The 67,875-nt window shown below is 53.0% G+C and overlaps 5 long non-coding RNA genes across 8 annotated transcripts in view; all 5 read left to right on the plus strand.

Moving 5' to 3' along the window:
- LOC136305332 (uncharacterized) overlaps window positions 1-181 on the plus strand; it is a 1,469-nt gene extending 1,288 nt beyond the window's left edge. The window contains exon 3 of the long non-coding RNA XR_010725267.1: window positions 3-181. This is a non-coding gene — a long non-coding RNA (uncharacterized lncRNA). The remainder of the gene's footprint in view (window positions 1-2) is intronic.
- A 10,612-nt stretch (window positions 182-10,793) lies between these two features.
- LOC136305327 (uncharacterized) lies at window positions 10,794-14,359 on the plus strand. 4 transcript variants are annotated; one of them, XR_010725263.1, is made up of 6 exons: window positions 10,794-11,743; window positions 11,824-11,941; window positions 12,867-13,042; window positions 13,142-13,196; window positions 13,287-13,329; window positions 13,528-14,359. It is a non-coding gene; the product is annotated as an uncharacterized lncRNA (long non-coding RNA). The 4 variants fall into 4 exon arrangements; XR_010725260.1 differs by having other exon boundaries at window positions 11,824-13,042; XR_010725262.1 differs by having other exon boundaries at window positions 10,794-11,470; window positions 11,824-13,042.
- A 73-nt stretch (window positions 14,360-14,432) lies between these two features.
- Window positions 14,433-18,142, plus strand: LOC136305325 (uncharacterized). Its single transcript, XR_010725258.1, has 6 exons — window positions 14,433-15,601; window positions 15,680-15,721; window positions 15,812-15,981; window positions 16,060-16,138; window positions 16,216-17,303; window positions 17,919-18,142. It is a non-coding gene; the product is annotated as an uncharacterized lncRNA (long non-coding RNA).
- A 46,266-nt stretch (window positions 18,143-64,408) lies between these two features.
- On the plus strand, window positions 64,409-65,374 carry LOC136305329 (uncharacterized). The gene is made up of 7 exons (XR_010725264.1): window positions 64,409-64,478; window positions 64,557-64,598; window positions 64,699-64,743; window positions 64,838-64,879; window positions 64,975-65,023; window positions 65,114-65,155; window positions 65,246-65,374. It is a non-coding gene; the product is annotated as an uncharacterized lncRNA (long non-coding RNA).
- Window positions 65,375-67,241: 1,867 nt separating this feature from the next.
- The window catches only part of LOC136305330 (uncharacterized), a 1,521-nt gene continuing 887 nt past the window's right edge, over window positions 67,242-67,875 (plus strand). The window contains exons 1-3 of the long non-coding RNA XR_010725265.1: window positions 67,242-67,320; window positions 67,420-67,499; window positions 67,577-67,875. The exon at window positions 67,577-67,875 is cut by the window's right edge and continues 764 nt beyond it. This is a non-coding gene — a long non-coding RNA (uncharacterized lncRNA). The remainder of the gene's footprint in view (window positions 67,321-67,419; window positions 67,500-67,576) is intronic.

The following is a 67,875-nucleotide window of genomic DNA, read 5'->3' on the forward strand; positions in this document are numbered from 1 at the left end:
AGGGAGCTGCTCCTGCTCCTGCCCCTAATCCTGCTGCTGCTGCACAAGTGGAGCCTTGTCAGCGAAGACCTGCATCTGCAGGAGGCCCCGCAGGCCCTGGCTGGGAAGTGCCAAAACAAAGAAGTGATCAGTAAGTGCTGAACTGCTTCCAGGAGGGCATATTTTGTTGCAGCCGTTACAGACCAACCGTGTGGTGCTGGTGACTTTGTGTGAGTTGCTTTATTAAAGCCAATCGTTGGTAAGGGTTTTGAGCCTGCCTTGGAGAGCACTTGGAGCTCTGGGTGCCCTGGCTTTCCCCTAGGTGTCCCTGGGGTTGCCCTGGCTGTCCCCTAGGTGTCCCTGGAGTGCCCTGGCTGTCCCCTAGGTGTCCCTTGGGGTCCACGGGCTGTCCACTAGGTGTCCCTTGGGGGGACCTGACTGTCCCTGGGATGCCCTGGCTGTCCCCTAGGTGTCCCTGGGGGTGCCCTGGCTGTCCCCTAGTTGTCCCTGGGGTGCCCTGGATGTCTCTTAGGTGTCCCTGGGGGTGCCCTGGCTGTCCCCTAGGTGTCCCAGGGCTGCCCTGGCTGTCTTTTAGGTCTCCCTGGGGGTGCCCTGACTGTCCCCTAGGGGTACCTTGTCTGTCCCTGGGGGGGCCCTGGCTGTCTTCCTAGGTGTCCCTGGGGGGCCCTGGCTGGCCCCTAGGGGTCCCTGGGGGTACCCTGGCTGTCCCCTAGGTGTCCCTGGGGGTACCCTGGCTGTCCCCTATGTGTCCCTGGAGGTGCCCTGGCTGTCCCCTTGGTGTCCCTGGGGGTGCCCTTGCTGTCCCATAGGTGTCCCTGGAGGTGCCCTGGCTGTCCCCTTGGTGTCCCTGGGGGTGCCCTGGGTGTCCCTGGGGTGCTCTGGCTGTCCCCTAGGTGTCCCTGGGGGTGCCCTAGCTGTCCCTTAGATGTCCCTGGGGGTGACCTGGCTCTCCTTGGGGTGCCCTGGCTGTCCCTTATGTGTCCCTGGGGGTGCCCAGGGTGTCCCTGGGGTGCCTTGCTGTCCCCTAGGTGTCCCTGGGGGTGCCCTGCCTGTCCCCTGGGTGTCCCTTGGGGTGTCCTGGCTGTCCCCTAGGTGTGCCTGGGGGTGCCCTGGCTGTCCCTGGGGTACCCAGGCTTTCCTTTAGGTGTCCGTAGGGGTGCCCTGGCTTTCCCGTAGTTGTCCCTGGGGTGCCCTGGCTGTCCCTTTGGTGTCCCTGGAGGTGCCCTTGCTGTCCCTTGGGGGGCCCTGGCTGTCCCTGAGGGGGCCCTGGCTGTCCCCTAGGTGTCCCTGGGGTTCCCTGGCTGTCCCTGGGGTGCCCAGGCTTTCCTATAGGTGTCCCTGGGGGTGCCCTGGCTGTTCCTTAGGCGTCCCTGGGGGTGCCCTGGCTGTCCCTTAGGTGTCCCTGGGGGTGCCCTGGCTGTCCCCTAGGTGTCCCTGCCTCGCTCGTATCCTCGACTCCGCCTCCGGCGCCATGGTGACACCCCTCCCAGTCTGGACCAGTGTGGCCACACCCCCTCCCCTGGGGCCATTAGACCCATCCCAGTATAGACCAGTAAGGCACCGTGTGCCCACCACGGACCCCCACACGCCTGCCAGTTCGTCCCAGTCCACTCCCCGTCCATCCCAGTTCTCTCTGATCACCCTCCCAGTGCTCCCAGTCCATCCCAGTCCCGCAGGTGCTGGTGCTTGTGGCTTGATCATCTGGTGCCTGTCCGCAACGTGGAGCGGGTCAAATGAGGCCTCAGGGGGAGGGGGGGGCGGATTTTGGGGGGTCCTGGGGGTCCCGAGTTGTCCTGGAGGGGTTTGGGGGGTCTGCGGGGAGTCTCAAGGGGCTGCTGTGGGTGTTTTTGGGGGGGCTTCGGGAGGTTTGGGCGGCCCATTTGCGGCATCAAAGGAACCTGAGGAGGGTTTTGCGGGCTCCTGGAGGTCGGGGGGGGCCCTGGGGGTGGTTTGGGGGGCACTGGGGGGTTCCAGCCCGTGACCCCCCCCCGTTTTTGACCCCCCCCCCCCGAGCTGTTTCGGTCTCATCGACGCCCTCCTGAAGCCCAAGGGGGGGTGGGCGCTGGGCCCCCCCTGCTGCCCCCTCCCCCTGCCACCCCCACGACGCCCTGCAGGTGAGGGACCCCCAAAAACCCCTCCCCATGAACCCCAAATCCACCCCTGGGACCCCCCAAAACCTCCCCAGGACCCCAGATCCACCCCGGGACCCCCAAATCCATCCCTTGGACCCCCAAAAACCCCCAAATCCATCCCTGGGACCCCCCAAAACCTCCCTCCAAACCCCAAATTCACCCCTCGGACCTCCAGAATCCCTCCACAGAACCCCTCAGGGGTGGTTCCCCACGAAAAAGGGCGGGAAACGTGAGGGGAGAAAAAGGGCGGGAAACGTGAGGGGAGAAAAAGGGCAGGAAACGTGAGGGGAGAAAAAGGGCGGGATCAAGTGGAGGGGATCAATGGAATTTTGGGGGGGGTCAGCGACGCTGAGGAAGGATCAATGGAATATTGGGGGGGCATCAATGACATTGGGGGGGTCAGTGACACTCGGGTGGGGATCAATGATGCTGTGGGGGGGGTCGATATCAGCTCGGGGGGCGGCCATGGGTTTTTGGGGGGCCGCAACGCAGGCGGCCGTGCTGGGTTTGGAGCGGGGGGGCCCCAACAACCCCTGGGGGTGCCCTGGCTGTCCCCTAGGTGTCCCTGGGGTGCCCTGGCTTTCCCTGGGGTGCCCTGGCTGTCCCCTAGGTGTCCCTGGGGTGCCCTGGCTGTCCCTGGGGGTCCCTGGCTGTCCCCTAGGTGTCCTTGGGGTACCTTGCTGTCCCCAAGGCGTCCCTGGGGTGCCCTGGCTGTCCCCTAGGTGTCCCTGGGGGTGCCCTGGCTGTCCCTGGGGGTCCCTGGCTGTCCCAGAGGTGTCCCTAGGGGTGCCTTGTCTGTCCCTGAGGGGGCCCTGGGGGGGCCCTGGCTGTCCCCTAAGTGTCCCTGGGGGTGCTCTGGTGTCCCTGGGGATGCCCTGGCTGTCCCTTAGGTCTCCCTGGGGGTGCCCTGGCTGTCCCTTGGGGTGCCCTGGCTGTCCCCTAGGCGTCCCTGGGGTGCCGTGGCTGTCCCCTTGGTGTCCCTGGAGGTGACCTGCCTGTCCCCTAGGTGTCCCTGGAGGTGCCCTGGCTGTCCCCTTGGTGTCCCTGGGGGTGCCCTGGCTGTCCCATAGGTGTCCCTGGACGTGCCCTGGCTGTCCTCTTGGTGTCCCTGGGGGTGCCCTGGGTGTCCCTGGGGTGCCCTTGCTGTCCCCTAGGTGTCCCCGGGGATGCCCTGGCTATCCCTGGGGGGGCCCTGGCTGTCCCTGGGGTGCCCTAGCTGTCCCTTAGATGTCCCTGGGGGTGCCCTGGCTCTCCTTGAGGTGCCCTGGCTGTCCCTTATGTGTCCCTGGGGGTGCCCTGCCTGTCCCCTAGGTGTCCCTGGGGTTGCCTTGGCTGTCCCCTAGGTGTCCCTGGGTGTGCCCTGGTGTCCCTGGGGTGCCCTGCCTGTCCCCGAGGTGTCCCTGGGGGTGCCCTGGCTGTCCCCTAGGTGTCCCTGGGGGTTCCCTGGCTGTCCTCTAGTTGTCCCTGGGGGAGCCCTGGCTGTCCCTAGGGTGCCCTGCCTGTCCCCTAGGTGTCCCTGGGAGTGCCCTGGCTGTCCCCTAGGTGTCCCTGGGGGTCCCTGGCTGTCCCCTAGTTGTCCCTGGGGGAGCCCTGGCTGTCCCAAGGTTGCCCTGCCTGTCCCCTAGGTGTCCCTGGGAGTGCCCTGGCTGTCCCCTAGGTGTCCCTGGGGTCCCCTGGGTGTCCCCGGGGGTGCCCTGGCTGTTCCTGGGGTGCCCTGGCTGTCCTTTAGGTGTCCCTGGGGTGCCCTGGCTGTCCCTGGGGATCCCTGGCTGTCCCCTAGGCGTGCCTGCGGGTGACCTGGCTGTCCCCTAGGTGTCCCTGGGGTGCCCTGCCTTTCCCTGGGGTGCCCTGGCTGTCCCCTAGGTGTCCTTGGGGATGCCCTGGTGTCCCTGAGGGTGCCCTGGGTGTCCCTGTCAGGGCCCTGGCTGTCCCTTATGTGTCCCTAGGGGTACCTTGTCTGTCCCTGTGGGGGCCCTGGCTGTCCCGTAGTTGTCCCTGGGGTGCCCTGGCTGTCCCTTAGGTGTCCCTGGAGGTGCCCTTGCTGTCCATTGGGGGGCCCTGGCTGTCCCTGTGGGGCCCTGGCTGTCCCTTAGGTGTCCCTGGGGGTGCCCTGGCTATCTGTGGGGTGCCGTGGCTGCCTCTGGGGTGCCCTTGATGTCCCCTAGGTGTCCCTGGGGTGCCCTGGGTGTCCCTGTGGGTGCCCTGGCTGTCCCCTAGGTGTCCCTGGGGTGCCCTGGCTGTCCCTTAAGTGTCCCTGGAGGTGCCCTTGCTGTCCATTGGGGGGCCCTGGCTGTCCCTGTGGGGCCCTGGCTGTCCCTTAGGTGTCCCTGGGGGTGCCCTGGCTATCTGTGGGGTGCCGTGGCTGCCTCTGGGGTGCCCTTGATGTCCCCTAGGTGTCCCTGGGGTGCCCTGGGTGTCCCTGTGGGTGCCCTGGTTGTCCCCTAGGTGTCCCTGGGGTGCCCTGGCTGTCCCTGGGGTGCCCTGGCTGTTCCTTAGGTGTCCCTGGGGGTGCCCTGGCTATCTGTGGGGTGCCGTGGCTGCCTCTGGGGTGCCCTTGATGTCCCCTAGGTGTCCCTGGGGTGCCCTGGCTGTCCATTAGGTGTCCCCGGGGGTACCCTGGCTGTCCCCTAGGTGTCCCTGCCTCGCTCGTATCCTCGACTCCGCCTCCGGCGCCATGGTGACACCCCTCCCAGTCTGGACCAGTGTGGCCACACCCCCTCCCCTGGGGCCATTAGACCCATCCCAGTACAGACCAGTTAGGCACCGTGTGCCCACCACGGACCCCCACACGCCTGCCAGTTCGTCCCAGTCCACTCCCCGTCCATCCCAGTTCCCTCTGATCACCCTCCCAGTGCTCCCAGTCCATCCCAGTCCCGCAGGTGCTGGTGCTTGTGGCTTGATCAGCTGGTGCCTGTCCGCAACATGGAGCGGGTCAAACGAGGCCTCAGGGGGACGGGGGAGCGGATTTGGGGGGTCCTGGGGGTCCCGAGTTGTCCTGGAGGGGTTTGGGGGGTTTTGGGGGGTCTGCGGGGAGTCTCAAGGGGCTGCTGTGGGTGTTTTTGGGGGGGCTTCGGGAGGTTTGGGCGGCCCATTTGAGGCATCAAAGGAACCTGAGGAGGGTTTTGGGGGCTCCTGGAGGTCGGGGGGGCCCTGGGGGTGGTTTGGGGGGCACTGGGGGGTTCCAGCCCGTGACCCCCCCCGTTTTTGACCCCCCCCCCCCCCCCGAGCTGTTTCGGTCTCATCGACGCCCTCCTGAAGCCCAAGGGGGGGTGGGCGCTGGGCCCCCCCCGCTGCCCCCTCCCCCTGCCACCCCCGCGACGCCCTGCAGGTGAGGGACCCCCAAAAACCCCTCCCCGGTCCCCAAATTCACCCCTGGGACCCCAAAAAACCCCCAAAACCTCTCCCCGGACCCCAAATTCACCCCTGAGGCGCCATAAAACCCCCAAACCCCTCCCCATGAACCCCAAATCCATCCCTGGGACCCCCCAAAACCTCCCTAGGACCCCAGATCTACCCCGGGACCCTCGAATCCATCCCTTGGACCCCCAAAAACCCCCAAATCCATCCCTGGGACCCCCCAAAACCTCCCTCCAAACCCCAAATTCACCCCTCGGACCTCCAGAATCCTTCCACAGGACCCCTCAGGGGTCGTTCCCCACGAAAAAGGGCGGGAAACGTGAGGGGAGAAAAAGGGCGGGATCAAGTGGAGGGGATCAATGGAATTTTGGGGGGGGTCAGCGACGCTGAGGAAGGATCAATGGAATATTGGGGGGGCATCAATGACATTGGGGGGGTCAGTGACACTCGGGTGGGGATCAATGATGCTGTGGGGGGGTCGATATCAGCTCGGGGGGAGGCCATGGGTTTTTGGGGGGCCGCAACGCAGGCGGCCGTGCTGGGTTTGGAGCGGGGGGGCCCCTTCAACCTCTGGAGGGGCCCTGGCTGTCCCTGGGGGTCCCTGGCTGTCCCCTAGGTGTCCCTGGGGGTCCCTGGCTGTCCCCTAGGTGTCCTTGGGGTGCCTTGCTGTCCCCAAGGCGTCCCTGGGGTGCCCTGGCTGTCCCCTAGGTGTCCCTGGGGGTGCCCTGGCTGTCCCTGGGGGTCCCTGGCTGTCCCATAGGTGTCCCTAGGGGTGCCTTGTCTGTCCCTGGGAGGGCCCTGGGGGTACCCTGGTGTCCCTGGGAGGGCCCTGGCTGTCCCCTAAGTGTCCCTGGGGGTGCTCTGGTGTCCCTGGGGATGCCCTGGCTGTCCCTTAGGTCTCCCTGGGGGTGCCCTGCCTTTCCCTTGGGGGGCCCTGGCTGTCCCAGGGACACCCTGGCTGTCCCCTAGGTGTCCCTGGGTGTGCCTTGTCTGTCCTTGGGGGTGCCTTGTCTGTCCCTGGGGGGGCCGTGGCTGTCCCCTAGGTGACCCTGGGGGTTCCCTGGGTGTCCCTGTGGGGGCCCTGACTGTCCCTGGGGTGCCTTGCTGTCCCCTAGGTATCCCTAGGGTGCCCTGGCTGTCCCCTAGGTGTCCCTGGGGGTACTCTGGCTGTCCCCTAGGTGTCCCTGGGGGTGCCCTGGCTGTCCCTGAGGGGGCCGAGGCTGTCCCCTAGTTGTCCCTGGGGGTTCCCTGGGTGTCCCTGTGGGGGCTCTGGCTGTCCCTGGGGTACCCTGGCTGTTCCATAGGTGTCACTGGGGGTGCTCTGGAGTCACTGGGGTGCCCTGGCTGTCCCTTAGGTCTCCCTGGGGGTGCCCTGGCTGTCCCTTGGGGGGCCCTGGCTGTCCCTGGGGGGCCCTGGCTATACCCTAGGTGTCCCTGGGGGTGCCCTGGCTGTCCCTTAGGTGTCCGTAGGGGTGCCTTGTCTGTCCCTGGGGGTGCCCTGGCTGTACCCTACGTGTCTCTGGGGGTGCCTTGTCTGTCCCTGGGGGTGCCCTGGCTGTACCCTACGTGTCTCTGGGGGTGCCTTGTCTGTCCCTTGGGGGGCCCTGGCTGTCCCTGGGGGTGCTCTGGCTGTCCTTTAGGTGTCCCTGGGGGTACCCTGGCTGTCCCCTAGGTGTCCCTGGGGGTGCCCTGGGTGTCCCTGTCGGGGCCCTGGCTGTCCCCTAGGTGTCCCTGGGGGTGCCCTGGCTGTCCCTGGGGGGGCCGTGGCTGTCCCCTCGGTGTCCCTGGGGGTTCCCTGGGTGTCCCATCGGGGGCCCTGGCTGTCCCCTAGGTGTCCCTGTGGGGGCCCTGGCTGACCCTGGGGTGCCCTGGCTGTCCCTTAGGTCTCCCTGGGGGTGCCCTGGCTGTCCCTTGGGGGGCCCTGGCTGTCCCCTAGGTGTCCCAGGGCTGCCCTGGCTGTCCCTTAGGTGTCCCTGGGGGTGCCCTGGCTGTCCCCTAGGTGTCCTTGGGGGTGTGCTGGCTGTCCCTTGGGGCGCCGTAGCTGTCCACTTGGTGTCCCTGGGGGTGCCCTGGCTGTACCCTACGTGTCCCTGGGGGTGCCTTGTTTGTCCCTTGGGGGGCCCTGGCTGTCCCTGGGGGTGCCCTGGCTGTCCTTTAGGTGTCCCTGGGGGTGCCCTGGCTGTCCCCTAGGTGTCCCTGGGGGTGCCCTGGGTGTCCCCTAGGTGTCCCTGGGGGTGCCCTGGGTGTCCCTGTTGGGGCCCTGGCTGTCCCCTCGGTGTCCCTGGGGGTTCCCTGGCTGTCCCTGGGGGGGCCGTGGCTGTCCCCTCGGTGTCCCTGGGGGTTCCCTGGGTGTCCCATCGGGGGCCCTGGCTGTCCCCTAGGTGTCCCTGTGGGGGCCCTGGCTGACCCTGGGGTGCCCTGGCTGTCCCTTAGGTCTCCCTGGGGGTGCCCTGGCTGTCCCTTGGGGGGCCCTGGCTGTCCCCTAGGTGTCCCAGGGCTGCCCTGACTGTCCCCTAGGTGTTCCTCGGGGTGCCCTGGCTGTCCCTGGGGTGCCCTTGCTGTCCCCTAAGTGTCTTTGGGGCTGCCCTGGCTGTCCCCTACGTGTCCCTGGGGGTCCCCTGGCTGTCCCATAGGTGTCCCTGGGGATGCCCTGGCTGACCCCTAGGTGTCACTGGGGGTGCCATGGCTGTCCCTTAGGTGTCCCTGGGGGTGCCCTGGCTGTCCCTTAGGTGTCTCTGGGGTCCCCTGGCTGTCCCATAGGTGTCCCTGGGGGTGCTCTGGTGTCACTGGGATGCCCTGGCTGTCCTCTGGGGGGCCCTGGCTGTATCTGGGGGTGCCCTGGCTGTCCCCTAGGTGTCCGTGGGGGTGCCCTGGGTGTTTCTGGGGGTCCCCTGGCTGTCCCATAGGTGTCCCTGGGGATGCCCTGGCTGACCCCTAGGTGTCACTGGGGGTGCCATGGCTGTCCCTTAGGTGTCCCTGGGGGTGCCCTGGCTGTCCCTTAGGTGTCTCTGGGGTCCCCTGGCTGTCCCATAGGTGTCCCTGGGGATGCCCTGGCTGACCCCTAGGTGTCACTGGGGGTGCCATGGCTGTCCCTTAGGTGTCCCTGGGGGTGCCCTGGCTGTCCCTTAGGTGTCTCTGGGGTGCCCTGGCTGTCCCCTAGGTGTCCCTGCCTCGCCCGGATCCTCGACTCCGCCTCTGGCGCCATGGTGACACCCCTCCCAGTCTGGACCAGTGTGGCCACACCCCCTCCCCTGGGGCCAATAGACCCATCCCAGTATAGACCAGTAAGGCACCTTGTGCCCACCATCGACCCCCACACACCTGCCAGTTCATCCCAGTCCACTCCCCGTCCATCCCAGTTCTCTCTGATCACCCTCCCAGTGCTCCCAGTCCATCCCAGTCCCGCAGGTGCTGGTGCTTGTGGCTTGATCAGCTGGTGCCTGTCTGCAACGTGGAGCGGGTCAAATGAGGCCTCAGGTGGAGGGGGGGGCGGATTTTGGGGGGATCCTGGGGGTCCCGAGTTGTCCTGGAGGGGTTTGGGGGGTTTTGGGGGGCCTGGGGGGAGTCCTGGGGGCTGCTTTGGGTGTTTTTGGGGGATCTTCGGGAGGTTTGGGCGGCCCATTTGAGGCATCAAAGGAACCTGAGGAGGGTTTTGCGGGCTCCTGGAGGTCGGGGGGGGCCCTGGGGGTGGTTTGGGGGGCACTGGGGGGTTCCAGCCCGTGACCCCCCCCGGTTTTTGACCCCCCCCCCCGAGCTGTTTCGGTCTCATCGACGCCCTCCTGAAGCCCAAGGGGGGGTGGGCGCTGGGCCCCCCCCGCTGCCCCCTCCCCCTGCCACCCCTGCGACGCCCTGCAGGTGAGGGACCCCCAAAAATCCCTCCCCAGACCCCAAATTCACCCCTGGGTCCCCAAAAAACCCCCAAAACCTCTCCCCGGACCCCAAATTCACCCCTGAGGCCCCAAAAAACCCCCAAACCCCTCCCCATGAACCCCAAATCCACCCCTGGGACCCCCCAAAACCTCCCCAGGACCCCAGATCCACCCCGGGACCCCCAAATCCATCCCTTGGACCCCCAAAAACCCCCAAATCCATCCCTGGGACCCCCCAAAACCTCCCTCCAAACCCCAAATTCACCCCTCGGACCTCCAGAATCCTTCCACAGGACCCCTCAGGGGTGGTTCCCCACGAAAAAGGGCGGGAAAGGTGAGGGGAGAAAAAGGGCGGGATCAAGTGGGGGGGATCACTGGAATTTTGGGGGGGTCAGCGACGCTGAGGGAAGATCAGTGGAATATTGGGGGGGCATCAATGACATTGGGGGGGGTCAGTGACACTCGGGTGGGGATCAATGATGCTGTGGGGGGTCGATATCAGAGGTTATCAGAGGAAATCGCCGCCGCCGTCCTCCCGTGCCCAGAGCCCCGCCAGGACTCCAGCGCAGCTCCGGCTGCAGGCGGAGCAGGAGCGGCTCCTGCCGCCCGCAGCGATCCCGGTCCCGATCCCGACCGCAACGCCAGCCCGGTCCTCAGGCCCCGAGACCCAGAGCCCGCCCGCCGAGGGGGGCCGCACCGCTCGGGAGCCGCAGCCGACACTGACAGGACCCGAACCAGAACGGCCGGTCCCATTCCCGGCCCCGCCTGGCTCCGCGCAGGGCCGCGAGCAACCTCGGCTCGGCTCAGCTGTGAGGGGCGGGGCGGGGCCGCGGGCGATGGTCCCGCCCTCATCCCGGGCAGCGCGGGGCGCCGGGGCGGGCTCGGGGCGGAGCCGGGGTGGAGCCGGGGCGGGCTCGGGGCGGAGCCGGGGCGGGCTCGGGACAGAGCCGGGGCGGGCTTTGGGCGGAGCCGGGGCGGAGCCGGGGCGGGCTTTGGGCGGAGCCGGGGCGGGCTCGGGGCGGAGCCGGGGCGGGCTCGGGGCGGAGCCGGGGCGGGCTCGGGGCGGAGCAGGGGCGGAGCCGGGGCGGGCTCTGGGCGGAGCCGGGGCGGGCTCGGGGCGGAGCCGGGGCGGGCTCGGGGTGGAGCAGGGGCGGGGTCGGGGCGGAGCCGGGGCGGAGCCGGGGCTCTGTGAGGGGGGGCCCGGAGGCAGCCGGGGCCGGGCAGTACCGGGGGCGCGGCTTCAGGGGCGCGGGGCGGGTCCCAAGTGCACGGCGCCGGGACCCCACCGGGGCGTTCCACACCGAGCCCATAGAGCAGCAGCTACTTCCGCCACCCTTTTGAATCCCCGCGATTGGCGGGCTCGCTGAGGCATCGGCAGTGCTGATTGGACAGCGGGCCGTGGGAACCGCCCCCGCCCCCCGGCCCGCGCTGAGGGCCCGGGGCCTCCGCCCTCAGACCGGCTCCGGCTCCAACCCGGCCCGGGCTCTGCTCCGGTCCCCCCGGCCCGCCCTGAGGGCCCGGGGGCTCTGCCCCGAGACCGGCCTCGCCCCTCCCCGCCTCGCCTCGTAGTAGATTTCTGTTTGGTTTGTGGGAAGAAACAGTTGTGAGAAGTGAGATTTGTGCTGGAGAGCTGCTGCTGGGAAGAAAGGATGGAGTAAATCTGCTCCGAGGATGTGCGATGAAGAATTCAGGGTAAGGGTTGGGCAATATTTATAAACTGTCTCCATATTTCCCTGTATCTCTGGGTGTTTGGATTTAGCCTGGGATTGTCAGCTAAGTTATAAACAAACCAACCCGGCTACTGAACTCCCAATGAACGTTTGGAACCCTTGCACAGAAAGACAAGTTAGCAACGATTCCAAAGGAAAAATTGTAAATGGAGGGTAACGATTGCGGGGGGATTTCCTTGGGGATTATGACCCTCACACATACGGAATTTAGGAGGTGGAATCCCAGTTTCAGCCTTGGGCACGTGCAGGAGAAGAGGGGTCGTTATCCCTATCAAGGAAAGCCCGGTGCCCCAGCGCGTCAGGTGCGGACAACGAATTCTCCGGGGATGAGCACAAGTCCCCTCTTCCCCTGCCCCGACACTCGGACTGGCAGCAGCTGCAGGTGAGAGCTGTCACAGGATGGTGAGGGGACAGAGCAGCCCCAGGTGTGACCGTCAGGATGAGGAGGGCAGCAGAGCCGCCACAAGTGTGAGCTGTAAAGGATAATGAGGGGCCGGTTCTAGCCGGGGGCGGTTTAATAGAGGAGCCCGAGTTCACTTTGGCATCGGGCCGTGAGGAGCTCAGCGTGGTTTCTGCGGTGGTGGGAAAGCTTCTTACAGCGCCTGCAGGAGCACGTGGGTGTGGGGGGTTTCTTTGTGCCGGACAGCAGTAGCAGGTAAGCCAGCATGGGTTTGTAGGGGAGATTTTTTTTTTCTTTGCAGCTTTGTCTTACTAATTTCTCTGTGGTGCTCCCAGGAAATAAAAGGAGTTATGGAGAGAAAAGGAGTTCAAATTCAGTGAAGAAACTCTTCTTCTGTGGTTGTCAGTATTCAAACTGAAGAAAACTTTCCACCTGGATTTTTAATGAGTTGTGGTATTTCTATGTGGTTTTTATTAAGTATTATGCTCTTGGGTGGCGTGTAGTGTTTTGTCTGATTTTTGATGTTATGTGTAATTTGGTTTTTGAGTGAGGATAACTTTGTTGGAGGGGTTGTTTGTATTTGAGGTAGAATTAATTTAAGTAGCTTTTTTTGCTAGACTTCTGATACGTGGTATTGGGGTTTTGTGTGTGATATGTAGGGATTCAAGTTGGGTAGGGCTATTTTTTCTGTTTAGTGGCTTTGAATGATTTATTGTGTAGCTTTATCTTGTTTGTAGATGGTGTATGGTGAGAGATATGGTTTCTTTTTCGTGTTAGGTTTTGTAGTTTACATGTCGGTCAGAGTATTTTTGAACTGAGTTTTGTTGAATTGTTTTTGGTGAGATACAGTGTTTTTTGAGGGTGTGTTTTCTAAGGTTTACAATGGTGTAATTGGCTGTAGTGTGAGATGTAAAGGAGGTTTTTATTTATTTGGTGGTGGTTTTTATTATGGTGAGTGTGTAGTATTTGTTTTGATGGGTTTGGGGTAGTGTGATGTAGCTAATTTATTAGGGTTTTCTAATATTTATAATTCAATTATTGTTTATTGTATTACAGGGATTTATTTATTTAGCTTGTTTGGTTTTAGTGTGTGTTCTATAATTATGGAAAATTTGGGAGATGCTGTTTATAGTTGAATGGATCTTTTAGTTTTAGGATTGAGGGGGTTGCAGGTATATATTTTGAAGGTTTTTTGAGGGGATTGGACATGGGGGTTATTTTTATTATATTTGGTAGTTGGACTTATAGTAATAAGAGTTGGCTTTTTTTGCTGCATTATTTTTTGTTTTTTCTTTTCTAGTATTCATGTATTTGTGTGGTCAGGGTAGTGGTGTTTCTGGTGCAGCTGTAAGCCTCCATTACTGTTTGTGTGTTTTAGGTGGTCCACTGGTATTACAGGGAGACCCCCTCACTGACCGGCCAACAGATCTGCTGAGATTGTACATCAGCATTTGGTTTTCTCTATGGTACCTGACTAAGAGACAGCAGTCTGGTGACAGCAAGGAATTCCCAGAGGTGGAGCTGGATCTCAGCAGTCAAGCTGACGTGGGCAAGGTGAGCAGTGACTGGTGGACAGAAGCAGTTGCTATTGTTCAAGTCTCACTTGCTGGTGCAACTCTAAGCATTCACTGTTCTTTTTTTTTTTTACTTTAGGTTGTCCCCTTGCCAGATGTGCTGGCCCCAGAGGCCAGATGGGTGCAGCATTAAGGTATACTTGTGGCATGCTTCAGTCAGACTGGGGAGGTTGCTGTTTGACAGTAACTCAGCATGATTTTTTGCTTCTTTTGTTTCTTTGCAGGTGCCACTGCTGTCCCAGGCGTGCTAAGGAATAGAGAGAGCCGGTGAGTTGCCCTTTAGGCAGGGTGACCCATAGGTGAGCGATGTGCTCAGCATTTACTTTTTCCTTTTGCTGGGTCCACTCCTGTCAGCCTCTGGAGCGGAGTGAAGATCTGAGGGGGAGCTGGGGCAGCGGTGCAGAGGAGCCCTGGGGATTACTCTTCTGGAGGGGGATAGTCACATTTCCTGTTTTGTGATCCTAGGTAGCGTGAGGAGGTGCGGAGACAAAGTCTGGATATGGCAGCCCCAAAGCGGATGCTGAGAACACGTCGACGTCTGCGGTGCCGACATGTTCATTTCTGTCGAGGACGGACGTTCCACTCGTGTTCCAAAAGCTAAGTGTTGGGGCTGGTGGTCAGGAGAAGGGAAAAAACCTTTTCAGTCCCGGGAGGTGATTTAAAGTTACCTTAGAAGAGAAGGCCCTAGTGGGGTGGTCCCTTCAAAAGTAAAGGGTGAGGGTTTCTCCTCAGCATCACCAGAGCCTTTGCTGGGCGGGGCAGTTCTGACCCATCTCCATGTTCTAGGGAGCTTCACATTATTGGCCTTCTTTTAGAGTCCACAGGGTTAGGCTGCAGCAGGGGATTCCTGGCCCAGGAGTGTCCTGATTAGGAGCAATGCCAGTTGCAAGGCGTAGGGTTAGTAGGGTTCAGCAGGGGGAGTTTACAGTGGCACACAGAGGCTGAAGGAGGGCTTGAGAAGTAAAGGACTCGAGGTCTAGAGAACACACAGTGAAAATCGGGGGTACAGCCTAGGATACAAGTCAGAGTACAGGTATACCAGCCCTCACAGCGCTGCTGCCAACACTGTTTCCCTGAGAGCAGGTGCCGGCAGCAATCCTAACGCAAGACAAGGCCAGAAGTCCTGAGAGGTGCAGGCAGTAACCCTAAGCTAGGGCCAGGCAGGAAGTGACAGTGGTGGGGCAGAGTCCACAGGGTTGAGGTTCACCGGGGATGTCCACCCTGCGTTCCTGTCCTGCTCTAACCGGGGATGCTCACAGCCCTAATGGAGGCCACGGTGGGTGGGCTCGGTGCCAGTAACGCCTCTAAGGCTTTGGCGCTGCGAGTGTCGGCCTCCGAGCTCAGCTGAAGCACGCACGGGGCCCGAGGACCCGGTGCTGCTTAAGAGACGGTGAGTAGCAGAGCTGCTGGGTTTTGGCTGATGTGCAGCTAAGATTATGCTTTGCTATTTGGTTTTCTTTATTGTAGCTGACTAGGAGACAGCAGCCCAGTGACAGGAGGAATTTCCCTGAAGGAGAGGCGGCCCTCTTTGGGGCCCAGCGTGGATTCACCTCCCCAGACGTCTGAGAGATAAGTGGAGGGCTCGGAACTAGGGAGGGGATGAAAGTGGGGTACCAGGGCAGGGATCACTGGGAGGGATTTTTTGAGTCGGGTTTGGAGCTGGGGATGTCCCAGATGTGACCCCTTAGGCTACATGAAGGGAAAGTCTCATTTTTCATGTCGGTGCTGAGGTGTGCAGGGCAGAGCAGTCCTGGTGTGTGTTGTGTCACTTGTCTGTTGTGCACTCTGTCTGTTTGGTGTCTTGTCTTTTCCTTTAGTCCTTTCAGGGGCCTATCAAAACCCCTGGCATCAGTCTTAGCATTTCTGATCTCTGTGCTCCTCAGCCAGGTGCCTTTGTCTCAGCTGCTCGGACACTCATCAGAATCCATCTCTCTTCACAAGCATCCAGTCCGATGCCTTTTCAGGTCTTGTTCTGAGCTGTACTGACAGCCGTGCACCGCCCTGATCCATTCCGGCGGGTTAGGTCTTGTGAGAATGCAAAGACAGGTGGAGGATTCTGACCGTAGGATTCTCGGGCATCCATCTCTGCGTCTCTTGGGATAAGTCATCCCGATGGCATCTTGTTCCTGCAGGGTTCTCTGAGCCTGGCCAGCTCACCTTCCGTCTCACCTCGGTCATCTCATTCCGAGTTCTCTGGACCCTCAGGGTCATTCTTCTTGCCAGAGTTTTCTGTCCCTGTTGCGTCCCCTCGTTTGTCCTGTGCTGTGTCACGGGTGTTGGTGTGTGTTTGGCCCGGAGCTGCTCTGCCTTGCTGCTCAGTCTGGGTGTAGGGGTACGAGGGTAATAGTGCCGGGGGCTTGAAATTTGTGATGTGGGGTGTAGTAGGCCTGTAGAGGGTATTCCTAGATTGCCACAAGATGTCTGGAGCTGTCAAGGTATCCTGCAGCACTCTGACTTTTGTCCGAACTTTCTTTCAGATGCAGAGAGATGAAATCTGTGGCAGAGCCCCCCATCCTGGGTGAGGGGCTCCCCTGAGAAGGTCAGTCCCTGTTTCTGTTTGCAGGGGAGGTGTAAATGATGGCTGTGTTACAGCTCTGTTCTTTGTCTTTATTTTTAGGTGGTGAAGCCGGATCTCAGCAGTCAAGCTGACGTGGGCGAGGTGAGCAGTGACGGGTGGACAGAAGCCGTTGCTATTGTTCAAGCCTCACTAGCTGGTGCAACTCTAAGCCTCCGTCATTGTGCGTTTTAGGGAGTCCACTCGTAGGAGGCCGAGCTCCCCTCTCACCAACGGGACGACAGACCCGCGTCACCTCACCCGTGAGCCCTCCGGGAGCATTCCAGGAGTCTGTGATGGAGCCTTGATCTTCTCCTTGTGAAGGCCCCATCCAGGTAGGCTTGGATAACGGCCGAGGAGTTGAGGTGAGTCAGGGAGGAGAAGGAGGGAGGGTCCCCTCAAGTTCCAGCGCTGCCACGTCACCTTGTCTGCTCTTTACCCAGGCAGACCCTGCGACGCCGGCGTTGGCCTCTGAGCGCAGCTGAAGCGCGGGGCCGAGGACACAGGCAAGCTTAGGAGACAGTGAGTAGCAGAATTGTCGGGTTTTGGGTGATGGGCTGCTAAGATCACGCATTCATGTTTGGTTTTTTTTGTTGTAGCTGACTAAGAGACAACAGCCCGGCGACAGCAGGAATTTTCCTGAGGCAGAGGCGGCCTTCTTTGGACCTGGCAGGGATTTGCCTCCCTGGATGCCTGAGAGATAAGTGGAGGGCTGTGGCTCACAGAGGGGATGAAAGCAGGATGCCAGGGCAGGGATCACCGGGAGGGGTTTTTTAAGTCAGATTTGGAGTTGGGGGCACCAAGATGTGACCCCTTAGGCTACATGAAGGGAAAGTCTCATTTTTCATGTCAGTGCTGAGGTGTGCAGGGCAGAGCAGTCCTGGTGTGTGTTGTGTCACTTGTCTGTTGTGCACTCTGTCTGTTTGGTGCCTTGTCTTTTCCTTTAGTCCTTTCAGGGGCCTGTCAAAACCCCTGGCATCAGTCTTAGCATTTCTGATCTCTGTGCTCCTCAGCCGGGTGCCTTTGCCTCAGCTGCTCGGACACTCATCAGAATCCATCTCTCTTCACAAGCATCCAGTCCAATGCCTTTTCAGGTCTTGTTCTGAGCTGTACTGACAGCCGTGCACCGCCCTGATCCATTCCGGCGGGTTAGGTCTTGTGAGAATGCAAAGACAGGTCAAGGATTCTGACCGTAGGATTCTCAGGCATCCATCTCTGTGTTTCTTGGGATAAGTCATCCCGATGGCATCTTGTTCCTGCAGGGTTCTCTGAGCCTGGCCAGCTCACCTTCCGTCTCACCTCGGTCATCTCATTCCAAGTTCTCTGGACCCTCAGGGTCATTCTTCTTGCCCAGAGTTTTCTGTCCCTGTTGCGTCCCCTCGTTTGTCCTGTGCTGTGTCACGGGTGTTGGTGTGTGTTTGGCCGGGAGCTGCTCTGCCTTGCTGCTCAGTCTGGGTGTAGGGGTACGAGGGTAATAGTGCCGGGGGCTTGAAATTTGTGATGTGGGGTGTGGTTAGACTGTAGAGGGTATTCCTAGATTGCCACAAGGTGTGTGGAGCTGTCAAGGTATCCTGCAGCACTCTGACTGTTGTCCTGACTTTGTTTCAGATGCAGAGGGATGAAATCCGTGGCAGAGCCCCCCATCCTGGGTGAGGGGCTCCCCTGAGAAGATCGATCGCTATTCAAGGTGAGAGTCACACATTTCACATTTATTGGCACTCCAGTGCAGGCCACCTGCGTTTACAGCTTCAAACAGGTGAGTCCCTTGGTAACCCCCCTGGGCAGCAGCTGGAGCCTGCTCCGGGCTGGGCTGAGGGAGCAAACACTTGTGGCTGACACAGCTCCACACTGAGGGTACTTGGGAAAACACCTGCCTTGTCCTGGATTTTTTTTTTTTTTTTTGAGCTTTTGACAAGGTTTTAATCATCACCTTGGTAAAAATAAATGGTAAGGACTGAAAACATGAGAGGCTGGCAGGTTATGCTCATGAATGAGAACTTTTTTTTTGAATAACTGTGCGGCCTATATCCTATTTTTGAGACTCTCTTTTTTGGCTGACTTTACTGTAAAAAATCTAATTTCAATTTAGCTGCCTCAATAATGAATTTATGGTACAAATATGTTCTAGCGGCAGGAGCTTAAAGTAGTAACACCAACATGCCACCTCTGGAATAAAGTCCTGTGTCTCCTCAGACCTACTGGTTTGCAGTAGAGTTTGTACACCTTTCGCTGCAGCTGTGGTTCTTAATAACTGGAAGTCCAGGGATTCTGGGCGATTCCCATAAGTTCTCCTGTTTTGTAGGAGCTGCACGGTGAGGTCAGCATTCTGAGGGAGGCCCTGGCACAGCTGCCAAGGGCAAGGAACGTGGAGCATCCCGGGGCTTCTCCCACCCGAGTTTCTCCCGGAGCGTGCTGCGTGTCATGCCGGATGTTTAACCCGGGTTTGGGGTGTTCTCCTGCAGTCCCAGCTCTAACTGCTGCCCCCGAGCCCCGGCCTTGCTCTGTCCCAGCACTGAACCTGGCAGGTGGGTGTGCTTTTCCAGCCCTTTAATCCCACGGGCAATCCCAGATTCCCGGAGCTCCCTGAGGCACAGCCTGGCCTCCCTCGCTGGGAGCTGCATTTCAGTCTGCCTGGACCAAGGACATCCTGTTTGTAACTTTATTCCTGTTTTTTTTTCCTCTTCCAGGTAGCTGGCAAAAAAAGGAGAGAGCCAGTAGGAAGTGAAGCCACTGGAAGGCCTTATCCCAGTCCAAGGTTCCCACTTTTCTTTCTGACTCCTGGATAATTGCCTGGCCATAACTGGACAGAGACTGTCAGTTTGATTTCCTGCCTTTTCCAATAAATCCTTGCTTTCAGCTGGAGTGTATTCCTGGTGTCATCCCCCTCCTCGTCCGTGGATGTGTAAATAAAATTCCTGACTTGCCGAGTCCAATTTTGTTATTGCAGGAAATGTGGTGCTTTTGTTCCACTGAAACTTCCCAACTCTGCTGAGAGTTTCCTATGTCAAATACAAGTAAGATTCGAGTTTCTTTGCATTGTTACTCCCACAAAACACAGATCATTCTTGGATAGGAGTAGCTGGACCTGTTGAATTTCCACTTCCCTTTAAACTTAGAGCAGAGGAAGCAGATTTAAATTTGTTGTTCCATGAACTTCCACCAACTTGATGACTGTTCCAAAAGTTTGCAGTATTAGAAATGCCTAAGCTTGTTTTCCAGGCAAGCTGGGATTTAGATGTTATTTCTTCCTTTTATTTGATGTTTTTTCTCTCTCTGATTCTAGTAAGAGAATATATTTTTTTTTCCAGTTTTCCATCCTAATTGGAGTTTTTGTACATTGTAGGGCACATTTCCAAGGAAATTTTCCAAATTCATGTTGGTAAAGCAGGAGCTATTCAGCACCATGCTGCCACTTTTTTCCTTTCAACCCCTTAACAGGTCTCATTCTACCCATACACAGTATTACCAGCAATAACTTGGTGTCGAGTTGTATTTCAGAGGTAGCAATAAAACAAAGTTGACATTTTATTTTGTGCCTCTCTGAACCTCTTTGTTTATTAACAAAGAACTCCAAAACAAAGCAAACAGAAAAACAAAAACCAAAACAAAAGCCCCTACAAACACTGCCCCCCAAGAAAAAACAATGACAGAGAAAACATACCAACATTATTAAATAAAAATTAAATCTTTACCCCTTAGAAAACGAGGCTAATTTAATTTTAATTCATTGTGGTTCTGATGTGTTAGGTAAATGAATTCATATAGTTTAAAAAATAAACAAGTCAACACAAATTAAATAAATACAAAAATAGAAAAATATAAGTAACAAAAATAGAAATATAAAATACAGTTTTAAGGGGTGAGAAAATCTCTAGAAAAGCTAAAGCTTTTACAGTATCCCCTAAATAGGTGGTACTCTCTTAACTGCTGCAGAGCGTTGAAACAAGCCTAGAGAAGCTTCAGTGTGCACCAAAAGCAGCTGCTGCTATAGGAAACCGGTGTTGTTTTAAGACCTCCCCCTCCCAAGTTCCTTGCACTTTGTGTTCACAGAGAAGTCACACGAGTCCTGATATATTTTTCCTTTCTTCAAGGATGATGACAACAAGAAAAGTCAACTCTTTAATTTTTGCTTATCCCTAGCAAGCAAAGCCCGGTGCCCCAGTGTGTCGGTGCAAACAGTGAAATGTCTGCAGCAAGTTCCCTCTGCCCCGCCCTCACCCTCGGGCTGGCAGCAGCTGCAGGCGTGAGCTGTTAGGATAACGAGGGGACAGAGCAGCCGCAGGCGTGAGCTGTAAAGGATAATGAGGGGCAGGTGGCTCCTGCCCGAGCTGCTTACGCGGGGAGCCTCAGCTCACTCTAGCGTGGAGCTGCCGGAGGGAGCAGCTTCTGCGAGGCTCTCTGGAGTGTCTTACGGGATGATGGCGAGCTCGTCTTACAGAGTTTGGGGGAACCCTCGGATATGGAGTATTGCTTCAGGAGATGCCGAGGGACAAACCTTTGTGCCGGGCAGCAGGAGCAGGTGAGCCGGTGTGGATTTGTAGGGGGGACTTTTCTCCTTTTCCCTTTCAATTTTGTCTTCCCAATCCTTCCCTGGCGTCCCTAGAAAAAAAAAAAGGGGGTTTTGAGGACAAAAGAGTTTAAATTGAGGAAAGAAACTCCTTTTATTGTCTGTGTTCAAACTGGGGGAATCCCCCTTCACCTGGGATTTTAATAAATAGTGGTACTTCTATGCGGTGCTTTTATTACTTTATTACTTATATGGTGCTTTTATTCAATATTGCATTCTTTGGTGGTACATAGTGTTTCATGTTATTTTTTGGTATTATTTATTGCCTGTAATTTGGTTTTTGAGGGAAGGTAACTGTATGGATGGGTTTGTTTGTATTTGAGGTAGAATTAATTTAAGTAGCTTTTTTTTTTTTTTTTTTTTTTAAAATAGGCTTCTGATACGTGCGATTGGGGTTTTGTTTTTGTTTATTGTATGTAGGGATTCAGATTACCTAGGGCCAGCCTGGCCGGTGGAGGTTTTGTTAGATGCAATTTTAATATTTTTAAAAGTTTTTTTCTGTTTAGTTGTTTTAAGGTGGTTTTCAATAATTTTTTGTGTAGTTTTATTTTGTTTGTAGATGGTGTATGCTAAGGGATACGGTCTATTTATTTCATGGTAGGTTTCTTAGTTTACATGTCGATCAGATTGTTTTAGAACTGAGTTTTATTGTTGAAATATTTTTTTTTGGTGAGATATTGTATTTTTAAAGGAAATGTTTTCTAAGGTTTACAATGGTGGAAGTGGCTGTAGTGTGAGGTATAGGGGAGGTTATTTATTTAGCGGTGGCTTTTATCATGGTGAGTATGTAGTGTTTGTTTTGGTGGGTTGAGGTAGTGGAATGTAGGTAATTTTTTTGTGTTTCCTAATATTTGTAATTGGACTATTGTTTATTATAGTATAGGGGTTAATTTATTTGGCTTGTTTGATTGCAGTATATGTTTTATACTTATGGATCATTTGAAAGGTATTGTTTATAGTTACATTGATTTTTTTGGTTTTGTGTGTATTTATAAGTGGTATTTTTGTTTTGATGGTTTGAGGTTTATGGGTTTCTTGAGTTAGGAATTATTTGTTTTGGTGTTTTTAATTGAAGTTTATTTGTGACTTCTTTGTTGTGTAGTTTGATTTGTTTGTTGCTGTCGAGGTTTAGGGTAAATTTGGGAGGAAACCTTTGAATGGGGTTCTTCTGGAAAGTAAACCTAAACAGTCTCTTTCTTTTAAACTGCTTTTGCAAAGAATTTCTTTGGAGAAAAGTGGGAAAACCTATTTGTTTAACAAACAAAGTGGTCGCAAGCATAAAGAATGAATAATATGAAATAATAAAACTTTTTGTTATTTTGAAGCGAGATGGTAACTTCAGAAAGTCTTTGCTGTGGGCTGTAGCTGAGCTCTTTTGGTCTCTTATCAGCTGTTCTGGTGTTGATAAAATGCTCAGGTGCAGGCCCCGTGGGCTGCAGGTGCCAGCTCTCGGCGCTGCTCTGGGTTTTTCAGTCTGCAGCAGGTTTAAACAGTCCTAAGAAAAAGGAAAACAAATAGCGAGGGAACTTCTCTGCCCTAACTAGCTGAAACTAAGAGCAAAGCACATCTTTGTGCTGCAGTCTGTCTGTGCTTGAGCTGAATATACGAGAGAGGGTATTCAGAGGAGTGAAAGTCGTTTTCTTAAAACAAACTGCAACCATTTTCTTTCCTTGCTTAGCTCTCAAAATCAGTCTTAAAGGTCCAGAACAAGCGACTGGGGATACAAGCGGCATAAAGTCACCCTAGGGCATTCTATGTCTTATCCCCATATCATAAACTTATCAAAACAAATTGAATTCTAACTCTAGGAACACATATATTCCACACACTTATGTCTTTATAGAAGCAACATACAGCTGTATACAGACAATGGTAGCGATAGTTAATAAACAGTGATGCTTACAGATGGTTCTTACTTAACAGTTAGATTTTCTGGACGTTCACATCCGTGTTGTTTCTTTTTTCTGTGCTGTTCACTATGTGCAACTCGGTTGCAGTCATTTGGCAGTCTAAGGGGAGCCAAGGTTGCAGCTACTGACAGCTTGGACCTGGGAGTAAAGTGCAGCAGTGTTCAGAATTGCAAGTGGCAGAAGCCCACTCCCGGGCACGGAGTTCTGTGCAGGAACGGTGGGTGTCTTCTGTGGGAAGCTAAACTCACCGACTAAGTTCCTGATGTCAGTTTGCAGAAGGTGTTTGGCAGTCTAAGGGCAGCTAGGGTTTCAGCTTCTGGCAGCTTGGTTCTGGGAGTAATGTGCACTGTTCAGAATTCTAAGTGGCAGAAGCCCACTCCCGAACACAGAGCTCTGTGCAGGAACAGTGGGTCTTTTCTGTGGGAACCTAAACTAACCCCAGCAGGCTCCTGATGTCAGTTTATGGGATGGATTTGGCACTCCAAGGACAGTTAGGGTTCCAGGATCTGGGAGCTTGGATCTGGCAGATGTCCTGTGCTGAACTTAATTTTATCAGGTAGCAGCCCACTCCAGGGCAGAGAGCTCTGTGTAGGAACAATGGGTCTCTTCTGTGGGAAGCTAAACTCACCCCCTAAGTTCCTAATGTCAGGTCGTAGGAGACATTTGGCACTCCAAGGACAGTTAGGGTTCCAGCCTCTGGGAGCTTGGATATGGGAGAAGTGCAGCAGTGTTCCGAATTGAAAGTGGCAGAAGCCCACTCCGGGGCACAGAGCTCTGTGCAGGAACGGTGGCCGCTTTTCTGGGGAAAGTAAATATACCTCTCTGGTTCAGATTGTCAGTTTTAAGGAGCCATTTGGCAGTCCAAGGGGAGCCAGGCTTCCAGCTTCTGGGAGCTTGGTTCTGGGAGTAATGTGCACTGTTCAGAATTCTAAGTGGCAGAAGCCCACTCCCGAACACAGAGCTCTGTGCAGGAACAGTGGCTCTCTTCTGTGGGAAGCTAAACTCACCCCCCGAAGTTCCTAATGTCAGGTTGTAGGAGACATTGGGCACTCCAAGGACAGTTAGGGTTCCAGCTTCTGACAGCTTGGTTCTGGGAGTAATGTGCACTGTTCAGAATTCTAAGTGGCAGAAACCCACTCCCGGGCACAGAGCTCTGTGCAGGAGCTGTGGGTCTCTTCTGTGGGAAGCTAAACTCACCCCCCGAAGTTCCTAATGTCAGGTTGTAGGAGACGTTTGGCACTCGCAGGACAGTTAGGGTTCCAGCTTCTGACAGCTTGGATATGGGAGAAGTGCAGCAGTGTTCAGAATTCTAAGTGGCAGAAGCCCACTCCCAGGCACAGAGCTCTGTGCAGGAACATTGGCTCTCTTCTGTGGGAAGCTAAACTCACCGACTAAGTTCCTAATGTCAGGTTGTAGGAGACATTGGGCACTCCAAGGACAGTTAGGGTTCCAGCTTCTGGGAGCTTGGATATGGGAGAAGTGCAGCAGTGTTCAGAATTCTAAGTGGCAGAAGCCCACTCCGTGGCCGAGAGTTCTGTGTAGGAACGGTGGGTCTTTTCTGTGGGAAGCTAAACTCACCCCAGCAGGTTCCTGATGTCAGTTTGCAGGGGGTGTTTGGCAGTCTAAGGGCAGCTAGCGTTTCAGCTTCATGGCAGCTTGGTTGTGGGAGTAAGTACACTGTTCAGAATTCTAAGTGGCAGAAGCCCACTCCTGGACACAGAGCTCTGTGCAGGAACAGTGGCTCTCTTCTGTGGGAAGCTATACTCACCGACTAAGTTCCTAATGTCAGGTTGTAGGAGACATTGGGCACTCCAAGGACAGTTAGGGTTCCAGCTTCTGACCGCTTGGTTGTGGGAGTAATGTGCACTGTTCAGAATTCTAAGTGGCAGAAGCCCACTCCCGGGCACAGAGCTCTGTGCAGGAACAGTGCCTCTCTTCTGTGGGAAGCTAAACTCACCCCCTAAGTTCCTGATGTCAGGTTGTAGGAGACATTGGGCACTCCAGGGACAGTTAGGGTTCCAGCTTCTGGATGCTTGGATCTGGCAGAAGTCCTGTGCTGAACTTATTTTTATCAGTTCGCAGCCCACTCTGTGGCCGAGAGTTCTGTGCAGGAACGGTGGGTCTTTTCTGTGGAAAGCTAAACTCACCCCTCCACGTTCCTGATGTCAGTTTGCAGGGGGTGTTTGGCAGTCTAAGGGCAGCTAGGGTTTCAGCTTCATGGCAGCTTGGTTGTGGGAGTAAGTACACTGTTCAGAATTCTAAGTGGCAGAAGCCCACTCCTGGACACAGAGCTCTGTGCAGGAACTGTGGCTCTCTTCTGTGGGAAGCTATTCTCACCGACTAAGTTCCTAATGTCAGGTTGTAGGAGACATTGGGCACTCGCAGGACACTTAGCGTTCCAGCTTCTGGGAGCTTGGATATGGGAGAAGTGCAGCAGTGTTCAGAATTGTAAGTGGCAGAAGCCCACTCCCGGGCACAGAGCTCTGTGCAGGAACAGTGGCTCTCTTCTGTGGGAAGCTATACTCACCCCCTAAGTTCCTAATGGCAGGTTGTAGGAGACATTGGGCACTCCAGGGACAGTTAGGGTTCCAGCTTCTGACAGCTTGGTTCTGGGAGTAATGTGCACTGTTCAGAATTCTAAGTGGCAGAAGCCCACTCCCGGGCACAGAGCTCTGTGCAGGAACGGTGGGTCTTTTCTGTGGGAAACTAAACTCACCCCTCCAAGTTCCTGATGTCAGTTTGCATGGGGTGCTTGGCAGTCTAAGGGCAGCTAGGGTTTCAGCTTCATGGCAGCTTGGTTGTGGCAGTAAGTACACTGTTCAGAATTCTAAGTGGCAGAAGCCCACTCCCGGGTACAGAGCTCTGTGCAGGAACAGTGGCTCTCTTCTGTGGGAAGCTAAACTCACCCCCCTAAGTTCCTCATGTCAGGTCGTAGGAGACATTGGGCACTCGCAGGACAGTTAGGGTTCCAGCTTCTGGGAGCTTGGCTATGGGAGAAGTGCAGCAGTGTTCAGAATTCTAAGTGGCAGAAGCCCACTCCGGGGCACAGAGCTCTGTGCAGGAACAGCGGCTCTCTTCTGTGGGAAGCTATACTCACCGACCAAGTTCCTGATGTCAGGTTGTAGGAGACATTGGGCACTCCAAGGACAGTTAGGGTTCCAGCTTCTGACAGCTTGGTTCTGGGAGTAATGTGCACTGTTCAGAATTCTAAGTGGCAGAAGCCCACTTTGGGACACAGAGCTCTGTGCAGGAACTGTGGGTCTTTTCTGTGGGAAACTAAACTCCCCCCAGCAGGTTCCTGTTGTCAGGCTGTAGGAGACATTTGGCGCTCCAAGGCTAGTAAGGGTTCCAGCTTCTGGATGCTTGGATCTGGCAGAAGTCCTGTGCTGAACTTATTTTTATCAGTTAGCAGCCCACTCCGTGGCCGAGAGTTCTATGCAGGAACGGTGGGTCTTTTCTGTGGGAAGCTATACTCACCGACTAAGTTCCTAATGTCAGGTTGTAGGAGACATTTGGCGCTCCAAGGCCAGTTAGGGTTCCAGCTTCTGGATGCTTGGATCTGGCAGAAGTCCTGTGCTGAACTTATTTTTATCAGTTAGCAGCGCACTCCGTGGCTGAGAGTTCTGTGCAGGAACGGTGGGTCTTTTCTGTGGAAAGCTAAACTCACCCCTCCAAGTTCCTGATGTCAGTTTGCAGGGGGTGTTTGGCAGTCTAAGGGCAGCTAGGGTTTCAGCTTCATGGCAGCTTGGTTGTGGGAGTGAGTACACTGTTCAGAATTCTAAGTGGCAGAAGCCCACTCCCGGGTACAGAGCTCTGTGCAGGAACAGTGGCTCTCTTCTGTGGGAAGCTATGCTCACCGACTAAGTTCCTAATGTCAGGTTGTAGGAGACATTGGGCACTCCAAGGACAGTTAGGGTTCCAGCTCCTGGATGCTTGGATTTGGCAGAAGTCCTGTGCTGAACTTATTTTTATCAGTTAGCAGCCCACTCCGTGGCCGAGAGTTCTGTGCAGGAACGGTGGGTCTTTTCTGTGGGAAGCTATACTTACCGACTAAGTTCCTAATGTCAGGTTGTAGGAGACATTGGGCACTCCAAGGACAGTTAGCGTTCCAACTTCTTACAGCTTGGTTCTGGGAGTAATGTGCACTGTTCAGAATTCTAAGTGGCAGAAGCCCACTCCCGGGCACAGAGCTCTGTGCAGGAACTGTGGGTCTCTTCTGTGGGAAACTAAACTCCCCCCAGCAGGTTCTTGATGTCAGGCTGTAGGAGACATTTGGCGCTCCAAGGCCAGTAAGGGTTCCAGCTTCTGGATGCTTGGATCTAGGAGAAGTCCTGTGCTGAACTTATTTTTATCAGTTAGCAGCGCACTTCGTGGCCGAGAGTTCTGTGCAGGAACGGTGGGTCTTTTCTGTGGAAAGCTAAACTCACCCCTCCAAGTTCCTGATGTCAGTTTGCAGGGGGTGTTTGGCAGTCTAAGGGCAGCTAGGGTTTCAGCTTCATGGCAGCTTGGTTGTGGGAGTAAGTACACTGTTCAGAATTCTAAGTGGCAGAAGCCCACTCCCGGGCACAGAGCTCTGTGCAGGAACGGTGGATCTCTTCTGTGGGAAGTTAAAGTCACTCCTCCAAGTTCCTGATGTCGGTTTGCAGGAGGTGTTTGGCAGTCTAAGGGCAGCTAGGGTTTCAGCTTCATGGCAGCTTGGTTGTGGCAGTAAGTACACTGTTCAGAATTCTAAGTGGCAGAAGCCCAGTCCCGGGCACAGAGCTCTGTGCAGGAACAGTGGCTCTCTTCTGTGGGAAGCTATACTCACCGACTAAGTTCCTAATGTCAGGCTGTAGGAGACATTGGGCACTCCAAGGACAGTTAGGGTTCCAGCTTCTGGATGCTTGGATCTGGCAGAAGTCCTGTGCTGAACTTATTTTTATCAGTTAGCAGCCCACTCCGTGGCCGAGAGTTCTGTGCAGGAACGGTGGGTCTTTTCTGTGGAAAGCTATACTCACCGACTACATTCCTAATGTCAGGTTGTAGGAGACATTGGGCACTCGCAGGACAGTTAGGGTTCCAGCTTCTGACAGCTTGGTTCTGGGAGTAATGTGCACTGTTCAGAATTCTAAGTGGCAGAAGCCCACTCCCGGGTACAGAGCTCTGTGCAGGAACTGTGGCTCTCTTCTGTGGGAAGCTATACTCACCGACTAAGTTCCTAATGTCAGGTTGTAGGAGACATTGGGCACTCGCAGGACAGTTAGGGTTCCAGCTTTTGGATGCTTGGATCTGGCAGAAGTCCTGTGCAGAACTTATTTTTTTCAGTTCGCAGCCCACTCCGTGGCCGAGAGTTCTGTGCAGGAACGGTGGGTCTTTTCTGTGGAAAGCTAAACTCACCCCTCCAAGTTCATGATGTCAGTTTGCAGGGGGTGTTTGGCAGTCTAAGGGCAGCTAGGGTTTCAGCTTCATGGCAGCTTGGTTGTGGGAGTAAGTACACTGTTCAGAATTCTAAGTGGCAGAAGCCCACTCCGGGACACAGAGCTCTGTGCAGGAGCTGTGGGTCTCTTCTGTGGGAAGCTAAACTCACCCCCTGAAGTTCCTAATGTCAGGTTGTAGGAGACATTGGGCACTCGCAGGACAGTTAGGGTTCCAGCTTCTGGGAGCTTGGCTATGGGGTAAGTGCAGCAGTGTTCAGAATTCTAAGTGGCAGAAGCCCACTTCCGGGCACAGAACTCTGTGCAGGAACAGTGGCTCTCTTCTGTGGGAAGCTATACTCACCGACTAAGTTCCTAATGTCAGGTTTTAGGAGACATTGGGCACTCCAAGGACAGTTAGGGTTCCAGCTCCTGGATGCTTGGATTTGGCAGAAGTCCTGTGCTGAACTTATTTTTATCAGTTAGCAGCCCACTCCGTGGCCGAGAGTTCTGTGCAGGAACGGTGGGTCTTTTCTGTGGGAAGCTATACTTACCGACTAAGTTCCTAATGTCAGGTTGTAGGAGACATTGGGCACTCCAAGGACAGTTAGCGTTCCAACTTCTGACAGCTTGGTTCTGGGAGTAATGTGCACTGTTCAGAATTCTAAGTGGCAGAAGCCCACTCCCGGGCACAGAGCTCTGTGCAGGAACTGTGGGTCTTTTCTGTGGGAAACAAAACTCACCCCAGCAGGTTCCTGATGTCAGGCTGTAGGAGACATTTGGCACTCCAAGGCCAGTAAGGGTTCCAGCTTCTGGATGCTTGGATCTGGCAGAAGTCCTGTGCTGAACTTATTTTTATCAGTTAGCAGCCCACTCCGTGGCCGAGAGTTCTGTGCAGGAACGGTGGGTCTTTTCTGTGGGAAGCTATACTTACCGACTAAGTTCCTAATGTCAGGTTGTAGGAGACATTGGGCACTCCAAGGACAGTTAGCGTTCCAACTTCTGACAGCTTGGTTCTGGGAGTAATGTGCACTGTTCAGAATTCTAAGTGGCAGAAGCCCACTCCCGGGCACAGAGCTCTGTGCAGGAACATTGGCTCTCTTCTGTGGGAAGCTAAACTCACCGACTAAGTTCCTAATGTCAGGTTGTAGGAGACATTGGGCACTCCAAGGACAGTTAGGGTTCCAGCTTCTGGGAGCTTGGATATGGGAGAAGTGCAGCAGTGTTCAGAATTCTAAGTGGCAGAAGCCCACTCCGGGGCACAGAGCTCTGTGTAGGAACGGTGGGTCTTTTCTGTGGGAAGCTAAACTCACCCCAGCAGGTTCCTGATGTCAGTTTGCAGGGGGTGTTTGGCAGTCTAAGGGCAGCTAGCGTTTCAGCTTCATGGCAGCTTGGTTGTGGGAGTAAGTACACTGTTCAGAATTCTAAGTGGCAGAAGCCCACTCCGGGACACAGAGCTCTGTGCAGGAACTGTGGGTCTTTTCTGTGGGAAACTAAACTCACCCCAGCAGGTTCCTGATGTCAGGTTGTAGGAGACATTTGGCACTCCAAGGACAGTAAGGGTTCCAGCTTTTGGATGCTTGGATCTGGCAGAAGTCCTGTGCTGAACTTATTTTTAGCAGTTCGCAGCCCACTCTGTGGCCGAGAGTTCTATGCAGGAACGGTGGGTCTTTTCTGTGGAAAGCTAAACTCACCCCTCCACGTTCCTGATGTCAGTTTGCAGGGGATGTTTGGCAGTCTAAGGGCAGCTAGGGTTTCAGCTTCATGGCAGCTTGGTTGTGGGAGTAAGTACACTGTTCAGAATTCTAAGTGGCAGAAGCCCACTCCTGGACACAGATCTCTGTGCAGGAACAGCGGCTCTCTTCTGTGGGAAGCTATTCTCACCGACTAAGTTCCTAATGTCAGGTTGTAGGAGACATTGGGCACTCGCAGGACACTTAGCGTTCCAGCTTCTGGGAGCTTGGATATGGGAGAAGTGCAGCAGTGTTCAGAATTGTAAGTGGCAGAAGCCCACTCCCGGGCACAGAGCTCTGTGCAGGAACAGTGGCTCTCTTCTGTGGGAAGCTATACTCACCGACTAAGTTCCTAATGTCAGGTTGTAGGAGACATTGGGCACTCCAGGGACAGTTAGGGTTCCAGCTTCTGACAGCTTGGTTCTGGGAGTTATGTGCACTGTTCAGAATTCTAAGTGGCAGAAGCCCACTCCCGGGCACAGAGCTCTGTGCAGGAACGGTGGGTCTTTTCTGTGGGAAACTAAACTCACCCCTCCAAGTTCCTGATGTCAGTTTGCATGGGGTGCTTGGCAGTCTAAGGGCAGCTAGGGTTTCAGCTTCATGGCAGCTTGGTTGTGGGTGTAAGTACACTGTTCAGAATTCTAAGTGGCAGAAGCCCACTCCTGGGCACAGAGGTCTGTGCAGGAACATTGGCTCTCTTCTGTGGGAAGCTATACTCACCGACTAAGTTCCTAATGTCAGGCTGTAGGAGACATTGGGCACTCCAAGGACAGTTAGGGTTCCAGCTTCATGGCAGCTTGGTTCTGGGAGTAATGTGCACTGTTCAGAATTCTAAGTGGCAGAAGCCCACTCCGGGACACAGAGCTCTGTGCAGGAACTGTGGGTCTTTTCTCTGGGAAACTAAACTCACCCCAGCAGGTTCCTGATGTCAGGCTGTAGGAGACATTTGGCGCTCCAAGGACAGTAAGGGTTCCAGCTTTTGGATGCTTGGATCTGGCAGAAGTCCTGTGCTGAACTTATTTTTATCAGTTAGCAGCCCACTCCGTGGCCGAGAGTTCTATGCAGGAACGGTGGGTCTTTTCTGTGGGAAGCTATACTCACCGACTAAGTTCCTAATGTCAGGTTGTAGGAGACATTTGGCGCTCCAAGGCCAGTTAGGGTTCCAGCTTCTGGATGATTGGATCTGGCAGAAGTCCTGTGCTGAACTTATTATTATCAGTTAGCAGCCCACTCCGTTGCCGAGAGTTCTGTGCAGGAACTGTGGGTCTCTTCTGTGGGTAGCTAAACTCACCCCCTGAAGTTCCTAATGTCAGGTTGTAGGAGACATTGGGCACTCGCAGGACAGTTAGGGTTCCAGCTTCTGGGAGCTTGGTTCTGGGAGTAATGTGCACTGTTCAGAATTCTAAGTGGCAGAAGCCCACTCCGGGACACAGAGCTCTGTGCAGGAACTGTGGGTCTTTTCTGTGGGAAACTAAACTCACCCCAGCAGGTTCCTGATGTCAGGCTGTAGAAGACATTTGGCACTCCAAGGCCAGTAAGCGTTCCAGCTTCTGGATGCTTGGATCTGGCAGAAGTCCTGTGCTGAACTTATTTTTATCAGTTAGCAGCGCACTCCGTGGCTGAGAGTTCTGTGCAGGAACGGTGGGTCTTTTCTGTGGAAAGCTAAACTCACCCCTCCAAGTTCCTGATGTCAGTTTGCAGGGGATGTTTGGCAGTCTAAGGGCAGCTAGGGTTTCAGCTTCATGGCAGCTTGGTTGTGGGAGTAAGTACACTGTTCAGAATCCTAAGTGGCAGAAGCCCACTCCCGGGCACAGAGCTCTGTGCAGGAACAGCGGCTCTCTTCTGTGGGAAGCTATACTCACCGACTAAGTTCCTAATGTCAGGTTGTAGGAGACATTGGGCACGCCAAGGACAGTAAGGGTTCCCGCTTCTGGGAGCTTGGATATGGGAGAAGTGCAGCAGTGTTCAGAATTGTAAGTGGCAGAAGCCCACTCCCGGGCACAGAGCTCTGTGCAGGAACAGTGCCTCTCTTCTGTGGGAAGCTAAACTCACCCCCTAAGTTCCTAATGTCAGGTTGTAGGAGACATTGGGCACTCCAGGGACAGTTAGGGTTCCAGCTTCTGACAGCTTGGTTCTGGGAGTAATGTGCACTGTTCAGAATTCTAAGTGGCAGAAGCCCACTCCCGGGCACAGAGCTCTGTGCAGGAACGGTGGGTCTTTTCTGTGGGAAACTAAACTCCCCCCAGCAGGTTCCTGATGTCAGGCTGTAAGAGACATTTGGCGCTCCAGGGCTAGTAAGGGTTCCAGCTTCTGGATGCTTGGATCTGGCAGAAGTCCTGTGCTGAACTTATTTTTATCAGTTAGCAGCCCACTCCGTGGCCGAGAGTTCTATGCAGGAACGGTGGGTCTTTTCTGTGGGAAGCTATACTCACCGACTAAGTTCCTAATGTCAGGCTGTAGGAGACATTTGGCGCTCCAAGGCCAGTTAGGGTTCCAGCTTCTGGATGATTGGATCTGGCAGAAGTCCTGTGCTGAACTTATTATTATCAGTTAGCAGCCCACTCCGTTGCCGAGAGTTCTGTGCAGGAACTGTGGGTCTCTTCTGTGGGTAGCTAAACTCACCCCCTGAAGTTCCTAATGTCAGGTTGTAGGAGACATTGGGCACTCGCAGGACAGTTAGGGTTCCAGCTTCTGGGAGCTTGGCTATGGGCGAAGTGCAGCAGTGTTCAGAATTCTAAGTGGCAGAAGCCCACTTCCGGGCAAAGAACTCTGTGCAGGAACAGTGGTTCTCTTCTGTGGGAAGCTATACTCACCCCCTAAGTTCCTAATGGCAGGTTTTAGGAGACATTGGGCACTCCAAGGACAGTTAGGGTTCCAGCTTCTGACAGCTTGGTTCTGGGAGTAATGTGCACTGTTCAGAATTCTAAGTGGCAGAAGCCCACTCCGGGACACAGAGCTCTGTGCAGGAACTGTGGGTCTTTTCTGTGGGAAACTAAACTCACCCCAGCAGGTTCCTGATGTCAGGCTGTAGGAGACATTTGGCACTCCAAGGCCAGTAAGGGTTCCAGCTTCTGGATGCTTGGATCTGGCAGAAGTCCTGTGCTGAACTTATTTTTATCAGTTAGCAGCGCACTCCGTGGCCGAGAGTTCTGTGCAGGAACGGTGGGTCTTTTCTGTGGAAAGCTAAACTCACCCCTCCAAGTTCCTGATGTCAGTTTGCAGGGGGTGTTTGGCAGTCTAAGGGCAGGTAGGGTTTCAGCTTCATGGCAGCTTGGTTGTGGGAGTGAGTACACTGTTCAGAATTCTAAGTGGCAGAAGCCCACTCCCGGGTACAGAGCTCTGTGCAGGAACTGTGGCTCTCTTCTGTGGGAAGCTATGCTCACCGACTAAGTTCCTAATGTCAGGTTGTAGGAGACATTGGGCACTCGCAGGACAGTTAGGGTTCCAGCTTCTGGGAGCTTGGCTATGGGGGAAGTGCAGCAGTGTTCAGAATTCTAAGTGGCAGAAGCCCACTTCCGGGCACAGAACTCTGTGCAGGAACAGTGGCTCTCTTCTGTGGGAAGCTATACTCACCGACTAAGTTCCTAATGTCAGGTTTTAGGAGACATTGGGCACTCCAAGGACAGTTAGGGTTCCAGCTCCTGGATGCTTGGATTTGGCAGAAGTCCTGTGCTGAACTTATTTTTATCAGTTAGCAGCCCACTCCGTGGCCGAGAGTTCTGTGCAGGAACGGTGGGTCTTTTCTGTGGGAAGCTATACTTACCGACTAAGTTCCTAATGTCAGGTTGTAGGAGACATTGGGCACTCCAAGGACAGTTAGCGTTCCAACTTCTTACAGCTTGGTTCTGGGAGTAATGTGCACTGTTCAGAATTCTAAGTGGCAGAAGCCCACTCCCGGGCACAGAGCTCTGTGCAGGAACAGTGGCTCTCTTCTGTGGGAAGTTAAAGTCACTCCTCCAAGTTCCTGATGTCGGTTTGCAGGAGGTGTTTGGCAGTCTAAGGGCAGCTAGGGTTTCAGCTTCATGGCAGCTTGGTTGTGGGAGTAAGTACACTGTTCAGAATTCTAAGTGGCAGAAGCCCAGTCCCGGGCACAGAGCTCTGTGCAGGAACAGTGGCTCTCTTCTGTGGGAAGCTATACTCACCGACTAAGTTCCTAATGTCAGGCTGTAGGAGACATTGGGCACTCCAAGGACAGTTAGGGTTCCAGCTTCTTGATGCTTGGATCTGGCAGAAGTCCTGTGCTGAACTTATTTTTATCAGTTAGCAGCCCAGTCCGTGGCCGAGAGTTCTGTGCAGGAACGGTGGGTCTTTTCTGTGGAAAGCTAAACTCACCCCTCCAAGTTCCTGATGTCAGTTTGCAGGGGGTGTTTGGCAGTCTAAGGGCAGCTAGGGTTTCAGCTTCATGGCAGCTTGGTTGTGGGAGTAAGTACACTGTTCAGAATTCTAAGTGGCAGAAGCCCACTCCCGGGCACAGAGCCCTGTGCAGGAACAGTGGCTCTCTTCTGTGGGAAGCTAAACTCACCCCCCGAAGTTCCTAATGTCAGGTCGTAGAAGACATTGGGCACTCGCAGGACAGTTAGGGTTCCAGCTTCTGGGAGCTTGGCTATGGGAGAAGTGCAGCAGTGTTCAGAATTCTAAGTGGCAGAAGCCCAGTCCCGGGCACAGAGCTCTGTGCAGGAACAGTGGCTCTCTTCTGTGGGAAGCTATACTCACCCCAGCAGGTTCCTGATGTCAGGCTGTAGGAGACATTTGGCACTCCAAGGCCAGTAAGGGTTCCAGCTTCTGGATGCTTGGATCTGGCAGAAGTCCTGTGCTGAACTTATTTTTATCAGGTAGCAGCCCACTCCGTGGCCGAGAGTTCTGTGAAGGAACGGTGGGTCTTTTCTGTGGGAAGCTATACTCACCGACTACGTTCCTAATGTCAGGTTGTAGGAGACATTGGGCACTCCAAGGACAGTTAGGGTTCCAGCTTCTGACAGCTTGGTTCTGGGAGTAATGTGCACTGTTCAGAATTCTAAGTCGCAGAAGCCCACTCCGGGACACCGAGCTCTGTGCAGGAACTGTGGGTCTTTTCTCTGGGAAACTAAACTCACCCCAGCAGGTTCCTGATGTCAGGCTGTAGGAGACATTTGGCACTCCAAGGCCAGTAAGGGTTCCAGCTTCTGGATGCTTGGATCTGGCAGAAGTCCTGTGCTGAACTTATTTTTATCAGTTAGCAGCGCACTCCGTGGCCGAGAGTTCTGTGCAGGAACGGTGGGTCTTTTCTGTGGAAAGCTAAACTCACCCCTCCAAGTTCCTGATGTCAGTTTGCAGGGGGTGTTTGGCAGTCTAAGGGCAGCTAGGGTTTCAGCTTCATGGCAGCTTGGTTGTGGGAGTGAGTACACTGTTCAGAATTCTAAGTGGCAGAAGCCCACTCCCGGGTACAGAGCTCTGTGCAGGAACAGTGGCTCTCTTCTGTGGGAAGCTATACTCACCGACTAAGTTCCTAATGTCAGGTTGTAGGAGACATTGGGCACTCGCAGGACAGTTAGGGTTCCAGCTTTTGGATGCTTGGATCTGGTAGAAGTCCTGTGCAGAACTTATTTTTTTCAGTTCGCAGCCCACTCCGTGGCCGAGAGTTCTGTGCAGGAACGGTGGGTCTTTTCTGTGGAAAGCTAAATTCACCCCTCCAAGTTCATGATGTCAGTTTGCAGGGGGTGTTTGGCAGTCTAAGGGCAGCTAGGGTTTCAGCTTCATGGCAGCTTGGTTGTGGGAGTAAGTACACTGTTCAGAATTCTAAGTGGCAGAAATCCACTCCGGGACACAGAGCTCTGTGCAGGAACTGTGGGTCTCTTCTGTGGGAAGCTAAACTCACCCCCTGAAGTTCCTAATGTCAGGTTGTAGGAGACATTGGGCACTCGCAGGACAGTTAGGGTTCCAGCTTCTGGGAGCTTGGCTATGGGAGAAGTGCAGCAGTGTTCAGAATTCTAAGTGGCAGAAGCCCACTTCCGGGCACAGAACTCTGTGCAGGAACAGTGGCTCTCTTCTGTGGGAAGCTATACTCACCCCCTAAGTTCCTAATGTCAGGTTTTAGGAGACATTGGGCACTCCAAGGACAGTTAGGGTTCCAGCTTCTGACAGCTTTTTTGTGGGAGTAATGTGCACTGTTCAGAATTCTAAGTGGCAGAAGCCCACTCCGGGGCACAGAGCTCTGTGTAGGAACGGTGGGTCTTTTCTGTGGGATACTAAACTCACCCCAGCAGGTTCCTGATGTCAGGCTGTAGGAGACATTTGGCGCTTCAAGGCCAGTAAGGGTTCCAGCTTCTGGATGCTTGGATCTGGCAGAAGTCCTGTGCTGAACTTATTTTTATCAGTTAGCAGCGCACTCCGTGGCCGAGAGTTCTGTGCAGGAACTGTGGGTCTTTTCTGTGGAAAGCTAAACTCACCCCTCCAAGTTCCTGATGTCAGTTTGCAGGGGGTGTTTTGCAGTCTAAGGGCAGCTAGGGTTTCAGCTTCATGGCAGCTTGGTTGTGGGAGTAAGTACACTGTTCAGAATTCTAAGTGGCAGAAGCCCACTCCGGGGCACAGATCTCTGTGCAGGAACAGTGGCTCTCTTCTGTGGGAAGCTATACTCACCGACTAAGTTCCTAATGTCAGGTTGTAGGAGACACTGGGCACTCGCCGGACAGTTAGGATTCCAGCTTTTGGATGCTTGCATCTGGCAGAAGTCCTGTGCAGAACTTATTTTTTTCAGTTCACAGCCCACTCCGTGGCCGAGAGTTCTGTGCAGGAACGGTGGGTCTTTTCTGTGGAAAGCTAAACTCACCCCTCCAAATTCCTGATGTCAGTTTGCAGGGGGTGTTTGGCAGTCTAAGGGCAGCTAGGGTTTCAGCTTCATGGCAGCTTGGTTGTGGGAGTAAGTACACTGTTCACAATTCTAAGTGGCAGAAGCCCACTCCCGGGCACAGAGCTCTGTGCAGGAACAGTGGCTCTCTTCTGTGGGAAGCTATACTCACCGACTAAGTTCCTAATGTCAGGTTGTTGGAGACATTGGGCACTCCAAGGACAGTTAGGGTTCCAGCTTCTGACAGCTTGGTTCTGGGAGTAATGTGCACTGTTCAGAATTCTAAGTGGCAGAAGCCCACTCCCGGGCACAGAGCTCTGTGCAGGAACTGTGGGTCTCTTCTGTGGGAAACTAAACTCCCCCCAGCAGGTTCCTGATGTCAGGCTGTAGGAGACATTTGGCACTCCAAAGCCAGTAAGGGTTCCAGCTTCTGGATGCTTGGATCTGGCAGAAGTCCTGTGCTGAACTTATTTTTATCAGTTAGCAGCCCACTCCATGGCCGAGAGTTCTGTGCAGGAACTGTGGGTCTTTTCTGTGGGAAGCAAAACTCACCCCTCCAAGTTCCTGATGTCAGTTTGCAGGGGGTGTTTGGCAGTCTAAGGGCAGCTAGGGTTTCAGCTTCATGGCAGCTTGGTTGTGGGAGTAAGTACACTGTTCAGAATTCTAAGTGGCAGAAGCCCACTCCCGGGCACAGAGCTCTGTGCAGGAACAGTGGCTCTCTTCTGTGGGAAGCTAAACTCACCGACTAAGTTCGTGATGTCAGGCTGTAGGAGACATTTGGCGCTCCAAGGCCAGTTAGGGTTCCAGCTTCTGGATGCTTGAATCTGGCAGAAGTCCTGTGCTGAACTTATTTTTATCAGTTAGCAGCGCACTCCGTGGCCGAGAGTTCTGTGCAGGAACATTGGCTCTCTTCTGTGGGAAGCTAAACTCACCCCCCGAAGTTCCTGATGTCAGGTTGTAGGAGACATTGGGCACTCGCAGGACAGTTAGGGTTCCAGCTTCTGGGAGCTTGGCTAGGGGAGAAGTGCAGCAGTGTTCAGAATTCTAAGTGGCAGAAGCCCACTCCCGGGTACAGAGCTCTGTGCAGGAACAGTGGCTCTCTTCTGTGGGAAGCTATACTCACCGACTAAGTTCCTAATGTCAGGTTGTAGGAGACATTGGGCACTCGCAGGACAGTTAGGGTTCCAGCTTTTGGATGCTTGGATCTGGTAGAAGTCCTGTGCAGAACTTATTTTTTTCAGTTCGCAGCCCACTCCGTGGCCGAGAGTTCTGTGCAGGAACGGTGGGTCTTTTCTGTGGAAAGCTAAATTCACCCCTCCAAGTTCATGATGTCAGTTTGCAGGGGGTGTTTGGCAGTCTAAGGGCAGCTAGGGTTTCAGCTTCATGGCAGCTTGGTTGTGGGAGTAAGTACACTGTTCAGAATTCTAAGTGGCAGAAATCCACTCCGGGACACAGAGCTCTGTGCAGGAACTGTGGGTCTCTTCTGTGGGAAGCTAAACTCACCCCCTGAAGTTCCTAATGTCAGGTTGTAGGAGACATTGGGCACTCGCAGGACAGTTAGGGTTCCAGCTTCTGGGAGCTTGGCTATGGGAGAAGTGCAGCAGTGTTCAGAATTCTAAGTGGCAGAAGCCCACTTCCGGGCACAGAACTCTGTGCAGGAACAGTGGCTCTCTTCTGTGGGAAGCTATACTCACCCCCGAAGTTCCTAATGGCAGGTTTTAGGAGACATTGGGCACTCCAAGGACAGTTAGGGTTCCAGCTTCTGACAGCTTTGTTGTGGGAGTAATGTGCACTGTTCAGAATTCTAAGTGGCAGAAGCCCACTCCGGGGCACAGAGCTCTGTGTAGGAACGGTGGGTCTTTTCTGTGGGATACTAAACTCACCCCAGCAGGTTCCTGATGTCAGGCTGTAGGAGACATTTGGCGCTTCAAGGCCAGTAAGGGTTCCAGCTTCTGGATGCTTGGATCTGGCAGAAGTCCTGTGCTGAACTTATTTTTATCAGTTAGCAGCGCACTCCGTGGCCGAGAGTTCTGTGCAGGAACTGTGGGTCTTTTCTGTGGAAAGCTAAACTCACCCCTCCAAGTTCCTGATGTCAGTTTGCAGGGGGTGTTTTGCAGTCTAAGGGCAGCTAGGGTTTCAGCTTCATGGCAGCTTGGTTGTGGGAGTAAGTACACTGTTCAGAATTCTAAGTGGCAGAAGCCCACTCCGGGGCACAGATCTCTGTGCAGGAACAGTGGCTCTCTTCTGTGGGAAGCTATACTCACCGACTAAGTTCCTAATGTCAGGTTGTAGGAGACACTGGGCACTCGCCGGACAGTTAGGATTCCAGCTTTTGGATGCTTGCATCTGGCAGAAGTCCTGTGCAGAACTTATTTTTTTCAGTTCACAGCCCACTCCGTGGCCGAGAGTTCTGTGCAGGAACGGTGGGTCTTTTCTGTGGAAAGCTAAACTCACCCCTCCAAATTCCTGATGTCAGTTTGCAGGGGGTGTTTGGCAGTCTAAGGGCAGCTAGGGTTTCAGCTTCATGGCAGCTTGGTTGTGGGAGTAAGTACACTGTTCACAATTCTAAGTGGCAGAAGCCCAGTCCCGGGCACAGAGCTCTGTGCAGGAACAGTGGCTCTCTTCTGTGGGAAGCTATACTCACCGACTAAGTTCCTAATGTCAGGTTGTAGGAGACATTGGGCACTCCAAGGACAGTTAGGGTTCCAGCTTCTGTCAGTTTGGTTCTGGGAGTAATGTGCACTGTTCAGAATTCTAAGTGGCAGAAGCCCACTCCCGGGCACAGAGCTCTGTGCAGGAACTGTGGGTCTCTTCTGTGGGAAACTAAACTCCCCCCAGCAGGTTCCTGATGTCAGGCTGTAGGAGACATTTGGCGCTCCAAAGCCAGTAAGGGTTCTAGCTTCTGGATGCTTGGATCTGGCAGAAGTCCTGTGCTGAACTTATTTTTATCAGTTAGCAGCCCACTCCGTGGCCGAGAGTTCTGTGCAGGAACTGTGCGTCTTTTCTGTGGGAAGCAAAACTCACCCCTCCAAGTTCATGATGTCAGTTTGCAGGGGGTGTTTGGCAGTCTAAGGGCAGCTAGGGTTTCAGCTTCATGGCAGCTTGGTTGTGGGAGTAAGTACACTGTTCAGAATTCTAAGTGGCAGAAGCCCACTCCCGGGTACAGAGCTCTGTGCAGGAACAGTGGCTCTCTTCTGTGGGAAGCTAAACTCACCCCCCTAAGTTCCTAATGTCAGGTTGTAGGAGACATTGGGCACTCGCAGGACAGTTAGGGTTCCAGCTTCTGGGAGCTTGGCTATGGGAGAAGTGCAGCAGTGTTCAGAATTCTAAGTGGCAGAAGCCCACTTCCGGGCACAGAACTCTGTGCAGGAACAGTGGCTCTCTTCTGTGGGAAGCTATACTCACCGACTAAGTTCGTGATGTCAGGCTGTAGGAGACATTTGGCGCTCCAAGGCCAGTTAGGGTTCCAGCTTCTGGATGCTTGGATCTGGCAGAAGTCCTGTGCTGAACTTATTTTTATCAGTTAGCAGCGCACTCCGTGGCCGAGAGTTCTGTGCAGGAACGGTGGGTCTTTTCTGTGGGAAGCTATACTCACCGACTAAGTTCCTAATGTCAGGTTGTAGGAGACATTGGGCACTCCAAGGACAGTTAGGGTTCCAGCTTCTGACAGCTTTGTTGTGGGAGTAAGTACACTGTTCAGAATTCTAAGTGGCAGAAGCCCACTCCGGGGCACAGATCTCTGTGCAGGAACAGTGGCTCTCTTCTGTGGGAAGCTATACTCACCGACTAAGTTCCTAATGTCAGGTTGTAGGAGACATTGGGCAGTCGCAGGACAGTTAGGGTTCCAGCTTTTGGATGCTTGCATCTGGCAGAAGTCCTGTGCAGAACTTATTTTTTTCAGTTCACAGCCCACTCCGTGGCCGAGAGTTCTGTGCAGTAACGGTGGGTCTTTTCTGTGGAAAGCTAAACTCACCCCTCCAAATTCCTGATGTCAGTTTGCAGGGGGTGTTTGGCAGTCTAAGGGCAGCTAGGGTTTCAGCTTCATGGCAGCTTGGTTGTGGGAGTAAGTACACTGTTCACAATTCTAAGTGGCAGAAGCCCACTCCCGGGCACAGAGCTCTGTGCAGGAACAGTGGCTCTCTTCTGTGGGAAGGTATACTCACCGACTAAGTTCCTAATGTCAGGTTGTAGGAGACATTGGGCACTCCAAGGACAGTTAGGGTTCCAGCTTCTGACAGCTTGGTTCTGGGAGTAATGTGCACTGTTCAGAATTCTAAGTGGCAGAAGCCCACTCCCGGGCACAGAGCTCTGTGCAGGAACGGTGGGTCTTTTCTGTGGGAAACTAAACTCCCCCCAGCAGGTTCCTGATGTCAGGCTGTAGGAGACATTTGGCACTCCAAGGCCAGTAAGGGTTCCAGCTTCTGGATGCTTGGATCTGGCAGAAGTCCTGTGCTGAACTTATTTTTATCAGTTAGCAGCCCACTCCGTGGCCGAGAGTTCTGTGCAGGAACTGTGGGTCTTTTCTGTGGGAAGCAAAACTCACCCCTCCAAGTTCCTGATGTCAGTTTGCAGGGGGTGTTTGGCAGTCTAAGGGCAGCTAGGGTTTCAGCTTCATGGCAGCTTGGTTGTGGGAGTAAGTACACTGTTCAGAATTCTAAGTGGCAGAAGCCCACTCCGGGACACAGAGCTCTGTGCAGGAGCTGTGGGTCTCTTCTGTGGGAAGCTAAACTCACCCCCTGAAGTTCCTAATGTCAGGTTGTAGGAGACATTGGGCACTCCAAGGACAGTTAGGGTTCCAGCTTCTGGGAGCTTGGCTATGGGGGAAGTGCAGCAGTGTTCAGAATTCTAAGTGGCAGAAGCCCACTTCCGGGCACAGAACTCTGTGCAGGAACAGTGGCTCTCTTCTGTGGGAAGTTATACTTACCGACTAAGTTCCTAATGTCAGGCTGTAGGAGACATTGGGCACTCCAAGTACAGTTCGGGTTCCAGCTTCTGGATGCTTGGATCTGGCAGAAGTCCTGTGCTGAACTTATTTTTATCAGATAGCAGCCCACTCCGTGGCCGAGAGTTCTGTGCAGGAACGGTGGGTCTTTTCTGTGGAAAGCTATACTCACCGACTACATTCCTAATGTCAGGTTGTAGGAGACATTGGGCACTCGCAGGACAGTTAGGGTTCCAGCTTCTGACAGCTTGGTTCTGGGAGTAATGTGCACTGTTCAGAATTCTAAGTGGCAGAAGCCCACTCCCGGGCACAGAGCTCTGTGCAGGAACTGTGGGTCTTTTCTGTGGGAAACTAAACTCCCCCCAGCAGGTTCCTGATGTCAGGCTGTAGGAGACATTTGGCACTCCAAGGCCAGTAAGGGTTCCAGCTTCTGGATGCTTGGATCTGGCAGAAGTCCTGTGCTGAACTTATTTTTATCAGTTAGCAGCGCACTCCGTGGCTGAGAGTTCTGTGCAGGAACGGTGGGTCTTTTCTGTGGAAAGCTAAACTCACCCCTCCAAGTTCCTGATGTCAGTTTGCAGGGGGTGTTTGGCAGTCTAAGGGCAGCTAGGGTTTCAGCTTCATGGCAGCTTGGTTGTGGGAGTAAGTACACTGTTCAGAATTCTAAGTGGCAGAAGCCCACTCCGGGGCACAGAGCTCTGTGGAGGAACTGTGGGTCTCTTCTGTGGGAAGCTATACTCACCGACTAAGTTCCTAATGTCAGGTCGTAGGAGACATTGGGCACTCGCAGGACAGTTAGGGTTCCAGCTTCTGGGAGCTTGGCTATGGGAGAAGTGCAGCAGTGTTCAGAATTCTAAGTGGCAGAAGTCCACTTCCGGGCACAGAGCTCTGTGCAGGAACAGTGGCTCTCTTCTGTGGGAAGCTATACTCACCCCCGAAGTTCCTAATGGCAGGTTTTAGGAGACATTGGGCACTCCAAGGACAGTTAGGGTTCCAGCTTCTTAGAGCTTGGTTCTGGGAGTAATGTGCACTGTTCAGAATTCTAAGTGGCAGAAGCCCACTCCCGGGCACAGAGCTCTGTGCAGGAACTGTGGGTCTTTTCTGTGGGAAACAAAACTCACCCCAGCAGGTTCCTGATGTCAGGCTGTAGGAGACATTTGGCGCTCCAAGGCCAGTAAGGGTTCCAGCTTCTGGATGCTTGGATCTGGCAGAAGTCCTGTGCTGAACTTATTTTTATCAGTTAGCAGCGCACTCCGTGGCCGAGAGTTCTGTGCAGGAACGGTGGGTCTTTTCTGTGGGAAGCTATACTCACCGACTAAGTTCCTAATGTCAGGTTGTAGGAGACATTGGGCACTCCAAGGACAGTTAGGGTTCCAGCTTCTGACAGCTTTCTTGTGGGAGTAATGTGCACTGTTCAGAATCCTAAGTGGCAGAAGCCCACTCCGGGGCACAGAGCTCTGTGTAGGAACGGTGGGTCTTTTCTGTGGGAAACTAAACTCACCCCAGCAGGTTCCTGATGTCAGGCTGTCGGAGCCATTTGGCACTTCAAGGCCAGTAAGGGTTCCAGCTTCTGGATGCTTGGATCTGGCAGAAGTCCTGTGCTGAACTTATTTTTATCAGTTAGCAGCGCACTCCGTGGCCGAGAGTTCTGTGCAGGAACGGTGGGTCTTTTCTGTGGAAAGCTAAACTCACCCCTCCAAGTTCCTGATGTCAGTTTGCAGGGGGTGTTTTGCAGTCTAAGGGCAGCTAGGGTTTCAGCTTCATGGCAGCTTGGTTGTGGGAGTAAGTACACTGTTCAGAATTCTAAGTGGCAGAAGCCCACTCCGGGGCACAGATCTCTGTGCAGGAACAGTGGCTCTCTTCTGTGGGAAGCTATACTCACCGACTAAGTTCCTAATGTCAGGTTGTAGGAGACATTGGGCAGTCGCAGGACAGTTAGGGTTCCAGCTTTTGGATGCTTGCATCTGGCAGAAGTCCTGTGCAGAACTTATTTTTTTCAGTTCACAGCCCACTCCGTGGCCGAGAGTTCTGTGCAGGAACGGTGGGTCTTTTCTGTGGAAAGCTAAACTCACCCCTCCAAATTCCTGATGTCAGTTTGCAGGGGGTATTTGGCAGTCTAAGGGCAGCTAGGGTTTCAGCTTCATGGCAGCTTGGTTGTGGGAGTAAGTACACTGTTCAGAATTCTAAGTGGCAGAAGCCCACTCCCGGGCACAGAGCTCTGTGCAGGAACAGTGGCTCTCTTCTGTGGGAAGGTATACTCACCGACTAAGTTCCTAATGTCAGGTTGTAGGAGACATTGGGCACTCCAAGGACAGTTAGGGTTCCAGCTTCTGACAGCTTGGTTCTGGGAGTAATGTGCACTGTTCAGAATTCTAAGTGGCAGAAGCCCACTCCCGGGCACAGAGCTCTGTGCAGGAACTGTGGGTCTTTTCTGTGGGAAACAAAACTCACCCCAGCAGGTTCCTGATGTCAGGCTGTAGGAGACATTTGGCGCTCCAAGGCCAGTAAGGGTTCCAGCTTCTGGATGCTTGGATCTGGCAGAAGTCCTGTGCTGAACTTATTTTTATCAGTTAGCAGCGCACTCCGTGGCCGAGAGTTCTGTGCAGGAACGGTGGGTCTTTTCTGTGGGAAGCTATACTCACCGACTAAGTTCCTAATGTCAGGTTGTAGGAGACATTGGGCACTCCAAGGACAGTTAGGGTTCCAGCTTATGACAGCTTTGTTGTGGGAGTAATGTGCACTGTTCAGAATTCTAAGTGGCAGAAGCCCACTCCGGGGCACAGAGCTCTGTGTAGGAACGGTGGGTCTTTTCTGTGGGAAGCAAAACTCACCCCTCCAAGTTCCTGATGTCAGTTTGCAGGGGGTGTTTGGCAGTCTAAGGGCAGCTAGGGTTTCAGCTTCATGGCAGCTTGCTTCTGGGAGTAAGTACACTGTTCAGAATTCTAAGTGGCAGAAGCCCACTTCGGGGCACAGAGCTCTGTGCAGGAACGGTGGATCTCTTCTGTGGGAAGTTAAAGTCACTCCTCCAAGTTCCTGATGTCGGTTTGCAGGAGGTGTTTGGCAGTCTAAGGGCAGCTAGGGTTTCAGCTTCATGGCAGCTTGGTTGTGGCAGTAAGTACACTGTTCAGAATTCTAAGTGGCAGAAGCCCAGTCCCGGGCACAGAGCTCTGTGCAGGAACAGTGGCTCTCTTCTGTGGGAAGCTATACTCACCGACTAAGTTCGTGATGTCGGGCTGTAGGAGACATTTGGCGCTCCAAGGCCAGTTAGGGTTCCAGCTTCTGGATGCTTGGATCTGGCAGAAGTCCTGTGCAGAACTTATTTTTTTCAGTTCGCAGCCCACTCCGTGGCCGAGAGTTCTGTGCAGGAACGGTGGGTCTTTTCTCTGGAAAGCTAAACTCACCCCTCCAAGTTCCTGATGTCAGTTTGCAGGGGGTGTTTTGCAGTCTAAGGGCAGCTAGGGTTTCAGCTTCATGGCAGCTTGGTTGTGGGAGTAAGTACACTGTTCAGAATTCTAAGTGGCAGAAGCCCACTCCGGGGCACAGATCTCTGTGCAGGAACAGTGGCTCTCTTCTGTGGGAAGCTATACTCACCGACTAAGTTCCTAATGTCAGGTTTTAGGAGACACTGGGCACTCGCCAGACAGTTAGGGTTCCAGCTTTTGGATGCTTGCATCTGGCAGAAGTCCTGTGCAGAACTTATTTTTTTCAGTTCACAGCCCACTCCGTGGCCGAGAGTTCTGTGCAGGAACGGTGGGTCTTTTCTGTGGAAAGCTAAACTCACCCCTCCAAATTCCTGATGTCAGTTTGCAGGGGGTGTTTGGCAGTCTAAGGGCAGCTAGGGTTTCAGCTTCACGGCAGCTTGGTTGTGGGAGTAAGTACACTGTTCAGAATTCTAAGTGGCAGAAGCCCACTCCCGGGCACAGAGCTCTGTGCAGGAACAGTGGCTCTCTTCTGTGGGAAGCTATACTCACCGACTAAGTTCCTAATGTCAGGTTGTAGGAGACATTGGGCACTCCAAGGACAGTTAGGGTTCCAGCTTCTGTCAGTTTGGTTCTGGGAGTAATGTGCACTGTTCAGAATTCTAAGTGGCAGAAGCCCACTCCCGGGCACAGAGCTCTGTGCAGGAACTGTGGGTCTCTTCTGTGGGAAACTAAACTCCCCCCAGCAGGTTCCTGATGTCAGGCTGTAGGAGACATTTGGCGCTCCAAAGCCAGTAAGGGTTCTAGCTTCTGGATGCTTGGATCTGGCAGAAGTCCTGTGCTGAACTTATTTTTATCAGTTAGCAGCCCACTCCGTGGCCGAGAGTTCTGTGCAGGAACTGTGCGTCTTTTCTGTGGGAAGCAAAACTCACCCCTCCAAGTTCATGATGTCAGTTTGCAGGGGGTGTTTGGCAGTCTAAGGGCAGCTAGGGTTTCAGCTTCATGGCAGCTTGGTTGTGGGAGTAAGTACACTGTTCAGAATTCTAAGTGGCAGAAGCCCACTCCCGGGTACAGAGCTCTGTGCAGGAACAGTGGCTCTCTTCTGTGGGAAGCTATACTCACCGACTAAGTTCGTGATGTCAGGCTGTAGGAGACATTTGGCGCTCCAAGGCCAGTTAGGGTTCCAGCTTCTGGATGCTTGGATCTGGCAGAAGTCCTGTGCTGAACTTATTTTTATCAGTTAGCAGCCCACTCCGTGGCCGAGAGTTCTGTGCAGGAACGGTGGGTCTTTTCTGTGGGAAGCTATACTCACCGACTAAGTTCCTAATGTCAGGTTGTAGGAGACATTGGGCACTCCAAGGACAGTTAGGGTTCCAGCTTCTGACAGCTTTGTTGTGGGAGTAAGTACACTGTTCAGAATTCTAAGTGGCAGAAGCCCACTCCGGGGCACAGATCTCTGTGCAGGAACAGTGGCTCTCTTCTGTGGGAAGCTATACTCACCGACTAAGTTCCTAATGTCAGGTTGTAGGAGACATTGGGCAGTCGCAGGACAGTTAGGGTTCCAGCTTTTGGATGCTTGCATCTGGCAGAAGTCCTGTGCAGAACTTATTTTTTTCAGTTCGCAGCCCACTCCGTGGCCGAGAGTTCTGTGCAGTAACGGTGGGTCTTTTCTGTGGAAAGCTAAACTCACCCCTCCAAGTTCCTGATGTAAGTTTGCAGGGGGTGTTTGGCAGTCTAAGGGCAGCTAGGGTTTCAGCTTCATGGCAGCTTGGTTGTGGGAGTAAGTACACTGTTCAGAATTCTAAGTGGCAGAAGCCCACTCCCGGGCACAGAGCTCTGTGCAGGAACAGTGGCTCTCTTCTGTGGGAAGGTATACTCACCGACTAAGTCCCTAATGTCAGGTTGTAGGAGACATTGGGCACTCCAAGGACAGTTAGGGTTCCAGCTTCTGACAGCTTGGTTCTGGGAGTAATGTGCACTGTTCAGAATTCTAAGTGGTAGAAGCCCACTCCCGGGCACAGAGCTCTGTGCAGGAACGGTGGGTCTTTTCTGTGGGAAACTAAACTCCCCCCAGCAGGTTCCTGATGTCAGGCTGTAGGAGACATTTGGCACTCCAAGGCCAGTAAGGGTTCCAGCTTCTGGATGCTTGGATCTGGCAGAAGTCCTGTGCTGAACTTATTTTTATCAGTTAGCAGCCCACTCCGTGGCCGAGAGTTCTGTGCAGGAACTGTGGGTCTTTTCTGTGGGAAGCAAAACTCACCCCTCCAAGTTCCTGATGTCAGTTTGCAGGGGGTGTTTGGCAGTCTAAGGGCAGCTAGGGTTTCAGCTTCATGGCAGCTTGGTTGTGGGAGTAAGTACACTGTTCAGAATTCTAAGTGGCAGAAGCCCACTCCGGGACACAGAGCTCTGTGCAGGAGCTGTGGGTCTCTTCTGTGGGAAGCTAAACTCACCCCCTGAAGTTCCTAATGTCAGGTTGTAGGAGACATTGGGCACTCGCAGGACAGTTAGGGTTCCAGCTTCTGGGAGCTTGGCTATGGGGGAAGTGCAGCAGTGTTCAGAATTCTAAGTGGCAGAAGCCCACTTCCGGGCACAGAACTCTGTGCAGGAACAGTGGCTCTCTTCTGTGGGAAGTTATACTTACCGACTAAGTTCCTAATGTCAGGCTGTAGGAGACATTGGGCACTCCAAGTACAGTTCGGGTTCCAGCTTCTGGATGCTTGGATCTGGCAGAAGTCCTGTGCTGAACTTATTTTTATCAGATAGCAGCCCACTCCGTGGCCGAGAGTTCTGTGCAGGAACGGTGGGTCTTTTCTGTGGAAAGCTATACTCACCGACTACATTCCTAATGTCAGGTTGTAGGAGACATTGGGCACTCGCAGGACAGTTAGGGTTCCAGCTTCTGACAGCTTGGTTCTGGGAGTAATGTGCACTGTTCAGAATTCTAAGTGGCAGAAGCCCACTCCCGGGCACAGAGCTCTGTGCAGGAACTGTGGGTCTTTTCTGTGGGAAACTAAACTCCCCCCAGCAGGTTCCTGATGTCAGGCTGTAGGAGACATTTGGCACTCCAAGGCCAGTAAGGGTTCCAGCTTCTGGATGCTTGGATCTGGCAGAAGTCCTGTGCTGAACTTATTTTTATCAGTTAGCAGCGCACTCCGTGGCTGAGAGTTCTGTGCAGGAACGGTGGGTCTTTTCTGTGGAAAGCTAAACTCACCCCTCCAAGTTCCTGATGTCAGTTTGCAGGGGGTGTTTGGCAGTCTAAGGGCAGCTAGGGTTTCAGCTTCATGGCAGCTTGGTTGTGGGAGTAAGTACACTGTTCAGAATTCTAAGTGGCAGAAGCCCACTCCGGGGCACAGAGCTCTGTGGAGGAACTGTGGGTCTCTTCTGTGGGAAGCTATACTCACCGACTAAGTTCCTAATGTCAGGTCGTAGGAGACATTGGGCACTCGCAGGACAGTTAGGGTTCCAGCTTCTGGGAGCTTGGCTATGGGAGAAGTGCAGCAGTGTTCAGAATTCTAAGTGGCAGAAGCCCACTTCCGGGCACAGAACTCTGTGCAGGAACAGTGGCTCTCTTCTGTGGGAAGCTATACTCACCCCCGAAGTTCCTAATGGCAGGTTTTAGGAGACATTGGGCACTCCAAGGACAGTTAGGGTTCCAGCTTCTTAGAGCTTGGTTCTGGGAGTAATGTGCACTGTTCAGAATTCTAAGTGGCAGAAGCCCACTCCCGGGCACAGAGCTCTGTGCAGGAACTGTGGGTCTTTTCTGTGGGAAACAAAACTCACCCCAGCAGGTTCCTGATGTCAGGCTGTAGGAGACATTTGGCACTCCAAGGCCAGTAAGGGTTCCAGCTTCTGGATGCTTGGATCTGGCAGAAGTCCTGTGCTGAACTTATTTTTATCAGTTAGCAGCGCACTCCGTGGCCGAGAGTTCTGTGCAGGAACGGTGGGTCTTTTCTGTGGGAAGCTATACTCACCGACTAAGTTCCTAATGTCAGGTTGTAGGAGACATTGGGCACTCCAAGGACAGTTAGGGTTCCAGCTTCTGACAGCTTTCTTGTGGGAGTAATGTGCACTGTTCAGAATCCTAAGTGGCAGAAGCCCATTTCGGTGCACAGAGCTCTGTGTAGGAACGGTGGGTCTTTTCTGTGGGAAACTAAACTCACCCCAGCAGGTTCCTGATGTCAGGCTGTCGGAGCCATTTGGCACTTCAAGGCCAGTAAGGGTTCCAGCTTCTGGATGCTTGGATCTGGCAGAAGTCCTGTGCTGAACTTATTTTTATCAGTTAGCAGCGCACTCCGTGGCCGAGAGTTCTGTGCAGGAACGGTGGGTCTTTTCTGTGGAAAGCTAAACTCACCCCTCCAAGTTCCTGATGTCAGTTTGCAGGGGGTGTTTGGCAGTCTAAGGGCAGCTAGGGTTTCAGCTTCATGGCAGCTTGGTTGTGGGAGTAAGTACACTGTTCAGAATTCTAAGTGGCAGAAGCCCACTCCGGGGCACAGATCTCTGTGCAGGAACAGCGGCTCTCTTCTGTGGGAAGCTATACTCACCGACTAAGTTCCTAATGTCAGGTTGTAGGAGACATTGGGCAGTCGCAGGACAGTTAGGGTTCCAGCTTTTGGATGCTTGCATCTGGCAGAAGTCCTGTGCAGAACTTATTTTTTTCAGTTCACAGCCCACTCCGTGGCCGAGAGTTCTGTGCAGGAACGGTGGGTCTTTTCTGTGGAAAGCTAAACTCACCCCTCCAAATTCCTGATGTCAGTTTGCAGGGGGTGTTTGGCAGTCTAAGGGCAGCTAGGGTTTCAGCTTCATGGCAGCTTGGTTGTGGGAGTAAGTACACTGTTCACAATTCTAAGTGGCAGAAGCCCACTCCCGGGCACAGAGCTCTGTGCAGGAACAGTGGCTCTCTTCTGTGGGAAGGTATACTCACCGACTAAGTTCCTAATGTCAGGTTGTAGGAGACATTGGGCACTCCAAGGACAGTTAGGGTTCCAGCTTCTGACAGCTTGGTTCTGGGAGTAATGTGCACTGTTCAGAATTCTAAGTGGCAGAAGCCCACTCCCGGGCACAGAGCTCTGTGCAGGAACTGTGGGTCTTTTCTGTGGGAAACAAAACTCACCCCAGCAGGTTCCTGATGTCAGGCTGTAGGAGACATTTGGCGCTCCAAGGCCAGTAAGGGTTCCAGCTTCTGGATGCTTGGATCTGGCAGAAGTCCTGTGCTGAACTTATTTTTATCAGTTAGCAGCGCACTCCGTGGCCGAGAGTTCTGTGCAGGAACGGTGGGTCTTTTCTGTGGGAAGCTATACTCACCGACTAAGTTCCTAATGTCAGGTTGTAGGAGACATTGGGCACTCCAAGGACAGTTAGGGTTCCAGCTTATGACAGCTTTGTTGTGGGAGTAATGTGCACTGTTCAGAATTCTAAGTGGCAGAAGCCCACTCCGGGGCACAGAGCTCTGTGTAGGAACGGTGGGTCTTTTCTGTGGAAAGCTAAACTCACCCCTCCAAGTTCATGATGTCAGTTTGCAGGGGGTGTTTTGCAGTCTAAGGGCAGCTAGGGTTTCAGCTTCATGGCAGCTTGGTTGTGGGAGTAAGTACACTGTTCAGAATTCTAAGTGGCAGAAGCCCACTCCCGGGCACAGAGCTCTGTGCAGGAACAGTGGCTCTCTTCTGTGGGAAGGTATACTCACCGACTAAGTTCCTAATGTCAGGTTGTAGGAGACATTGGGCACTCCAAGGACAGTTAGGGTTCCAGCTTCTGGGAGCTTGGTACTGGGAGTAATGTGCACTGTTTAGAATTCTAAGTGGCAGAAGCCCACTCCCGGGCACAGAGCTCTGTGCAGGAACTGTGGGTCTCTTCTGTGGGAAGCTATACTCACCGACTAAGTTCGTGATGTCAGGCTGTAGGAGACATTTGGCGCTCCAAGGCCAGTTAGGGTTCCAGCTTCTGGATGCTTGGATCTGGCAGAAGTCCTGTGCTGAACTTATTTTTATCAGGTAGCAGCCCACTCCGTGGCCGAGAGTTCTGTGAAGGAACGGTGGGTCTTTTCTGTGGGAAGCTATACTCACCGACTACGTTCCTAATGTCAGGTTGTAGGAGACATTGGGCACTCCAAGGACAGTTAGGGTTCCAGCTTCTGACAGCTTGGTTCTGGGAGTAATGTGCACTGTTCAGAATTCTAAGTCGCAGAAGCCCACTCCGGGACACCGAGCTCTGTGCAGGAACTGTGGGTCTTTTCTGTGGGAAACTAAACTCCCCCCAGCAGGTTCCTGATGTCAGGCTGTAGGAGACATTTGGCACTCCAAGGTCAGTAAGGGTTCCAGCTTCTGGATGCTTGGATCTGGCAGAAGTCCTGTGCTGAACTTATTTTTATCAGTTAGCAGCGCACTCCGTGGCCGAGAGTTCTGTGCAGGAACGGTGGGTCTTTTCTGTGGAAAGCTAAACTCACCCCTCCAAGTTCCTGATGTCAGTTTGCAGGGGGTGTTTGGCAGTCTAAGGGCAGCTAGGGTTTCAGCTTCATGGCAGCTTGGTTGTGGGAGTAAGTACACTGTTCAGAATTCTAAGTGGCAGAAGCCCACTCCGGGGCACAGATCTCTGTGCAGGAACAGTGGCTCTCTTCTGTGGGAAGCTATACTCACCGACTAAGTTCCTAATGTCAGGTTGTAGGAGACATTGGGCAGTCGCAGGACAGTTAGGGTTCCAGCTTTTGGATGCTTGCATCTGGCAGAAGTCCTGTGCAGAACTTATTTTTTTCAGTTCACAGCCCACTCCGTGGCCGAGAGTTCTGTGCAGGAACGGTGGGTCTTTTCTGTGGAAAGCTAAACTCACCCCTCCAAATTCCTGATGTCAGTTTGCAGGGGATGTTTGGCAGTCTAAGGGCAGCTAGGGTTTCAGCTTCATGGCAGCTTGGTTGTGGGAGTAAGTACACTGTTCAGAATTCTAAGTGGCAGAAGCCCACTCCCGGGCACAGAGCTCTGTGCAGGAACAGTGGCTCTCTTCTGTGGGAAGCTATACTCACCGACTAAGTTCCTAATGTCAGGTTGTAGGAGACATTGGGCACTCCAAGGACAGTTAGGGTTCCAGCTTCTGACAGCTTGGTTCTGGGAGTAATGTGCACTGTTCAGAATTCTAAGTGGCAGAAGCCCACTCCCGGGCACAGAACTCTGTGCAGGAACTGTGGGTCTCTTCTGTGGGAAACTAAACTCCCCCCAGCAGGTTCCTGATGTCAGGCTGTAGGAGACATTTGGCACTCCAAAGCCAGTAAGGGTTCCAGCTTCTGGATGATTGGATCTGGCAGAAGTCCTGTGCTGAACTTATTTTTATCAGTTAGCAGCCCACTCCGTGGCCGAGAGTTCTGTGCAGGAACTGTGGGTCTTTTCTGTGGGAAGCAAAACTCACCCCTCCAAGTTCATGATGTCAGTTTGCAGGGGGTGTTTGGCAGTCTAAGGGCAGCTAGGGTTTCAGCTTCATGGCAGCTTGGTTGTGGGAGTAAGTACACTGTTCAGAATTCTAAGTGGCAGAAGCCCACTCCCGGGTACAGAGCTCTGTGCAGGAACAGTGGCTCTCTTCTGTGGGAAGCTATACTCACCGACTAAGTTCGTGATGTCAGGCTGTAGGAGTCATTTGGCGCTCCAAGGCCAGTTAGGGTTCCAGCTTCTGGATGCTTGGATCTGGCAGAAGTCCTGTGCTGAACTTATTTTTATCAGTTAGCAGCGCACTCCGTGGCCGAGAGTTCTGTGCAGGAACGGGGGGTCTTTTCTGTGGAAAGCTAAACTCACCCCTCCAAGTTCCTGATGTCAGTTTGCAGGGGGTGTTTGGCAGTCTAAGGGCAGCTAGGGTTTCAGCTTCATGGCAGCTTGGTTGTGGGAGTGAGTACACTGTTCAGAATTATAAGTGGCAGAAGCCCACTCCCGGGTACAGAGCTCTGTAGGAACAGTGGCTCTCTTCTGTGGGAAGCTATACTCACCGACTAAGTTCCTAATGTCAGGTTGTAGGAGACATTGGGCACTCGCAGGACAGTTAGGGTTCCAGCTTCTGACAGCTTTCTTGTGGGAGTAATGTGCACTGTTCAGAATCCTAAGTGGCAGAAGCCCATTTCGGTGCACAGAGCTCTGTGTAGGAACGGTGGGTCTTTTCTGTGGGAAACTAAACTCACCCCAGCAGGTTCCTGATGTCAGGCTGTCGGAGCCATTTGGCACTTCAAGGCCAGTAAGGGTTCCAGCTTCTGGATGCTTGGATCTGGCAGAAGTCCTGTGCTGAACTTATTTTTATCAGTTAGCAGCGCACTCCGTGGCCGAGAGTTCTGTGCAGGAACGGTGGGTCTTTTCTGTGGAAAGCTAAACTCACCCCTCCAAGTTCCTGATGTCAGTTTGCAGGGGGTGTTTGGCAGTCTAAGGGCAGCTAGGGTTTCAGCTTCATGGCAGCTTGGTTGTGGGAGTAAGTACACTGTTCAGAATTCTAAGTGGCAGAAGCCCACTCCGGGGCACAGATCTCTGTGCAGGAACAGCGGCTCTCTTCTGTGGGAAGCTATACTCACCGACTAAGTTCCTAATGTCAGGTTGTAGGAGACATTGGGCAGTCGCAGGACAGTTAGGGTTCCAGCTTTTGGATGCTTGCATCTGGCAGAAGTCCTGTGCAGAACTTATTTTTTTCAGTTCACAGCCCACTCCGTGGCCGAGAGTTCTGTGCAGGAACGGTGGGTCTTTTCTGTGGAAAGCTAAACTCACCCCTCCAAATTCCTGATGTCAGTTTGCAGGGGGTGTTTGGCAGTCTAAGGGCAGCTAGGGTTTCAGCTTCATGGCAGCTTGGTTGTGGGAGTAAGTACACTGTTCACAATTCTAAGTGGCAGAAGCCCACTCCCGGGCACAGAGCTCTGTGCAGGAACAGTGGCTCTCTTCTGTGGGAAGGTATACTCACCGACTAAGTTCCTAATGTCAGGTTGTAGGAGACATTGGGCACTCCAAGGACAGTTAGGGTTCCAGCTTCTGACAGCTTGGTTCTGGGAGTAATGTGCACTGTTCAGAATTCTAAGTGGCAGAAGCCCACTCCCGGGCACAGAGCTCTGTGCAGGAACTGTGGGTCTTTTCTGTGGGAAACAAAACTCACCCCAGCAGGTTCCTGATGTCAGGCTGTAGGAGACATTTGGCGCTCCAAGGCCAGTAAGGGTTCCAGCTTCTGGATGCTTGGATCTGGCAGAAGTCCTGTGCTGAACTTATTTTTATCAGTTAGCAGCGCACTCCGTGGCCGAGAGTTCTGTGCAGGAACGGTGGGTCTTTTCTGTGGGAAGCTATACTCACCGACTAAGTTCCTAATGTCAGGTTGTAGGAGACATTGGGCACTCCAAGGACAGTTAGGGTTCCAGCTTATGACAGCTTTGTTGTGGGAGTAATGTGCACTGTTCAGAATTCTAAGTGGCAGAAGCCCACTCCGGGGCACAGAGCTCTGTGTAGGAACGGTGGGTCTTTTCTGTGGAAAGCTAAACTCACCCCTCCAAGTTCATGATGTCAGTTTGCAGGGGGTGTTTTGCAGTCTAAGGGCAGCTAGGGTTTCAGCTTCATGGCAGCTTGGTTGTGGGAGTAAGTACACTGTTCAGAATTCTAAGTGGCAGAAGCCCACTCCCGGGCACAGAGCTCTGTGCAGGAACAGTGGCTCTCTTCTGTGGGAAGGTATACTCACCGACTAAGTTCCTAATGTCAGGTTGTAGGAGACATTGGGCACTCCAAGGACAGTTAGGGTTCCAGCTTCTGACAGCTTGGTACTGGGAGTAATGTGCACTGTTTAGAATTCTAAGTGGCAGAAGCCCACTCCCGGGCACAGAGCTCTGTGCAGGAACTGTGGGTCTCTTCTGTGGGAAGCTATACTCACCGACTAAGTTCGTGATGTCAGGCTGTAGGAGACATTTGGCGCTCCAAGGCCAGTTAGGGTTCCAGCTTCTGGATGCTTGGATCTGGCAGAAGTCCTGTGCTGAACTTATTTTTATCAGGTAGCAGCCCACTCCGTGGCCGAGAGTTCTGTGAAGGAACGGTGGGTCTTTTCTGTGGGAAGCTATACTCACCGACTACGTTCCTAATGTCAGGTTGTAGGAGACATTGGGCACTCCAAGGACAGTTAGGGTTCCAGCTTCTGACAGCTTGGTTCTGGGAGTAATGTGCACTGTTCAGAATTCTAAGTCGCAGAAGCCCACTCCGGGACACCGAGCTCTGTGCAGGAACTGTGGGTCTTTTCTGTGGGAAACTAAACTCCCCCCAGCAGGTTCCTGATGTCAGGCTGTAGGAGACATTTGGCACTCCAAGGTCAGTAAGGGTTCCAGCTTCTGGATGCTTGGATCTGGCAGAAGTCCTGTGCTGAACTTATTTTTATCAGTTAGCAGCGCACTCCGTGGCCGAGAGTTCTGTGCAGGAACGGTGGGTCTTTTCTGTGGAAAGCTAAACTCACCCCTCCAAGTTCCTGATGTCAGTTTGCAGGGGGTGTTTGGCAGTCTAAGGGCAGCTAGGGTTTCAGCTTCATGGCAGCTTGGTTGTGGGAGTAAGTACACTGTTCAGAATTCTAAGTGGCAGAAGCCCACTCCGGGGCACAGATCTCTGTGCAGGAACAGTGGCTCTCTTCTGTGGGAAGCTATACTCACCGACTAAGTTCCTAATGTCAGGTTGTAGGAGACATTGGGCAGTCGCAGGACAGTTAGGGTTCCAGCTTTTGGATGCTTGCATCTGGCAGAAGTCCTGTGCAGAACTTATTTTTTTCAGTTCACAGCCCACTCCGTGGCCGAGAGTTCTGTGCAGGAACGGTGGGTCTTTTCTGTGGAAAGCTAAACTCACCCCTCCAAATTCCTGATGTCAGTTTGCAGGGGATGTTTGGCAGTCTAAGGGCAGCTAGGGTTTCAGCTTCATGGCAGCTTGGTTGTGGGAGTAAGTACACTGTTCAGAATTCTAAGTGGCAGAAGCCCACTCCCGGGCACAGAGCTCTGTGCAGGAACAGTGGCTCTCTTCTGTGGGAAGGTATACTCACCGACTAAGTTCCTAATGTCAGGTTGTAGGAGACATTGGGCACTCCAAGGACAGTTAGGGTTCCAGCTTCTGACAGCTTGGTTCTGGGAGTAATGTGCACTGTTCAGAATTCTAAGTGGCAGAAGCCCACTCCCGGGCACAGAACTCTGTGCAGGAACTGTGGGTCTCTTCTGTGGGAAACTAAACTCCCCCCAGCAGGTTCCTGATGTCAGGCTGTAGGAGACATTTGGCACTCCAAAGCCAGTAAGGGTTCCAGCTTCTGGATGATTGGATCTGGCAGAAGTCCTGTGCTGAACTTATTTTTATCAGTTAGCAGCCCACTCCGTGGCCGAGAGTTCTGTGCAGGAACTGTGGGTCTTTTCTGTGGGAAGCAAAACTCACCCCTCCAAGTTCATGATGTCAGTTTGCAGGGGGTGTTTGGCAGTCTAAGGGCAGCTAGGGTTTCAGCTTCATGGCAGCTTGGTTGTGGGAGTAAGTACACTGTTCAGAATTCTAAGTGGCAGAAGCCCACTCCCGGGTACAGAGCTCTGTGCAGGAACAGTGGCTCTCTTCTGTGGGAAGCTATACTCACCGACTAAGTTCGTGATGTCAGGCTGTAGGAGTCATTTGGCGCTCCAAGGCCAGTTAGGGTTCCAGCTTCTGGATGCTTGGATCTGGCAGAAGTCCTGTGCTGAACTTATTTTTATCAGTTAGCAGCGCACTCCGTGGCCGAGAGTTCTGTGCAGGAACGGGGGGTCTTTTCTGTGGAAAGCTAAACTCACCCCTCCAAGTTCCTGATGTCAGTTTGCAGGGGGTGTTTGGCAGTCTAAGGGCAGCTAGGGTTTCAGCTTCATGGCAGCTTGGTTGTGGGAGTGAGTACACTGTTCAGAATTATAAGTGGCAGAAGCCCACTCCCGGGTACAGAGCTCTGTAGGAACAGTGGCTCTCTTCTGTGGGAAGCTATACTCACCGACTAAGTTCCTAATGTCAGGTTGTAGGAGACATTGGGCACTCGCAGGACAGTTAGGGTTCCAGCTTTTGGATGCTTGGATCTGGTAGAAGTCCTGTGCAGAACTTATTTTTTTCAGTTCGCAGCCCACTCCGTGGCCGATAGTTCTGTGCAGAAACGGTGGGTCTTTTCTGTGGAAAGCTAAATTCACCCCTCCAAGTTCCTGATGTCAGTTTGCAGGGGGTGTTTGGCAGTCTAAGGGCAGCTAGGGTTTCAGCTTCATGGCAGCTTGGTTGTGGCAGTAAGTACACTGTTCAGAATTCTAAGTGGCAGAAACCCACTCCGGGACACAGAGCTCTGTGCAGGAACTGTGGGTCTCTTCTGTGGGAAGCTAAACTCACCCCCTGAAGTTCCTAATGTCAGGTTGTAGGAGACATTGGGCACTCGCAGGACAGTTAGGGTTCCAGCTTCTGGGAGCTTGGCTATGGGAGAAGTGCAGCAGTGTTCAGAATTCTAAGTGGCAGAAGCCCACTTCCGGGCACAGAACTCTGTGCAGGAACAGTGGCTCTCTTCTGTGGGAAGCTATACTCACCCCCTAAGTTCCTAATGGCAGGTTTTAGGAGACATTGGGCACTCCAAGGACAGTTAGGGTTCCAGCTTCTTAGAGCTTCGTTCTGGGAGTAATGTGCACTGTTCAGAATTCTAAGTGGCAGAAGCCCACTCCCGGGCACAGAGCTCTGTGCAGGAACGGTGGATCTCTTCTGTGGGAAGTTAAAGTCACTCCTCCAAGTTCCTGATGTCGGTTTGCAGGAGGTGTTTGGCAGTCTAAGGGCAGCTAGGGTTTCAGCTTCATGGCAGCTTGGTTGTGGCAGTAAGTACACTGTTCAGAATTCTAAGTGGCAGAAGCCCAGTCCCGGGCACAGAGCTCTGTGCAGGAACTGTGGCTCTCTTCTGTGGGAAGCTATACTCACCGACTAAGTTCCTAATGTCAGGCTGTAGGAGACATTGGGCACTCCAAGGACAGTTAGGGTTCCAGCTTTTGGATGCTTGGATCTGGGAGATGTCCTGTGCTGAACTTATTTTTATCAGTTAGCAGCCCACTCCGTGGCCGAGAGTTCTGTGCAGGAACGGTGGGTCTTTTCTGTGGAAAGGTACACTCACCGACTAAGTTCCTGATGTCAGGTTGTAGGAGACATTGGGCACTCGTAGGACAGTTAGGGTTCCAGCTTTTGGATGCTTGGATCTGGTAGAAGTCCTGTGCAGACCTTATTTTTTTGAGTTCGCAGCCCACTCCGTGGCGGAGAGTTCTGTGCAGGAACGGTGTGTCTTTTCTGTGGGAAGCTAAACTCACCGACTAAGTTCGTGATGTCAGGCTGTAGGAGACATTGGGCACTCCAAGGACAGTTAGGGTTCCAGCTTCTGACAGCTTGGTTCTGGGAGTAATGTGCACTGTTCAGAATTCTAAGTCGCAGAAGCCCACTCCGGGACACAGATCTCTGTGCAGGAACTGTGGGTCTTTTCTGTGGGAAACTAAACTCCCCCCAGCAGGTTTCTGATGTCAGGCTGTAGGAGACATTTGGCACTCCAAGGCCAGTAAGGGTTCCAGCTTCTGGATGCTTGGATCTGGCAGAAGTCCTGTGCTGAACTTATTTTTATCAGTTAGCAGCCCACTCCGTGGCCGATAGTTCTGTGCAGGAACGGGGGGTCTTTTCTGTGGGAAGCTAAACTCACCCCTCCAAATTCCTGATGTCAGTTTGCAGGGGGTGTTTGGCAGTCTAAGGGCAGCTAGGGTTTCAGCTTCTTGGCAGCTTGGTTGTGGGAGTGAGTACACTGTTCAGAATTCTAAGTGGCAGAAGCCCCCTCCCGGGCACAGAGCTCTGTGCAGGAACAGTGGCTCTCTTCTGTGGGAAGCTATACTCACCGACTAAGTTCCTAATGTCAGGTTGTAGGAGACATTGGGCACTCGCAGGACAGTTAGGGTTCCAGCTTTTGGATGCTTGGATCTGGCAGAAGTCCTGTGCAGAACTTCTTTTTTTCAGTTAGCAGCCCACTCCGTGGCTGAGAGTTCTTTGCAGGAACGGTGGGTCTTTTCTGTGGAAAGCTAAACTCACCCCTCCAAGTTCCTGATGTAAGTTTGCAGGGGGTGTTTGGCAGTCTAAGGGTAGCTAGGGTTTCAGCTTCATGGCAGCTTGGTTGCGGGAGTAAGTACACTGTTCAGAATTCTAAGTGGCAGAAGCCCACTCCCGGGCACAGAGCTCTGTGCAGGAACAGTGGCTCTCTTCTGTGGGACGCTATACTCACCCCCTAAGTTTCTAATGTCAGGTTGTAGGAGACATTGGACACTCGCAGGACTGTAAGGGTTCCAGCTTCTCTAAGGTTGGATCTGGCAGAAGTTTTGTACTGAACTTATTTGTATCAGTTAGCAGCCCACTCTGTTGCTGAGAGTTCTGTGCAGGAAGAGTGGCTCTCTTCTCTGGGAAGCTAAACTCACCCCTCCAAGTTCCTGATGTCAGGTTGTAGTAGATATTGGGCACTCCAAGGACAGTTAGAGTTCCAGCCTCTGGGAGCTTGGATTTGGCTGATATCCGGTGTGGATTTATTTTTAGCAGGCAGTAGTCCTCTCTGGGTCAGAGGGCTCTGTGCAGGAAGTGTCGCCCCTTTTCTGTGGGAATCTGGACTCACCCCATCAGGTTCCTGATTTCAATTTATAGGATAGATTTGGCACTCCAAGGCCAGTAAGGGTTCCAGCGTCTGGGAGCTTGGATCTGGTAGCAGTCCTGTGCTGAACTTAATTTTATGAGTTAGCAGCCCAGTCTGGGGCAGAGAGTTCTGTGCAGGAATGGTGGCTCTTTTCTGTGGGAAGCTAAACTCACCTCTCCACGTTCCTAATGTCAGGTTGTAGGAGACATTTGGCACTCCAAGGACAGTTAGATTTCCAACTTTTGAAAGCTTTGATCTGGCAGGTATCCTGTGGTGACTTTATGTTTAGCAGGCAGAACCCCAATTTGGCTCCAGAGAGTTCTGTGCAGCAACGGTGGCTCTCTTCTGTGGGAAGCTAAACTCACTCCTCCAAGTCCTTCATTTCAGGTTGTAGGAGACATTTTGTCCTCCAAGGACAGTTAGGGTTCCAGCATCTGGCAGCTTGGGTCTGGCAGATATCCTGTGCTTAACTTATTTTTAGGAGGCAGAAGCCCCCTCCGGGGCAGGGAGTTCTGTGCAGCCGTGGTGCCTCTGTTCGGTGGGAAGCTAAACTGCCCGCACCAGGTTCCTCATATCAGGTGGTAGGAGACATTTGCCACTCGAAGGACAGTTAGGGCTCCAGATTCTGGCAGCTTGGCCATGGGAGAAGTGCAGCAGTGTTCAGAATTGTAAGTGGCAGAAGCTCACTCCTGGGCTCAGAGCTCTGTGCAGGAATGGTGTCCCTTTTTCTGGGGAAACTAAACAAACCCCCTGGTTCAGATTGTTCGTTTTAAGGAGCCATTTGGCCGTCTCAGGGGAGCCAGGCTTCCAGGTACTGACAGCGTGGATCTGGGAGAAAGTGTGTTGTTCAGAATTCTAAGAGGCAGAAGCCCAATCTGGGGCACAGAGGTCTCTGAAGGAAAGGTGGGTCTTTTGTGGGAACCTAAACTCACCCCATCAGGTTCCTGATGTCAGTTCATAGGATAGATTTGGCACTCCAAGGACAGTAAGGGTTCCAGCTTCTGGCAGTTTGGATCTGGCAGATGTCCTGTGCTGAAGTTAATTTTATCATTTGGCAGCCCACTCCGTGGCAGAGAGTTCTGTGCAGGAACGGTGGTTCTCTTCTGATGGAACAGAAACTCACTCCTAGAGGTTCGTAATGTTCGGTTGTAGGAGACATTTGGCACTCGAAGGACAGTTAGGGTTCCAGCTTCTGGCACCTTGGCTCTGGGAGAAGTGTAGCTATGTTTAGATTTGTAGATGGCATAAGTCCACTCCTGGGCATAGCGCTCTGTTCAACATCAGTGGCCCTTTTGTGTGGCAAGCTGGACTCACCCTATCACATTCCTGATTTCAGTTTTTAGGAGGTGTTTGGCACTCCACGGCCAGTCTGGCATTCTGCTTCTAGTAGCATGGGTCTTGGTGCAATGCTGATGCATTCAGAATTCTATTTTCTAGAAGTCTAGTTCCATGTAGAAGGCCTTAGACCTGACTGGACGTTCCTTTTGTGGGAAAGTTAAGTCACCCCCTTAGGGTCCTGATGTCTGTTTTTATAGTCCACTGGTAGTATGTACCCTCCCTGAATCCTAGTTTTGGTTTATTGGGTTTGGGTGAAATATTCTTCTATCGGTAATTTTTGCAGGGAGACTTCTCCTCTGACCCTAAAAATCCTGCCTGCCCTAGATTGAAAAAAGTAACTCCCCTAATTTGAAAGCAGTTACATGTCGTTTTTATAAGATGTCCGTCAATCTGCTTGCAACATTGCTACAACCCTCATCTCTCTCCATCTAGATTCAGAAACATTACTCTGCCTGGATTTCATATAGGTGTTCACCAGGTTTCAAAGTATTAAACATGTACGTTTCAAAGTCTCCATTGCAAAATACGGGATGGGTTCCGGAATACCAGAATCACCCAGTTTCAACATGCCAAAACCATTCTATTTCATAATGTTAGAATATTAAGTTATAACATCTCTAAGACAATTTCTAAATATCAAGTTGCAAAGTATCATTTCTTTGATGTCTTCTATGGATGGGATTCCTAATCCCCAAAACTGCCATACTGTCAAAATGGGATCTGTGTGAAATATTTTGCCCTCTGAAAAGTTTTTACCTAATGACCATTCATCTATTTTCATCATACAGCTAGATGTAGTAAAAAACAAGCAAATACTTTTAGTAGTTTTCTGCCTAGATGGATCTGAGAACTGGCATTTCCCAAACTAAGGATGGAGCAGATCTCTTCCCTGGATCATCCTGGAAAATTTGTTTAATAGGCAAAGGGAGTTCTTATAAATTACATTAATATGTTACTGTAATTTAGGGCGGACCAGCCACCGGCAGCAGGACTCCGGTTTGCTCCGGGCCGGTCAGGATTAGACATCAGTCACCTGGCCACCCCCTTGGCTCCTTAAGGGATACATAGAAGACCTCAACAGAAACACAATTCAGTAAGGATTCCTAAGTAAATATTTCTGGTAATTGCTTACAGTCTGGGAAGAATTTCCTAAATACTTACAAACTTAGGACATAGGGAATTCTGGGGATAGAACTTCCATCTCGGCCACCGGCCACAAGAAGAACAGTTCTCTTCCACAGAACGGAAGCCTAGCACCCCAGCGTTTCAGAGCAGACGAAGGGTCACGCAGGGGAACGAACAATCTGCGGGATCTTTCTCGACCTCATCCCACAATGCCCCCTGTCTTCAGAGGGTTTCCTGGGCACACCCCGGCGGGGAGGTGCTAGTTCAGAGGGGCCTAGCTGTCTCTGCTTTTTAAGGGCTTGAATTTTAGGGAAAACTCCCCTTTTTTCTCCTCCCTGGAGAGACTTAAACTGAAGGAAACTCCTCTTTTCCAAAAATTTTAGGAGATTAAGTTAAGGGGCACAAGCCATTTATTTTCCACGTCACAGTTTAAGCAGAGGTAACTGCCCATATGCTAATTTTAAGTTGAAGGAACCCGTGCCTTTTTCAGCATTTTAAGGATTTAAAATTGGACTTCAGTTGCACTCGAACGGGTACCCCGGTAACACCTATCTCAGATGGGAGCAACCCAGGCGTATATATAAGCTTAACACCACCTGGGAGTTTATTTTGTTTTCCTTTGTAATTAATACATGAATATCCTTACTTAGAGGTGCTAATGAGCCTTACAGCATTCATAATCTTACTGTTCTTTGTCATCCTACTTAGTCACTCGTGGAATACTAATTGCAGTCACCCAGGAATAATTACCCCCGTCAACAGCAAATTACCCAAATTACTATCTTGCTATGTTACTAAAACACTAAGTTTTATTTTTGCCCTGTAGCCTGAAGTCATTACAGCCAAAACAGAAAAATAGCATTATTACCCCGAGGAGTTTTTTTCTCTGTCGAGCCCTGTACTTACCTTGCATTTGAGTCAGAGGAGCCAAACAGCTGCAGCTCCTTCGAGAGCTTTTATACCCCGTGGGAGTTGCCTCCTCCCTTTTCCCGGGCATTCTGGGAACGAGGGGCGGGCCCAATCAGGGGTATATTAACCCCAGCTTTTGCCAAGGGGCTTCATTCCCTCCTGGGAATCAGCCAGGGTAAGAGCTCTCCTCTCATTTCAGCGAAGAGGCTCTATCAGCTTATTTTTGTTAGGTGTTTTTGGGCACCTACAAATAACAGGAGCTTTGAGGACACTACAAAGAAGATGCTATCAAATACAGGGAGTATTTAAGTTCAGGGGTTTTGTTTGCACCTTCTGGGGAGGAAAGGCGCTTTTGTAATTTCTGGGTTTGTTCTCATTTTCTTTTAGGAGGAGCAGTACTCCTGAAGTTATAGGTCACATCCAGCACGATCTTCCAGATTCTTTCAGAAGATTTGTCACCTCAAAAGGGCCACTGTACACGTCAGAGGCAACGACCGAGATCCAGGCTTCCGATCGGTAAGGCGAGGACTACGTTCAGGGTACCCGGTTGAGAGTTAGCAGGTTTTGAAGGCAGCAAAATGAGGAATGAACTGCATTTGAGGGCCTCCCCCAAGGCTTTTTTGCAAGTAATAGCAGCTGCATTTATCTGTCTTATAGCACAGAAGAGCACCTAAGATATGTAAATGTGAGCACCTAAGTTTTGCTCACAGACCTGCCCTACAGTTTTGCCCCCTGCTAACTCAGGTACCGGACATTGTAACAGCCCTAGGCTTAGATGCGGGACGAAGCCACAGACTCGAGGACCCGGGCACGCTTAGGCGAGGGCGAGCGGCCGCCCCCTCGGGATTCGGCGCACGTGCCGCTAAATTCGTGCATCGGTTTTCATTTTTCTTTTTCATAGCTAAGAGGCTAATCGGCGATCGGAGGGCCTTCTGAGACAGACTTATTTCCAGTCCAACGTGGATTCACCTTACCGGTCATCTCAAAGATAAGTCAGGGGCCACGGCCTCGAGATAGGACGACAGGGGTGTCAGAAATTTATGGGTCCGGTTTAACAGCTACCAGAGGGGACAGGGGTGTCCCTTAAGGGGCCACTTAGGACAGCCGAAGGGAACGGCTATACTTCAATAGCAACTACGGGGCACGCAAGGCAGAACGGTCCCCGTCCGCATCGTGCGGTCCGGCGCGCAGCGTCGTCCAGCCCCACTCAGCGATCCCGTTAGCTGTCAAGGGGAAGCCTTAATTTTGATCCCAATGCTGTGGTGCAGGGCAGTCCAGTCCCGGTGCATGTCCTGTCAGTTGTCTGTTGTGCACTCTGTGTCTTTTGAGTGTCTTGTATTTCATGTCATTTTCTGTGGCTTTTCAAGGGGCCATCAAAATCCCGGCATCATTTTTAGCATCTCCGGTCCCTCAGTTCCTCGGCCAGGCGCCGATACCATCAAACCATCGACTCGGGAGCTCAGGCCAGCATGGGAATCGTATTTATTTTCAGAAGCATCCAGTTTACTGTCTTTTCAGGTCTTGTTCTGAGCTGTACTGACAGCCAAGCACCACCACGATCCATTCCGGTGGATTAGGACTTGTAAGGATGCAAAGCTAGGGAGAGGATTCTGACCGGAGCATTCTCGAGCGTCCATCTTTGCGTTTCTTGGGATAAGTCATCCCCTTAGCATCTTTTTTCCTGCAGGTTTCTCTGAGCCCGGTCAGCTCTCGTTTCAGCTTACCTCGATCATCTCCTCCCGAGTTCTCTCGGTCCTCAGGGTCATTCCTCTCTTCGAGATTTTTTCTTTCCCTGTCGCGTCCCTTTGTTTGTTGCGTCTTGTGTCACGGGTGTGGGTGTGTATTTGGCCCAGCGCTGCTCTGCCCTGCCCTGTAGCACAGCTGGGTGTAGGGGTAATAGGACAAATTTGAAGTGCAGGGTGCATTGGCTTCTAGGTGCGATCTGTAGACTGACCAAGATGTGTGGAGCTGTCAAGTTATCCTGCAGCCCTTTGACTTTTGTCCTAACTTTCTTTCAGATGCAGACTGATTAAACCTGTGGCAGAGCAGCCCCTATCGGTGGAGTCGGTTCTCCCGAGAAGGTCAGTCCGAGTCGGTCTTTGCAGGGGAGGTGTAAATGGTGGCTCTGTTACAGCCCTGACCTTTGTTTTTGTTTTTAGGAGCTAATGCAGGATATTGGCAGTCCAGAAGAAGCGGGCAAGGTGAGCATGGACCGGTGAACAGAAGCAGTTGTTATTTCTCCGGTGTCAATTTCTGGTGCAACTCTCACCATCCACTGTTGGGTTTTTTTTTTTTTTTCAGGTGGTCTGGTTTTGAGATGTCCTGTTTGTGGATTCCAGCGGCCAGGTAGGTGTCAGCTTACGTCAGTTGCAGTTTGTCTTTGCAGGGGCAGTGTAATTGGTGCCCTTGTTACTGCCTGTTTCTTTGTCTCTATTTTTAGGAGGTAAAGCAGGATGTTGGCGGTGAAGGTGAAGCGTGCAAGGTGAGCATTGATCTGCGGACAGAACCGGTTGCTGTTGCTCAGGTCTCAGTTTCTGGTGAAAATCTAATATCTGCTGTTTGTTTTCTTATTTTTAGGTGGCCCGCTTGTGAAATGTCCCGGTCGTGGGTACCAGCAGCCAAGAGGGTGTGTGCTTAAGTCAGTCCCAGTTTGCCTTTGCCGGGGCAGTGTAAATGATGACTGTGTTACAGCGTTGTTTTTTGTCTTTTTTTTTAGGAGGTAAAGAGGGCTATTGGCAGTCCAGGTGAAGCGGCCCAGGTGAGCGTTGTCCGGTGGATGGAAGCAGCTGTTATCACTCAGGTCTCAATATCTGGTGCAACTCCAAGGTTGTATTTTTGTCTGTTTTAGGCAGTCTGCTGTCATTATGCTGAAGTCCCTTCTCCAATGTGGTGATGGACCGGGTCCCTCTCTTTGGAGCCCTTCAGAAGCATTACAGGACTGTGTGATCAAGCCTCGATTTCTCCGTTTGAAGCTGCTTTCCAGGTAGTCTTTGATAACGGCCGAGGAGTCGGGGAGGCAGGGAGGAGAGGAGGAGCGAGGGTCCTCTCAAGTATCAGCAATGTCAAATCCCTTGTCTGCTCTTAATCCAGACCTATGCCCTGACGATGCCATCACCCTCCAAGCACGGCCGAGGCAGCGGGCCCGAGCACCCGGGCGTTCTCAAGAGGCGGTGCGTAGCAGAATTGTTGGGTTTTGGGCGATGCGGTGCTAAGACCACACAGTGATGTTTGCTTTTCTTTATTGCAGCTGACTAAGAGAGAGCAACCTGGTGTTAGCAGGAATTTCCCTGAGGGAGAGGCGGCCTTCCTTTTCACCTGCCAGGATTCTGCATCTCCAGATGTCTGAGAGATAAGTGGAGGGCTCCGAGCCACGGAGGGGATGAAAGCGGGGGGCCGGGTCGGCTTTCCACCGGGCGGGGGTTTGGAGACGGGGCCATCCAAGAAGCGGCCCCTTAGGCTTCCTACAGGGAAAGTCTCCCTTTTGATCTCTCCACTGAGGTGTGCAGGGCAGAGCAGTCCCGGTGCTTGTCGTGTCCCTTGTTTGTTGCGCACTCTTTGTTTCATGTCTTTTGCCTTAGCCCTTCAAGGGGCCTACCAAAAACCCTGGTATCCCTCTTACCCTCTCTGGACTCTCAGTTCCTCGGCCAGGTGCCAATGCCCTCGGACCATCGACTCGGGAGCTCGGGCAGGCATGGGCATCGTATCTCTCTTCAGAAGCATCCAGTCCAATGTCTTTCCAGGTCTTGTTCTGAGCTGTACTGACAGCCGAGCACCACCAGCATCCATTCCGGTGGATTAGGACTTGTAAGAATGCATAGCTAGGTAGCAGAGTGTGACCGGAGCATTCTCGAGTGTTCATCTTTGCGGTTCTTGGGATAAGTCATCCCCTTAGCATCTTTTTTCCTGCAGGTTTCTCTGAGCCCGGTCAGCTCTCCTTTCAGCTTACCTCGGTCATCTGCTCCCGAGTTCTCTCGGTCCTCAGGGTCATTCCTCTCATCGAGAGTTTTCTTTCCCTGTCGCGTCCCTTTGTTTGTTGCGTCTTGTGTCACGGGTGTGGGTGTGTATTTGGCCCGGAGCTGCTCTGCCCTGCAGCACAGCTGGGTGTAGGGGTAATAGGACAAATTTGAAATGCAGGGTGCATTGGCTTCTAGGTGGGATCTGTAGATTGACCCAAGATGTGTGGAGCTGTCAAGTTATCCTGCAGCCCTTTGACTCTTGTCCTAACTTTCTTTCAGATGCAGATGGTTTAACCCTGTGGCAGAGCAGCCCCTGTGGGATTCATCGGTTCCCCTGAGAAGGTCAGTCCCTGTCGGTCTTTGCAGGGGAGGTGTAAATGGTGGCTCTGATACAGCCCTGACCTTTGTCTTTGTTTTTAGGAGCTTATGCAGGATATTGGCAGTCCAGGTGAAGTGCGCCAGGTGAGCATTGACCAGTGGACCGAAGCAGTTGTTATTGCTCCCATCTGAATTTCTGGCTCAAGTCTAACCATCCACTGTTGATTTTTGTTTTATTTCAGGTGGTCTGCTTGTTAGGTTGTCGTGGCTCAGGCTGGCAGCGGCCAGGTGGGTGTGAGTTTAAGTCAGTCCCAGTTTGGTTTTGCTGGGGAGGTGTACATTGTGAGTATGTTACAGCCTTGTTTTTTGTTTTTATTTTTAGGAGGTAAAGCGGGATCTTGGCAGTCCAGGACCAGCTGCCTAGGTGAGCATTGACTGGTGGATGGAAGTGGCTGTAATCGCTCAGGTCTCAATTTCTGGTGCACCTCTGAGCTTCTCTTATTGTGTTTTAGGTGGTCCACTCTTCTTCTGCTGCAGTACCCTCTGCCATGAGATCATGAACTTGGGCGCCTTTTTTTGTGAGCCCTTCAGAAGCATTACAGGACTGTGTGATCAAGCCTCAATTTCTCTGTTTGAAGCTGCTTTCCAGGTAGGCTTTGATAACAGCTGAGGAGTTGGGGAGGCAGGGAGGAGAGAGGGTCCTGTCAAGTTTCAGCACTGTCAAATCCCCTGTGTGTTCTTAATCCAGGCCTACCCCAGGACGATGGCATGACTCTCCAAGCACGGCCGAGGCAGCGGGCTTGAGGGCCTGGGCGTTCTCAAGAGATGGTGAGTAGCAGAATTGTTGGGGTTTGGGTGCTGTGCTGCTAAGATCACACAGTGATGTTTGCTTTTCTTTATTGCAGCTGATTAAGAGTGAGCAGCCTGGTGTTAGCAGGAATTTCCCTGAGGGAGAGCCAGCCTTCCTTTTCACCTGCCTGGACTCTGCATCTCCAGATGTCTGAGAGATAAGTGGAGGGCTCCGAGCCACGGAGGGGACGAAAGTGGGGGGCCGGGTCGGCTTTCAACCGGGAGTGGTTTTTGAGTTGGGTTTGGAGCTGGGGTTGTCCAGGAAGCGGCCCCTTAGGCTTCCTACAGGGAAAGTCTCCCTTTTGATCTCTCCACTGAGGTGTGCAGGGCAGAGCAGTCCCGGTGCTTGTCGTGT

Source organism: Chamaea fasciata, unplaced genomic scaffold, assembly GCF_029207755.1.
Source record: "Chamaea fasciata isolate MVZ Bird 193981 ecotype frontalis unplaced genomic scaffold, bChaFas1.0.hap1 SCAF_366, whole genome shotgun sequence".
NCBI lineage: Eukaryota > Metazoa > Chordata > Aves > Passeriformes > Sylviidae > Chamaea > Chamaea fasciata.